Source organism: Phacochoerus africanus, chromosome 9 (assembly GCF_016906955.1).
Source record: "Phacochoerus africanus isolate WHEZ1 chromosome 9, ROS_Pafr_v1, whole genome shotgun sequence".
Taxonomy (NCBI): domain Eukaryota; kingdom Metazoa; phylum Chordata; class Mammalia; order Artiodactyla; family Suidae; genus Phacochoerus; species Phacochoerus africanus.
The window spans coordinates 60,491,201-60,551,352 of NC_062552.1; the positions used below are offsets into that span (position 1 = coordinate 60,491,201).

Here is a 60,152-nt window from a genome sequence, read left to right on the forward strand (position 1 = left end):
ACATCAGCCCCTGCAAGCATTTCTGGGGTTCACCCAAGCTTCACATCCCACATCCCACAAACTGCCTACATCCCAGCTTCATGTCTATCCCAGTGCCAAAGAGAGAAAAGTGGAAAAATCCCAGCCTGTCTGGTACACTGGGTGATCTGAGTCTACTCCAGATTCAGAGCCCAGGTATAGCTGCTAGAGGAAGACATTCCATCCTTCAGGTAGGGCTCAGGCCCTGGGAGGGTTTCTACTTGGGCCAATCCAACAGTGGTAGGCAGATTCCAAAAATGAGCCTCCAAGATTCCAGGCCCTAATCCCTGAAACCTGTGAATATGATGAGCTATCACTCCTGTGACTATGTTACATGGCACAGTTGACCTTAAGATGGGGACATTATCAGAGTGAGCTAACCTCATCACATGAGCCCCTTTAAAAGCAGAGCACCTCCTCTGGCTGCTGACAGAGGAGAAAGTCAGAGAGCTCTGAAGCGTGAGGGGGATTTGACACGCTTGCTGGCTTAAAGATGGAGGAGGCCTTGTGAGAAGGAATGTGGGTGGCCTTCAGGAGCTGAGAGAGGCCCCCAAGCTGACAGCCAGCAAGGAAACTGTCCCACAACTGCAGGGATCTGGCTTCTGATGACAACCTAAGTGAGCACATATTTCCCCAGAGCCTCCAGACAGGAACAGGCCCCTGCCAGCACCTTGATTTCAGCCTTGCTGTGCTGGATTGCCTACCTCCAGAAGTGGGAACTCATACGTGGGTGCTGGTTTAAGCCACAAAGTTTGTGGTAGTTGGCGATGCAGCAATAGAAGCTGATATCCTAGTTCATCCTTGTGAAACCCTGATCCCAGAGAGCCAGGCTTGGTTTGGGTTAAGATAGATGCTGACTCCCAGGTCTGGGAGGCCCTCTGCTCTCAACTGTCTTCTTCCTAATCTCACTTTTCCCTCTGATTTTCTGGAGCCTACAATCACCCTCAGAGATTTCCACCCCAAACAGCAGACCCCTCTTTCCAAAAGCCCCTGACCCCAGCCCCTGAGCAAGGCAGTAATCGTGAGGGAGGTTGGAACCCACTGAGGGGCTACAAGAGCTGGCCCATGGCTTCCAGGCCCTGACCCTCCCCTTACTCAGAGTCTTACCTCCGAGGAAAGTAGCTGGAAGGAGAGATCCACTGTGGGGGCCTCACCATTTATGGTTTTCAGCTTGGTGTTCTGGAGAGGAGAAGGAAGCAGTTGGCCACCCAGGCCAGGGCAGGCAGCTTCTGCCTCTACTCTGCCCACTGTTCCAGATTCCTGAGGAAGGTGTTTGCTGAAGGCTGTGCCCAGAGAGTGGGAGGGAGGCGGGAGCTGGTCTCCCACCTCTGCCACCCCACCACCCTTCCCAACCCCAGGGAAGCCCTGACTAGCATCTCCAGACTTGCTTCCTTCCAGATTGGGAAGATCCCATGTGTTAAGGTCTGTTATGTCAGGGTGACCAGAAGTATTTTAGAGAAAAAGGTGGCAAAGAAATAGACAGTGGTGATAATGATGTCTTCATTCTTACTGAGAGCGTATTCTATTCTAAGTGCTTTACAGGTATTTCCTCCAAAAAAATCTCATAGCAACACTATGAAAAAAGTACTATGGGGAGTTCCCATTGTGGCTCAGTGGTTAACGAATCCGACTAGGAACCATGAGGTTGCGGGTTCAATCCTTGGCCTTGCTCAGTGGGTTAAGGACCCGGTGTTGCTGTGAGCTGGGGTGTAGGTCTCAGATGCGGCTCAGATCCTGCATTGCTGTGGCTCTGGCACAGGCCAGCGGCTACAGCTCTGATTAGCCTGGGAACCTCCATATGCTGCGAGAAGCGGCGCTAGAAAAGGCAAAAAGACAACAACAACAAAAAAAGAAAGAAAGAAAGAAAGAAAGAAAGAAAGAAAGAAAGAAAGAAAGAAAGAAAGAAAGAAAGAAAGAAAGAAAGAAAGAAAGAAAGAAAGAAAGAAAAGTACTATGGCTACAAAACCATTTTATAGCCGGGGAAACTAAGGCATTGAGACCAAGTAATTTTTCCATGGTCATGCAAGCTGGTAAGTGGTAGAACCAGACAGTCTGGCTCTAGCTATACAGAGAGATCACATACAGCATCTTGTACTCATTTGAGAGATGGGTGCTCTAAGGTTCAGAGAGGTTAAGTAACATGCCCCAGGTTCTACAGCGAGGACTAGGGCAAGTCAGGATTTGAACCCAGGTTTGGCTTGTTAAAAGTCTGAATTCTTGCTGCTTTCCCACAGGGCCTCCCCATGCTTCTCCCAAGTTGCATGGGGGCAATTTCATCACAAGTCCAAGACTGAACTTTGGTGTTAGGGGTCCTCCTCACACCTGTGGTCAGTGGTCAGATGCCTTGTGGGGGGCCTGGTGGAAGCCCTGGAGAAGCCAGATTCACCTGTGTTGGCGGAACCAATTGGGGAGGGGTGGACCAGCCATGGACCGTTGGGAGAGTGGGGGGTACTCACGGTGATGGGGAGCTTCTCCACACGCAGCCCATTCAGGCCTTTCCCTGTCAGCATCTTTTGGTATAAGTGGCTCTTTAGTGGCAGCACGGAGATGCCGAGGGGCTTTTTGAGGGTCCAGGGTTCTGTGGGGGAAGGACCAGCTGGGGCTCCTGCCAAAGCCCCCAGCCCAGGCTTCTTGGATCCCAGCGTCTGAGGCCCCACTGGAGCCCATCCTTCGGTACTTGACATCTAATTCTACCATCCCTCACTGTTTCCTGCCTCCTGGCCTTTCCCTGTACAAACCCCCTCCTCCTCCTTTGCCCTTCAGAGCTTGTTGAGTTCAAGGCCAACTCTAAACACAGTCTGTGTCTCTCAGTATTTATATAGATCTCCCTTATCTCTCCCCTCTGGGGGCTTCACTCTTATAGTGTGGCTATGACTGTGGATCATTGGGTCTCTGAATTCTGTCTCCCCACTAGACTGTAAGCTCTGAGGGCTCCATCCCCTCCTTCTTCACGGACAGGCACATGGGGAAGGGGTGGTGGTGTAATAGGAACTCATGGATTTGGTATAAATACAGGGCTCATGTGTCCTAGCCCATTCCCCAGTGTTGCCATTTGGACAAGGAAGCCAGCCAGGCACTCCCCAACATGTCTGCATGCCCTAGAACGGGGGGCTCCTTCACCTGCTCCCGCAGGAAGTAGGGCAGCATGGTCTGAACACCCTGAGTACACATGTTCTGGTGCACGGCTGCCCTAGTGTGGTCACGAGGGTCACTTACTTGAAGATGAGGGGTAATACTCCAGCACCAGGGCTGTGTCCCCTGAGAAGGTGGTGGCTCCGTCTCGGCCATGGAAGAGAAAGGATTCATTCCACAGAGGCAGCTCAGGGGGTCCCCCAGGCTTGGACAGCTGAAAGGAGAGGGTGGGAGCAGATAGTGAGGCTACAGTACCTCCCAAATCAAGGGATGTCCGTATATTTGGTTGTATGCACGTCTATATATGTCGCAGATGTTTGTCCTAATTATAAAAGCAACAAACACTTAATGAATAAATTTTGAAAAAATACCAGAAAGTAGAAAAGTGAGAAAACAACAACAAAAAAAACAAATTCCTATACTAAAGACAACTGTTCATAAGACTGTATATTTCTTTCTAGTATTTTTTTCCTATGCCTATTTTGTCATCCTAACATCCTGCCTTTTTCATTTACCATTAAAACTTAAGCATATCCAGAGTCCTAAGTGACAGAAATTACCCAACTTTAGTAGCTGCAGGATATTCTGTCATGTCTAAGTGTCCTGGTTTCTTCCTTCGCATTTGTTCAATAACACTGCATTGAATGTTCTTTAATATATCACTGTGTATCTTAAATTATTTCCTTAGTATAAGTACCTAAAATGGAAATGCTGAATTAAAAATTATTTTTCAAGGCACTTGAGTCATCATGGGGAAACTGTTTCCCTAAAGAGTTGCACCAGTGTTCCCACCCACGGCTGCTGGTATCATAAACGCCAAGTCAGATGTGACCTCTGCCTTTGTTGCCAGCCCCTCTCTGCCTTGTACAGGTTTCCCAGCCCTTCACAGAAGCCACGACAGGTCTTCAATAGGGCATTTGGGGGACTTAATGGCATGCTAAGCCAGCAGTTGGGGCATACATGTGGGTAATATTTAAAAAATGAAACAAGACAGCATTTATTATACCAAACTATTGGAGCATCTGAGGGGCTATCAGACATCCCTGTGGGTGATCAGAAAAGCCTGAAGGAAGCAGGACCAGAGGAAGCCTCTGAGGCAAGATATGGTAGGCTCAAGGGAGCGTGGATGTTATTCTGGGTGGGAGGACGGCCTAAGTGAACATGCGGAGGGGGCACCAAGCCTGGCATGTGTGGACCCTGGAATGAGGAGGGACTCCATGGGGAGGAGGTCCAGCAGCTGCAAAGGCCAGAAGGTGGTGAGTGAGGAATGAGACTGGGGGGTGTTAGCCTGTAGCACCCAGCAGGCAGCCCTGCATGGCCCTAACACTGAGAAGGGCCGGGGGTGGGGTATTACTGGCACAGACTCTCCAAGTGGCTGCCTTGCTTCTGCCCTCAGCCAGGGGCTGCCAGCAACAGTGACAGCCACTCCCACCTCCTGCTCCCCTGCAGGAATCGTCATCACCGGAAAAGGTCAGCACAAATGTACCACCGGCTCCAGGAGTTATTGATGCAGGATCGTGAAATATCAGTGTGGGTCCACTCCCCCCGTCGTGGCAAGGCCTTGATGCCTGTCACACTAATGTGTCTGCTCCCGTTCTCCCAAGACCAGCCTGAGACTCAGCTGTGTCTGCCTGTGCCCCTGGAGAGATAAGCTACAGTCACTTTGGGGCCAGGGGGCCCTGAACAGTGACAGGGGCAATGAGAGTGTTTCTGAAAGCAGGCTCTGTGGCAGCTCAGAGACAGCCACTTGGCAACCACGAAGCTGCTCTGGTTTCTGGGGTACCTGAGCATGGCCTTTCAGGATTTAGGGTCAAATCATGCCCATCTCCTTCTCCTGAGTCCCTGGGGGGTATCCACATAGCCTGGACCATCTGGCAGACACTAGGGCACTCAAGGAGGACCTGTGACAGCCCTAGATGCCCCATCTCTTGCTCCCACCCAGCAAGAGGGGTGTTTAATGGATGCTGGCTGCCCTCTCTAGGGCCTATTAATGTGTCTAAATGGAGTCTACAAAGCAAGAGACGGTGTCTGCCTGTCCAGGAAGGACAGCTCCTTCCCTAAAGGGTTTCCCACATGAATCCCTCAGGAAAGATCCCTTCAGACCTAGAACTGGGGAAGGAGGGTCAGCCTCTCTTGTGCGTGTATGGGGTGGGGCAAGGAATCAAGCTTAAACCACCTTCAGAGTCTGATTCCAGGGACCCAGTGAAAGTGCTGGTAGCAGGCGTGTGTGTGTTTGGGGACACGGTGAGCAGGGAAGCCATTCCTCACAGATGCTAATGGGAAAGGCCCTGGCAGGCTGTGGAATTAAGGAATGTGATTAACCTTCAGCTATGATCTTCAGCAAAGCCATTAACCCCAGCCACTGAGGCAGACCTGCCTTCCCTGGGGACAGGGCCTTCATTCCTGGGCCTAAGGGCCCTCCTCTTATTTCCCCAGGGCCCCCAGTACCCACACTCACACCCGCTGCTCTCTGCTCTGCTCAGATGCAGCGGTGGCCATCCTGGGAAGCAGAGCTACTGGGGCAGCTGATGCTGGGTGGCTAGGACACCTTGGCTCTGGGCCCAGGTCTGCCTCAACCTTGCTGTGTGACCTTCAGCAAGTCCCTTCCTCTCTCTGGGACCTGATTTTGTCATGTCCACTGAGAAAACATCTTATGCTCCCTGCTTTGAAAGGCTACTGTGAGGGTTGAAGGAGAAAGTGGCTATTTTGCTGTGAAGATGAAAAGTTCAAATCAATTGAACTTAGCAAATGCCGAGTGGGGCATTTTCCAGGCTAGTGGCCTCTGGGGTGTAGCAGGGCATATGGGAGAGCTAGAGCCAGACCCTGCTTCCCTCTGGAGCTGTCTTCCAAATGGATAGAACACACACACACACACACATACACACGTGCGCGCGCATGCACACACACTTCTATGATCCATGCAGAGGCCTAAGCAAGTTGTGGGTTGTGGCAGCTGAAAGTCTGAGGGGAAAGCTTTGACTTCCAACCTGGGAGGGGAGGACCTTAGGGATCAGGCAGTAGGTAAGAAGTAGAAGGCCATTCCAGGTTGAGATTATAGCAAGTGAGAGAGGACAGCATGGGTGTGAACAGTTAGTTACACAGTGGAGCTAGAGAATGCCTGGGTAAACTGGGGCAGTGAACCAGGAGGCTGGAGGGGACAAGGCCTTGTGTACTTGGTTGGCAGTGAGGGCTCTGTCCTGTCCATGGTAGGGACAAGGGGGCCAGAAGGGCCTAACCCTGGGCAAGGGGGTCTCTGTGCCCACTTGTCACAGGATGGATGGGAAGGGCCCAAGTGGAGGCTGCTGCAGTGGTCCAGGCAAAAGAAGATCTCGGCCAAGTTGGTGGGATGGGAAGGGACCCCATGAGAGCCTGGGTACAGACTGGCTGTGGGGGCTGAGCAAGGAGGAGATTATGCTGGGCACTGACAGCTTTTTTCACCACTGCTTGTATTTCATCATCCAGGAACTCTATCAGCTCAAGAGGAGGCCAAGCCAGCAGGAGCCACCTGTTGGGCAGTGTTTCCCCTTAAGGGTGCAGGGTGCAGGGTGCAGGGTGCAGGGTGCAGGGTAGCTCCTAAGTCCCACCCCTATGTTGGATCCCACAGGCTGGGTGAGGTCCAGCTCAACGGCTCACCTATCCCTTAACTCATCAGAGTTCAGGTTTTGCCATCATCACTAGGCTCTAAGAGGAGTAAAAGAGACACTCAACCATTTCCTTCCCTCCTCCTAGCCAAGAACCTGCTTTGGTCCAGGTGTTCCCTCTCTACCCCTGTGGGCACTTGCTATTGGCAGGGTGATAAGCCATGGCCCTCCTCCATGTTTGGCTGAGAGAAGTGCATGAGACCCAGTGGGAGGTTCTGCCGAAGGGCAGCTGGAAGAGAGGTTGCCAGCTCTTCATAAAAACCACACTGGGAAAGGGAGGCTCTCTCTTCCTCTGGTCTTGGTCCTGTCTGGATGGGGTGCCAGGAACATTTTGCCCCCATGTGCTGTTTAGCCAGGAGGGATATTGCAAACATCCTGAGTCCTTGAGGAGGATGCTGAGCCCAAGTATCAACCAATTCTGGTGCCGTCTTACATGGGGCCCCACCAGATGTGGGACAATAAATATCCTTAGGGTTGAAGTTAATGTGAGTTGGGGTTTATGTTACTTGTAGCCAAATGTAACAAGAACAATGGTGAGGCTGGCCTCAGAGGGGGCACTGGCAGCTCTGAAAGGGTCTGAACCCATTTAGCTTGGATGTTTTGCACAGGTTACCCCCATATGTTCTCCTATCAGCCTGATAAGGCAGGAATCAGGAACTGGCGGAATTAGGAAGCTTGTCAAAGGTCAGAAAGCCAGTAAATCACAGAAGAGGGGCCAAACCCAGGTCTGCCAGGCTTTGGCTTGGTGAGCCACTGGTGGGACACCACAGCACCCCAAGATGTCAGAGAAGCAGGTCCTAGAAATTACTTAGTCCAAACCCTTACCCCCTAAATGGAGGCAAGGAGATTGATGCTTAGAAAGGGGACAGGGCAGAGGTGTGTGTGAGCTGCTGACTAGTGTCCCTTCCAGGTAAGGCTCTGCCCACTCCCCTCTCTCCCCACCTGTGCCACAGAAGCCTGCCCCTGTCCTCTCACTGCTGGCACCTGGACCCTCTGTACTGGCTGCCATGGTGCCGGGTGACCTTTAGCAAGTGTCCTGCCGTCACTGGACCTCTGGCCTTAAGTCCCACACATGCAAGAGGCACTGGGGATACCCCCCACCCCACCCCAGACTAGTTAGGCAGCAAAGGCAGCTAGAGAAGTCCTGGAATGGGGAGGGGGCTAACTCATTAAAGCAGCCAGCACCTCCTGCCCCTCGGGACTGCCTGCTGATTTGTTCATAATTTTCTGGGCAAATGCAGGGCCATGTGTGAAATGACTCTGGGGAAATCAGGCCGAGGATTGGTTCAGGTTTGGAGCCTCTGTCCCCGGAGTCCCCCTTTGTCTCACCCCCTCCTTGCCTCCACCACTCTTGTTCGTGTCTAAGCCTTCTTCAAATGTCTTTGCCTTTAAATGAAGGCTGGGGCTCCGTAGGGGTACCTCATTCTATATTTGCCATGCCAGGCGTGAACAGTTTGGCAGACCACAGGAGGGACCTCCCAGGCACTCTTATCTTCCTCAAGGCCTCTCGGCATGTTGTGACCATCACGTGGGGCAAGTTCCCATGAAGTGCAGGCTATGGGAAGAGATCAGTGAGGCCATCCCCCTGGACTGGCCCCAACCTGTACACCCCCCCGCCCCAGCGTACTCAAACCTGCCACCCTCCTCTCCAGCCCTGATGTTCATCGTGTCCTGTGCAGCCCCATCTCCACACCTGTGCTCCTACTGTTCTCAGTCGCCCTGCACCAACCCTCCCCTATTAAAAACTCAGCAGTCCTATGTCCGGACATCTGCCCCCATCACCCAGGCTTCACATCCCTCTCAGCTCCGAGTAATCTTTTTATGGTGGTAAAATATACATGACATAAAGTTTATCGTTTCAGCCATTTTTAAGTGTAAATTCAATGGCATTAAGTACATTCACAGTGTTGTAGAACTGTCACCACCGTCTATTTCCACAACATTTTCTCATCCCAAATAGAAGACTTGTACCCACTGAAGAATAGTAACTCCCCATTCTCTCCTCCTCATAGTCCCTGGCAACCACCATTCCACTTTCTGTCTCGATGAATTTGCCTATTCCAGGTACCACATTTAAGTGGAATCCTACAATATGTGTCCTTTTGTGTCTTCTCTCCTCTGACTTTTACAGCTCTGACAGTCCCTCCTGCTTGGTTATTAATTATAATTATCTTGTGTTGATATTTAACATTTTCACACGTGTCACTCCTGTCTTCCTCATCTTCAGCATCCCCGAGGGCAGCTTCAGCACGGACAGACAAGGCCCTGGGTACAGGGCGGGACTCAGTAAACTTTTTTTTAGGTAATTATTTTATTACAGTTGATTTACAGTGTTCTGTCGATTTCTGCTGTACAGCAAAGTGGCCCAGTCATAAAGACATATACCCTCTTTGCCACATCATCTTCCATCATGTTCTATCACAAGTAAACCCTTAAGAGTCAAGTGAACAGCTGAGTGAACAAAGGAGTGAGTGAGTGCGTTACTAGAAGGAATGGACCACTGAGAGGGCAAATGAGGGAAAGAGCCATACCTGAGGGCACCCGTTCCGGCTGACCTGAGGGACATCGAAGTTCATCACGGAGGGGATAGGGAAGGAGAGCTGGGTGAAAGGCAGCCCCAGGGACGCCGGGTCCTGGTTCTCCTGATTGACCCTGGCGAGGCAGAGAGACAGGGGTCAGCACAGGAGCACTGCGGGTATCCAGCACTGTTGGCTCTGTGCCCAGGCCCGGGAGCCGCGGAATCCCACACAGGCTCTGGATTGAGGTGGGAGAGGAAAGTGCAGTGACCTGCATAGTTCACATCTGGACACCCAGATGGGTGGTGGACCCTGGTCCTTCCAATGGCTGACCCAAGCCTTGAGAAAGCTCATCTTGGCTACAAGATGACCTGCAGCTTCCAGGTTCCTTTCCCCATGACTCACTGTGGCCTTGACTTCACTAGCCTGCATCCCCTCCTGAGGACTGTGAATCCACCAAACCCCCAAGGAGGCCGGGGTATGAGGGAGACGAGCCAGGGCTGGGGCCAGGGAGACCTCCAGGAGGGTGAGGGAGGGGACTTGTAGGCAGGACGAAAGGATATGAAGTTTGGGGACAAGCACTGGATGGATGGTGCCTTGGCCCTAGAGTGGGAGGGATATGGTGGGTGGGAGGTGGGGAGGCCAGTTTGGAGGAGCCGAGGACCCCTCTCCTCTGTATGCTCACTCTCTCCTGCAACCCTGCTCTTGTGAAGGGTCTGAGCTGCCTCTTTCCAGGGCTATGGCAGCTTCTTGGGACTTCGGTTCCACTGAGGAGGTTTGAAGGGCCTCATGGGGAGGGCAGGTATATAGCCTCCACACAACTTCCAACCCTTCCTCCCACCCCCCCGCCCATATCCACCTGGGCCCCACTCACTGAAACTCCTTGTAGTTGGGAACCACCCGGGCAACGACCACCATGGGGCTGGGGTTATTGGCCAGGGGCTCATTGATGCCCCAAAGAAAGACCTGGGGGAGAGAGGAGACAGGTGAGCCTGGGGTGGCCTTGGGCCCTGTCAGGGACATGGCCAGCCTACCATCTTTCACCCCAACAATGAGATCATCCCTCTATCCACACCTCTGCTCCTGTCTCACCAGGGTCTTCAACAGGGGCTCAAGACTGTCCTCCTTCAGGCCCTGGGCCAGACCTTGGGAAGGTGGCATGAGAAGGCCCTGATTCTCCACACACTTACACTGTCTTCCTAGCAGCTCCTGAACTGACTCCTGGTCCTCACCCTTGTCCACCAATGGCCCTCACTGCCCCCTCAGCCCTCATCCCACCCGCCAGCTGTGATTCCCGTGGCTCCTTTTACTTCTCTGACCCCTCACTGGCCTCTGCTTCTACTCCTGGCCCCAACTTATCCCCTTTCCCATGGTGGCAACCGCTGCCTTGTTAAAAATGAATTCGGGAGTCCCCGCTGTAGCTCAGCAGTAACAAACCCAACTAGTATCCATGGAGGTGTGAGTTCGATCCCTGGACCCACTCAGTGGGTTAAGGTTCTGGCATTGCTGTGGCTGTGGCTGGCAGCTGCAGCTCTGATTCGACCCCTAGCCTGGGAACTTCCACATGCCACAGGTGCAGCCCTAGAAAGAAAAAAAGAAAAAAAAAAGAACTGGATCATCTCATTCCTCTGCCCCACCCCCACTGCCCTTAGAATGGATTCCCTAATTCTTACCCTGCTAGCAGAGACCTGCATGTGTGGCCTTTCTGCCCCTTAGCCCACATCTCTTGCCAACCCCCAGCCTCTTCTATCTCACCCCTCCAACACACCCTACTTGCTTCTGTTTCAGGGCCTTTGAGTGTGCTGATCCCACTGCCTAGACTCCTCCCCAACCCCAATTCGGTGGCTGGCTCCTTCTCTTCCCGTAGGGCTTAAACATCACCACCTGTGAGAGGTGGTCTGTGACCACTCTTACTAAAGTAACCCAGCCCCTAGGGTGCCTCTTCCATAGCATCAGCATTGCTGGGTTATTCTAATTTCTTTCTTGTTTATTTTCTGTCCATTTGATTAGATCTCAGGCTCTGCAGGGGCAGGGACCATGTCCATCTCATTCACTGCTGTATTCCCAGCTTTTAGTAAAAGTACCTGACACACAGCAGAAGCTCAATATGTGTTTGTGGGACAAATGAATCCCACTGATGAAAGAGAAAAGGGGAGAACAGGTGAAGGAGAGGTCGGCTGTGTTTATGAGTGAGAGAGAGAGAGATACCAGAGACCTGGGAGGGGAAGGAAGTGGGAAGAACAGGCAGTAGCCTCAGGGAGGCGCTGGGGTTGAGTTGGTCTTGGAGGATGGGTGGGATCCTAATTACGTGGCACTGTTGGGAAGAGGCTCAGGAGGAGGAAGGGGCTCTGGATGCAGCTGAGGGGCCACATCTTGGGAACACGTCAGGATGGGAAGAGGACCCTGCCAGGCTGGACCACGCTCTCCCTAGTCCTAGCTCCGCCTTCAATGAGAGGAATGTGCCTGGAATAGGGGCTTGTTCTGGATCCCTCTCCCAAGCCCCTCTGCCAGAGCCCATCTCAGCTGCTTGCCTGCTTGCTCCACACAGGCGTGAGCTGCTAAGGGCTTAAGATAGCGAGGAGGACCTTTCAACTCTCGGGCCTCTGAAGACTGAATCCCTTCACCGAATTCAAAGGACTGATTCTTTCTTTTTCTTTTCTTTTTTTTTTCTTTCTTTCTTTCTTTCTTTCTTTCTTTCTTTCTTTCTTTCTTTCTTTCTTTCTTTCTTTCTTTCTTTTTCTTTCTTTCTTTCTTTCCTTTCTTTCTTTTCTCTTTCTTTTCTTTTTTCTTTCTTCCTTTCTTTCTTTCTTTCTTTTCTTTCTTCCTCCTTCCTTCCTTTCCTTTCCTTTCCTTCCTTCCTTCCTTCCTTCCTTCCCTCCTTCCTTTCTTTTTTAATGGCCACACCCACAGTGTAGGGACATTCCAGGGCTAAGAACTGAATCCAAGCCACAGCTGGGGCAACATGGAATTCTTTAATCCACTGTGCTAAGCTGGGGATTAAACCCACACCTCTGCAGGGGCCCAAGCTGTATAGTCAGATTCTTAACACACTGCGCCTTTGGAACTCCCAAAGGACTGAATCTTTGATGGTGGCATTTCAAACTTTGGAGGGGGGTAGGGTCTGGGCCTGAGGGATTTCACTGGACCCTGTCAGGCTCTATTGCTCACATGGACTCTAACAGCTGTAAGGGCTGAGAGGAGGGCTTAGAGATGCGTGTATGTCAGTGTGCAGGTGGGTGTGCTAATTTACAACTGCTCTGTGCTGAATGGTCAGGTGTGAATGAGACAGCTGCCCAAGCACACCTGCTCGTGACGGCCTGGTGAGTCACAGAAGCAATTTCTTCTTCCACTGTGCTCTCTTATCTGCCGTCAGGAGCAGACAGGGGGGTCATCTGCGCTGGGGCAGGCAGGGTGCTAGAAGGCAGAGGGGCCCAGACTCTGTGAGACAAGTCAGAGGGCTGGGGTGGGGGTGGAGCAGATCCATGGGGTGGGGGTGGGGGTGCCCTGCAGGCCAAAGTTCTGCCTGGGTCTTGGAGGTGTGGTCCTCTCTCTATGGGGTGTGGCTGGGGGACAGCAAGGCCAAGCTGTTGTCACTCTTCCTTGGTGTGTGTGTGTGTGTGAAGTGCTGGCTGTCCTCAGGGAAAAAAACCATGATCAAAGAGAGGAGGGAGAGAGGAGCAGAGGGTGCCTGCAGGTGAGACACATGTTAGCATCCAAGGGTGACTGTGTGGAAGCAGAGATGTGGGTCAGGAGCTCTGGGCTCCCATATCAAACTCCCTTTGGGTCTGAGCGTCCCCAGCTGTGAAATGAGGCTAAAGAACACTTCTTGCCCTGCCAGGCTTACAGTCTTATGGAGCAGATCAGATCAGCTGTACTGAAGCAGGGAAAGCCCAGAGCTTGAGCTCCCTCTGGCTCCCACCCTGATCATACTCAGCCCATGACTGGATTTGAATCTGCCACCTGGACAGTTTGAAGGCTGGGGGAAAGGGAGAGAGGCTAAGTCCTGGGACCACATCTTCCCAGAGCATCACCAGTCCTCCTTAGGCTACCTGAAAGGCCTATGGATAGAAGGTAATGGGGGGGGGGCATGGTGAGGGGTATGTATGGAAGCGAGCTCATCCCCCAAGCTGAGCCCATCCCTGGACTGACTAATGGAAGAAGCTCCAAAAATAACTGTTGAGGGGAGTTCCCGTCGTGGCGCAGTGGTTAACGAATCCGACTAGGAACCATGAGGTTGCGGGTTCGGTCCCTGCCCTTGCTCAGTGGGTTAACGATCCGGCGTTGCCGTGAGCTGTGGTGTAGGTCGCAGACGCGGCTCGGATCCTGCGTTGCTGTGGCTCTGGCGTAGGCCGGTGGCTACAGCTCTGATTCAACCCCTAGCCTAGGAACGTCCATATGCCGCGGGAGCGGCCCAAGAAATAGCAACAACAACAACAACAACAACAACAAAAGACAAAAAAAAAGACAAAAATAACTGTTGAATGAATGAATGAAAACCTAATTGGAAGACCAGACAAACCTCTTTAGAAACGGGACTCCAGGAGGGGTGGGGAGGTCCCTAAAATTTTCATTTAGGGGATGTAGGCCCTAGGTCAGTGGTCACTACTCCAGGAGGGACAGAATAAGAAAGAAAACACCAGAGAATGTGAGCCAAGGTGGGGACTCTCTTCCTCTCCCCATGAGATTCAGGGAGATACAGGCTTTGGGAGCTTCTCATTGTCTCTACAGCACTCCACAAATGGTGCATGAGGAATAGAGCAAGGGAAGGCAAGGCTAGGGTAGTGCTTGTATCCCTGGAAAGTTCTGGAAAAGTTTAGGCATCATCGTTGTCTTTATCCTCATCATCCCTGCCACCCCAGGGCAGGTTCTATACAAACAACTCTGGCTATTTTTGAAATATCCAGTTGCCTTTTTTTTTTTTTTTCCCAGATGACAACATGGTAATTCAATTTATTTTATAGTTGCTTTTTTCTTTCTCAATTTCTTCCCCAGACATCCCTGCCCCACACCAACAGGCCAGTTAGAGATGGCCAAGGGCAGAGCCTGGGATCTGCTCAACCCCTGGCCCCTTCCCACGCCACCCCACCCAACCCCTGAAGGCCCAGTCCCAGCACCTCCAGAGCTGTGTGGTTGTGGCCGATGTAGCGGGGGATGAAGCTGCCCTTCCGAATGACTGTAGCATACAGTTGGGTCTTGGCAGTAGCTTCATCAGCTTTTCCAGGCTCAGTGGGCTGGGGAAATGGTGGGGGAAGAAGACACACAAGGAGGAGAGTGACTAAGGGGAAGACCCTTGCCATAAATCCAGCCCTCTGCAGACAATCACTTGGCATCGCTCCGCTGGGGCTCCGAGCTGATAATTAAAGCTCATGGTCCCTGTGAGCCCTTCCAAGGAGATCAATATAATAAATCTTCCCTTTTCTACTTGAATATTTCATTGCCCTCACAAGGACCACTGCCTGTCTGCTCTCTTTGTAAAGATGTGATAACAAGGTCTGGGTTGTAAGTGGACAGAGAGCCAGGAGGTCTCTGGGATGCTCCCAGAAGTACAGCTGAAGTGCTGAATCTTTTAGGTGAGTCACTAATCTCTCTGGGCCTTCCCTTCCCTGCCTGCCCCTGGTATCTCATCCTGAGGCCCTGGGCTTGGGGTTCTCTTAGAGCCTAGGGAAGATAAAGACCTGAAGGGCCATGGTTGAGGAGTCGCTTTGAAAGGAAGTCAGTGCCAGGGTCTGGGGGAGGGAGGGAGCGGAATATATCTGAACTGAGCACCTACTATGTGCTAGGTAACTTGCTAGATGTTTTATGCTCATCATTGCACTCGACCTTCCAAATGGCCATGCCAGGAGAGATATTGCCTCAATTTTGCTGATGAGGAATGGAGATCTGGGGGAGGGGGTTTTCTATGGACATATAGTTGGCAAGCAACAGACCTAGGTTAGGAATCCATACCAACACACGTCATATTGTTCTTTATTCTAAACAACCAAAAGGGTCTGGAATGCACACAGAGGGAGGGAAAGTCGTGCTTCTGTTCACCTCTTGCCCAGGGCCTGGCACAGAGTAGGTGCTTAAAAAGTACTTGAACAGTGAGTGATTTCTTCCTTCCATCAGTCAGCACTGGGGAGGGGAAGAGGCAGGGAAGCTGGCCTGAGAGGTTCAGACCATGAACTGAGGGGCCCTGAGGCTCCCTACTCCAGGCTTCCCATTGCCCACTGAAGGGTGCATTCCAGGGAACACTTTATCTCCCACAAACCCCAACACTCCTGGGCCTTTCTCCTGCCAAAGCAACATGTGGAGGCAACACAGTAAGAACTAGCATGGGACATAGTGTGACCTGGGCTCACCCTTGACTCTGCTACTCACTTGCTCTGTGACCCAGGATGAGAGGATTCTTCTCCCTGAGTCCCAGTTCTATGTATTCAAAATAGAATTCACCTTGAGGGTTAGAGATGGTGTGTATGGCATCTAGCCCAGAACCTGGAACATAGTAGGTACTCTGTAAATACTGTATTTCTTTTATTTTTAGATACATTCTCACTCTTTAAACATATATGAAATGAGACTCTATCTTTAATTGGTGTATTCATTTAATGTGGCAGATATGCTGTGTTCACTGGGCTGTTCTCTGGAGGTGAATTCAGAGAATTCTAAACTCTTATTCAGAGAATTCCTACCTGCTGGGAGCTGCGTTTCCTAAACCCAAGAAGTCTGAGAGTTGTCATACTGCTGGGTGGGCATGGGATGCCCAGGGATGCTCTGACGGAGAGATGGGGGCATCAAGTTGGTTCCCACCTGCTCGCCCCCTACCTATCGCAGGCCCACTTGGACCCAGATACCAGGGCTCTGACTCACTTTCACCAGCTCAAAGTGGTAGGGGTGGAGGACACGCAAGTACTTGATGGGGATTTGGAAGGACAACAGCTTCTCTTTCTTTTTATTGTCTGCCACCTTGAGGATCACATCTGGAGAGAGAAAAAGTGAACACAGATGGAGGTCAGGGATTAGCTGACCACTGTCCTTCCCAGCGAGGTGAGACAGTGAGAGGTGAGAGACATTGCTGAGAGCAGGGGAGCAGGCCCACACTGAAGAGTCAACATATATGCACATGTATGGAACACACACATGCACACAACTTAACAAGCAGTGTCTGAGCTCCTGCACAGGGCAAGGCTTCATGCTAGGTGCCATTAGGGGCCTAACAAGCAATTCTCCCCCATATCTTGTGGAAGGAAAACTGAGGCTCAGTAAGGAAAAGTGATCTGCTCAAGAAATCTTTTGATGCAAATATCAATAAAAGTATACTCCAAGTAAATGAAAACTAAACACTAAGAATGATGTACCACTTAAGAAAATCCTTCCAAAGAGAATAGCTTTTGTTGTATAATACACTAATGGGAAGAATACCAGTGACCTGGAAATAATCATGGTGGGCCAGCTTAGGAGCATCCACTGCATGCCAGGCATGGGGATGGGCACTCCTGAGCCATTATTCCAACAAGTCTCTACCACCAGCCTTCAAGTAGGAATCACCGTCTCTGTTTTTTAAATGTGGAAACTGGAGTGCCAAGAGGTTATATAACTTGATCAACATCTCACAGCTAGTAAGTGGCTGATAGGAGAGGATGGATTTTGTGACCCTGTGGGCATCTTCCCACTTTGGAAATGTATGATTTGAGGAAGAAGAGGAGATGGAGAAGGAAGAAATGAAGAGATGGATAGGGGAAGGAGGTAGGAGGAATAAGGGAGATGGGGGAGGGAAGGAGATAAAAGAGAGATCTAGAGAAGAATGGGAAAGGGAGGACTGGGGTGGACGGGTGTATCTAAGGGAGACTCTTGGGTAGCCCCTTGCTTTCTGCCTCTCTTCTTGAGACAAGGACATTTCAGCACCAGGGACAGCTGCCGGCTCTGCAGGATCACTGGGAGCACAGAGCTGCTGGGTCACTTGGAACTGGTGGGTCATTTGAATGAGGGGGGTGGAGGAGGAAGGTGAGGGCTTTTCTAATTATTCTTCCTTTCATTCTCCTCCCCACAGTTACCTAGGATGCATAGAGAGGGTAAAACACTTGCCAAGTCCCTCAAGAACAGGCCATATGGGATTCAAGCTCAAAGGAAAGAGGGGGAGATGGGCACCAAAGGGCCTTGATGCTGCCTTGAAGAAAGTAGAGTAAGGCAATGGATATGAAGTCAGGAGATCTGGTTCTAGTACCAATATACCAACTTGCTTTGTGACTTTTAGCCAGTTGCTTAACCTCTCTGAGCCTCATGTTCCTGCTCTGCAAAATGTTAATACTTTAAAGAAGAAAAACTCTCTCTCCTAATAATTGCTGTTAACCCTAACCCTAACTCTAACACTAAAATTGCTGTGTTTTTCAACCTATAAAATTCTAAGAAAAAAAATCTAAGAAAATGCTCCTCATAACTATCACCATTCTCCTGCTCATTAACCATCTTCAGTGCTCCCTACACTCACCTAGCCCTGACAGACTGAAAAAAACTCAGTTGAAGGATTCCAGGGCTTCCAGCCAAAGCTACAACAGTAGCTGTGGAGGTTACAGCCCCCTACAGCCACTACCCATAGGTCTTGAGTCCCCAAATCCAGTTGGAATTTACTGAGGCCAAACAAGGGGTGAATGCCCTGTGTTTCCCCCTGCTACCTCAATCTCTGAAGCTCTGTGTGGGCAGCCAGCAGATGAGCTCTAATTGGGGGGAATGGACAGCCATCCCTCCCAGTTCCTGTCTCCATGCTACAAACACGCTTCATCAGCTTCTTCTCTGGGCATTGTGCCCCTCCGGCCTCCCACAGCTCCTTTTGTGTGGCCAACAAGCCTGCTTTGGCCCTGACACAGGGTTTGCAACTCCCCTTTGCTTTTCATTAACACATCCTTGAGCTCTCTCCCGCCCTTCCCCCACCTCTTGGCCTGGCCCCCATCTCACCCATCCCCCACCGCAGACATCACCACAGCAACCAGTTCCAACCAGGTTCCAACAAGCATCCAGCTACTTCAATCTGCAGAGAGGTGTCTGCCAATATTCCATGCCTGGCCATGAGGCCTTCCCACCCTCTGGCCCCTCCTGCAGTGAGTCCTGCTCCCCTCTCTGCTGCACAGATGGGCCCCAAGGACACTGACTCATTGTGTTCTTTCCTGTAATAACCCCAGATGTGTAGAGCCCAGGGCAGGATCACAGCCCAGGTCCACTCAGCACAACTCCTAACTTCCTGTCAGCTGTAGAGATGTACACACACACACACACACACACACACAAAACTACACACGTTTATGCACCACCAGGCACACACCAGCTCCCAGGTAAATCTAGGTGCACGCAAGACCCCCTGCTGAAGCCAGACATGTGCATGCAGACACACATACAGGATACACAGACATGCATGCCTATAGGCACAGTCACAAGCTTGTAGTCACACACACGTACAATGTTCACACGTGCATGTGAACTGGCAGGCAGGCATTCACAAAGACATGCACACACAGGGGCACATGTACTTTTGCTTGAAGTTCTAGGTCCATTTCTCCTCCTCTTTCGTATCTTCCTGACAGCTCCACCTATCCCTTCCTTTACAAGCAGAAAAAAAAAAAGAATCTTTGGGCTTGACCTAGAACCAGCTACTTCTCCTTTTACTGATGCTCTTCACCCCTTTCCCCTCTCCCTTTCCACCGTTTTTAGCAGCTGGTTTTCTGCTCCTAAATTGCTTACAGTGTGAGGATTCGCCAAACTGGGGACTTGAGGCTTGAGGGGGGCAGTGGAGGAGCAAGAACTATTAGGCAGTTTCTATGAGCGTGTCCCTCGACCTCAGAAGCACAGAGACCCTACTGTCTGACAGTGGGCAGTGCTTGGGGAGGACAGGCAGGATAAGGGGCCATTCTAGGGATGCAGCTAGGGCTCAGGAGCTACACTGAGAGCACGGAAGGCTGATCGGGGGTCCTCCATTTACTGATGACTTGAGCTTGAGCCTGTGACATAATTTCCTTGAACCTCGGTGTTCTCACCTAAGCAACAGGGCAGCACTGCTCGTCCTGAGAGGAGTGATCCAGTGAGCAATGCATGGGGATGTGCCAGGAAGCTGTAATGTGCCGTTCCAGTGGGAGCCGGTGGTAATAACACCCATGAAAATAATAACAACGGTCGTAAAAAAAGATAAGCTTTCATTGTCTGGAAAATTCATTTATGTGGAACAACTCATTTTTCGAGCAGGCTGGGGAGATGAGGCATGACAGCATTATGATTGTTTTCCTTTAAAGTGCTTTTAACTGAGCCCAAGGAGACGTTCAGGTGGCTTCCAGCTGTGCCGTGAGGGCGCTTGCTTCTGCCTTGCACCCCTCCCGAGTGTGCCAGCCCCCATCTGCCCCCGCCTCACCTTCGTGCCCCGCATCCTCAGCTTGGATCTCCACTTTGACAGTGTCCCCCCAGATGGGGGCTCTGGTGGGCTCCCTGGGCACAGATGTGACTGCCTTGGAGATCTGGTTCTTGCCTTCCTCCGATGCGGTTTTCCTGGGGGCGGGGGGTAGGCTGAGTCAGAGGGAGAGCACCCTGCCTGTTTCTCTCCCCTCTAGGACCCCACCATCTATAAATCTGAGCGAAGGGTGGACAGAGCATGAAGAGCTCCCTCCCAGGCAGAGACACTCATGTCATCCCAGGCCTCTATCTGCTGCCCTGCTGCCTGAGTGACCAAGCCACCAGAGGCTGAGGGTGGGGTGTGAGTGGAAGTAGACGCCTTGCCTGTCTGACTTCCTACCTCCTGCCAGGTCAGGGCTCTCTAGCAGGCACCTGAGTGCATCACTTCCCTGTCTTGACCCTCTCTTGAGGTTCTGTTTGGTGAGAGGAAGCCTCTCTGGACTGCGTGGTGCATGTTTGGCTGGTACTTCCTTTAACCTTCATCTCCCTAAGCTTCTGGCCCAGCTACCCTGGATCTAGCCTTTTCAATGGGGCATCCATGTGCCACCATCTTCTGCAGCACCCACTGTGTGCAAGGCCCTGGGCTAGCCACTTAGAGCTGGGCATGGGGCAGGCAGGGAGTGGTGAGGGATTTCTGGCCAGCAAACCCTCAAGGTCCTGCAGGGTCAGGCTGTCAGAGGTGAGGCCTGGACCTGGGCCCACTGCATCTCAGTGGATCCCACAGGTACCTGAGATAAGTGTCCCTGAGATCCGGAGCCATCAAACAGTTGAGTGAGAGAGTTAATGCTGCTTCTGTTGAGGAGGTTATTATATCAGCACTGTAAAAGGTGCTGCTACATTAACTGCAGCAATCATGGGTGAGGAATCTGCTCAGAGAGCCTGTGGCAGGGGGAGCCACACCACACACTCAGGAGGGGGCGGCATCATGCACAAATGGTACCCCAGGGTGGGAAGCAGAGATGGCAACCTCACCAGCCCTTGGCCCCACTGCCATGTCCCCCCAAAGGGAGTGTGGAGCAGGGAAGTCAACCCAGAAGCTCAGAGCCCCATATGTTAACAGCCCCAGCCTGTGAGCCTTCCTCAAGTAGCTGTGTGACTTTGGGCAAGGTACACTAACCTTGCTGTGCTTTACTTCCTCCATTTCTGAAATAGGGATGAGAACATCAGGTTGTTGCAGGCAGGAAATGGATTAATATGTGTAAAGTACCGGACACATTGTTAAGCACCACGAAAGTGTTAATAATAATACTGGTAATGATAATAACAATCACTTGAATTCCCCTGGCCTAGTGTCTCCCCATCTTGACCCTAACTCTGGTCCTGCAACTGGGCGTCTCTGGCTGTTGTGACCAAGGTACAGACAGAGTACAGGCTTTGGAGCTAGCTTTGAGCCCACAGTTCTCTCCTGGCCAGGTTGCCTCCCACCCCTGAGGCTCGGTTTCCTCTTCTCTAAGTAGCACCTCCCTCCAAGGAAGGTTATAAGGTCCGGAAGAAAGCATGTTGAGCTCTGGCACTCAGAAGGCCCCTGTTCATGCTAGTCCCTCATTTGTGACACAAAACAACCTGGGTGTTTCTCAAAGCTGCCTGACTACTCAGCCATGTGAAAGGGAAAGGGCTGTCCTGGGGGAAGGCTAAGCTGAAAAGGGGTGCGCTGCCCACAGAGCTGGAGCCCTAGAGTCCCCCAGACTTGGTGCCCACCTAGACATAGCCATCGCCTCCCTATACCTGCAAAGGGGTTCCTCTGGCCCAGGGGTGTGGGAAGCTGCCAGGCTGGAGAGAAGGAGCAAGGTTGTGGGGTGGTGGAGCCCAGCTCCTTGGTCCCTTCCTCCAGCGCTGTTACCTCTACCAACTGAGGAGTACAACCTGGGCCCCTCCTCCTGCCACTCTGTGCCCTGGTTCCCCCTCAGCTTTCCCCAAGGTCAGAGGATGCAGAGCTCTCAGCAGCCCCTCACCAGCTTCCAATTCTCCTCTCTGCTCCCCCTCCCTTCCTGGACAGAGGGTAGAGCGGCAGAAAGGCAGAAGCACTAAGTGGGGAGTGTTGCGGGGAGGCTTGTAAGAGGGAGTCTGACCTCCTACACCCAAACAGCAAACCTGCTCCTGCAGGGCACGTGGTACTTGCATCCCTGAGCGCTTCCTGGTGCACAAAGAGGACAGAACCAGGGATGAGTGATGGGCTCAAGTCGCAGCAGTGCGGTAACACCACTAAGGTTGGAGCCTGTGACCCGAACTTGCCAGCTTGTCTTCCACCGTCCCCCCCACCTCCATGGTTTCAGCCGCTTGTCCCCTACCTTTCTCTACACAATCTCCTAAGCATCTGACAGGAGGAATTCCAGGTGGAAGGAGATGGGGAAGGGTGATGGATAAAACCAAGGAAGCCTGCTGGTGCTGACTTGGCTCAGGCATAGAAAGAGTTAAGCAAGCATCTCTCTTCCTCCCTCTCTCTCCCTCCCTCTCTCTCTCTCCCTCTGTCTCTCTCTCCCCTCCCTTCACTCAACACAGAGGTCAGGCAGGGCTAGGTGAGTGGAGGAGAAATAACTCCTGAGGGGTGAAGCCCCAGGGGAAGGAGGGAGGCTTTTAGCAGGTGGAGGGAGGCTGCCAGGGTAATGGCTTTTCTTGGCACAGCTGACTCCTCCAAGCCCTTGATGCTATTCTAGAAATGAGGGCTAGAGGGGCCTCTCATTCCTCCCAGAATAGGAGAAGGGAGCCAGCTCACTCTGCTCTCAGCCCCTGTTCTGTGCCCCCAGTCGGGCACAGAAGCTGAATTCTAGGATCCTTCAGGCCTCTGATGGAGCTTAAGTCACCCAGTTCAGTCTCAGAGTCCAGGGAGTCCCTCCGGGGTCTGCCTCCACACAGCCCAGCCTGAGCCACTGGGGAGCTGCCAGGTACTGGGGCTCAGACTTAATCCAGCCCTGGGGGCAGGGCAGTCACCCCAGGATGGGACTGGGTGGGGTTCAGAAGCACAATGCAGTGCTCCTGAGTCCCAAGCTGCAGGAAATATAAGCCCCCTCAACTTGGCCCACCCCTCAGGGCGCTGGAGGGGTGTGTGTGTTTGACAAACTCCAGCCAGGCCCAAGCACAGCTGTGAGCGGGAGGGGAGGGCTCTGCTTTCCCTTTGTGAGGTCAGAACTAAGGGGAACGCACTGTCTGGTTCCCAAGGGCTGCAGCTGTGAGAGGAGGTGAGCTCTGGAAAAGCACAGCATGTTGACTGGGAGTGAGCAAGCTCCTGCGTCACTCCCCACCCTCCCCTGTCCTCTGAATGCCCTCTAGGACATACACCACAGGGTGGGACTTGTGTGCCACTGTCCTTGTATCCAGGAAGTTTTCCAGGACTCTTCTGTTTCCCCCTTCTATTACAAGCACATATGTGCATACGTGTGTGCATGCACACACACACACACACACACACACACACACAGGCTGCCTGACAGAGGTCTGTGTGCCATGCTGTACCTGATCTCCTTACCCACCTGCCCTGTCTCCCAGCCCTCAAGCTGCCTCCATGGTCCCTAAGCCCCCCTCCTACACCTGCTCTGCCTGCCCTCTTTGTCTTCCACATTCCTCAGAGCATCAGAGCATGAACAAAGTCTGGCTTCCACCTGGGTGGAGCTTTGGAAGGATGCATGCCACCTGACTTGTCCTGAGTGCCAATGCCAGGGCAGCCCCTGGAAGATCTGGAGAAACAGGAGCACTCTAATTTGGATCTGTTCTGGCTGCTGGGTCCCTGGCTGGGCAGGCTCGTAAATCCTAAAGACCAGAGGGATATTCCCAGAATCCCTGGGTGGTTGGGTAGATGGAGAAGGATACAACAGAGGGCAGAACCTTTAGGCGACTAGGTGGCAGAATAAGAGGCCTTGGGACCTTCTGACCCATCCTCCACAGCTCTGCCACTCTCTCACAGGGAAACTTAGAGGGAGGAGGGAAAACAGGTTGAGATTAAGATTCCTGCCGGCCAGATGCTGCTGTGTCATGACTAGGCCTCATTCCCCTATACCTGTACCCTCCATGTGGCCCCTGAGCCACAAAGGCCAGCCTCTATGCTCCAGAAGCCCAAGAGGCAACAGACTCCCAGGCCACAGGCCTAATTCCATCCCTGGAAGGCAAAGAAAGACCTCACGACCTCCTCCTGGCCCAGATGCTCAGCTTTATGCAACAGGAACAGGATGCAAGAGATGGTCATTTGAACGGGTGGGTCAAAGGCTGAATTCTTGTGTTTCTGACCGTGACTGGGCTGGATGAGGGAGGGAATTATTCCTGGAGAAACCAGGGCTTGAACAGATTAAAAGGAGGACCTTCCCCATCTGAGAATACAGCCTGAGAGTCTGAGGAGCCGTGAGCTCATGGGTAGGTCTGGGGAAGGGCCGCCTGGCCTATCCAGGATCAATAGGTTGAGAGCATGGCTTGGAATAGTCAGAGAGGAAGGTGAGGCTTGTGGTCCTCCCTGACCTCATTTCCTCTCCAGCCCTCTTCTCCCCACACCCACAGGCATTGCCCTCTGAGGCCAGACAGGCAGGTGTGTGTGTGCGGGGGAAGCCCTGGCTCTCATAACCCTGGCCCTCATACCTCTGGCCTTGACCAAGCTCCCCTGGAATAGCTGGGCAAGAAGACAGCACCAAAGCCTCCATATAGGAGGAGCTGAGAGAGCTGAGGCAAGGAGTGTCTAGTCTGAAGCTTCCTTCTCTCGCCTCTCCCACCTCACCAGACAACAGCCTATCCATGACGCCCCCCCACTCCATGCTTGCCTCTCCTCCAGCCCCCAGTGCATCTGGTCCTTGTGGGTTTTGAGCTCTTGGGAGGCTGCCACTTAAGGCGTGAGTGGGGCTGTTATTCTCGGCAGAGTGATGGGCTCTCCTCCTGGGTTCCATTTATTAATTGGACTCTAATGAACCATCACTAATTGTTGATGGTGCTACACCACTACAGGTGGGTCTCAATTTCAAGAATGGAGGCTATAAGGGGGATGTCAGCTGGAGGCCAGCCCTCTCTGCATCCACAAGGGCCTGCTCCTTCCCTTGCACTTTCCTGTAAGGAGCGGGGACTGCTCTGGAAATCAGAAATGGCACCTTCCAAGGAAATCTGAGATGAGCGTTCTGGCAAAGGGAAAAATCTTCCTGTGAAACGAGAGTGCTGTTCCCCACATCCCCACCCACACTTCATCCGAAATAGCCCTGCTCTTCTCAGGGGAGCCCCTTATGGTCAACAGGCTCCCCTCCCCCTGGCAGCTCAGGGAGGCAGCAGGGCAGGGGTAGTCTTTCCATATGGCCCGGGGAAAACCACAACCCACAGAGTTTTGCAACAGTTCCAAAGCCAGACGCAAGCCCCAGTCTGTCAGGGACTGTCACATCCTCTATCCTTTCCTGGGGAGAATGGCCTTGTTTTCCATAGAGCCCTTTCTTCTCTGTTGAGACAGGAGATGGTGCAGGGCCAAGGAGGGTCCCCACCTGTGCCATCTGCCAGCCTTTGGAATGTCCAGCTGTGGCCCACCCTGTGGCCTAGCTTGGGAAGAAGCCCTGGGAGCCATCTTCTTAGGCAGAGGAGAGAGGGTCCAGCTGTCAGTCAATACCATGGCCCTAGGGGACAGAATGACAGTCCCCTGGGCAAGGGACAGCCATGGGTGAGACAATGCTGGGGGATCTGCCATGACTTGGAATCCTTCTTGATGGGTCACTTGAACATCCCCTCTTTTGAGGACCCCCTTTCTCATGGACGCAGCCTTAGAGCAGGAGGAATGTGGGCAGACATGCAGGTGAACTTCTCAACCTCGGAAGAATGACCTGCAACACAGCCCTGCTTCCTGCCCCCTTCCCAAGGGACAGCCTCCCTGAGGGGTCCTGGCACCCAAATGCTGGGGCCCTGAGACTGCTCGGCTACCTTCTGCCTGGGGAGACTGTGGGCACAGGACAAGTGAGTGAACAGTTATCTACTTACTCACCCCGGCCCCCGACAGACTGTGAGCCCCTGAAGGACAGGGGCCGGTCTTGTCACTGCTGCAGCTGTTCCCAGCTCCCAGTCTGTGCACAGTGGGACCCAGCAAGTGTTTGTTGAGTGAAGGAAAGGGTGAGAGACCCTTGGAAAATCATGTGGAGACAGAGGATCCTCTCCAGCTCTGTTGGACCAGCCCCCAGCCCAGACTGCTGGGGCCCTACTTTAAACTGTGGCAGCTCATTAGTACTATCCTGGAAGCAGCTCTTGGGCTGGGACAAGGGTTCAGATTCCAAGTTCTAGCCTAAAAGTGTGTCCTCAAAAGGAGAGAAGCAGAGCCCAACTGTGGGGCCTGGGCCCCCTTGAGGTTCTGGGAACTTGGGGTCTTGAGACCCTTGGATCCTGGCCTCTGTCCCAGCCTGAGGCCCTGTGGCTAGATCCTGGGTCTGCTTCTCCTGACTTCCATCCTGACCATCCTGATGGACCCCAGCTGTAGTCATGGTCTCACGGTCTCACCCCCTAGGCCCTGCTTTTCCAACACGCACAAAACACTTCCGCATACACCTAGCACTCCCCACAAGCCCTGGAGCTGCCTGGGAAGTCAGAAAGTGAGAGATGGGGGACGAAGAGGGTCAGGACTACCAGCCCTTCTCCTCACTCAGGGACAGCTGCCCCTCTGTCCCCACCTTTGTGGGAGTAGTCAGGGGAGGCCACAGGGTTAAAACCCCTCAGTATTCCCAGGCCAGAGAGACCACATGAGCGCTCAGGCTCACAGGATGTGGGTTTGAGTCCTGGCCCCACTGCCTACTGACTGTGTGGGCTCATCCTCTAAGTTCAGCTCCTCCCGATAATGGCTCCCTTAACTCACAGGTTTCCAGGTGGATGGACAGCCACAGAAGAGGAGGGGATGAGAAGGCCAGTTTGGGGAAGGCTGACTCTGGGGTAGAGGGGACATCGACCAGTGGGTCCATAGGGCTGGAGCTTAGGCGAAAGGCTTGACCTGCATCCAGACACTCTGGAGGCTTCAGGATAGGGGTGGAAGGGGTTTCCTGGGGTGAGGGAGACCTCCCAGGAGAGCAGAGCTGCAGGGGAGAGTCGAGGACGGAGAGTTGAGGACTGAGCAGGGCGCATGGGCAGTCACAGGGTACAAGGAGAAAAGACCCCACAGAGGAGTGGGCAGAGAAAGAAGGGGGAATCAGAACAGGGTGTCCTGGAAACAGAGAAAGAAGGGCTTCAAGAAGGCAGGACACCTCTGTCAGAGCAAGGGGTCAGTGGCCAGATGGGGACGGTCATCTTCATCTGCTCCACTCCCACTGGTCAGCACTGTGATCTTCGTCAAGTCCCTTCACTGCCCGGGGCCTTGGCCTCCTTGGCTATCACATGGGCGAATGCAACTGCCTCCCAGGGCTCTATTAGAGACCACGTGGGTGGCGAACTGAGCTCCAAGTGAGCTCAGCATGGGACCTCCTCAGCAAACAGGAGCCACTTTACTCCCGGTGCTGTCCCATGACCACTGTTGCTGTGAGTATTATTTTTGTTGAGTCCAAACCTTTGGCTGCTGTCAAAGGTCACCTGTAAGTCATGTGGGGCCTCCACCCACTTCACCCAAATTCCTGCCTTCTGGGGGCCCTTGGCCAAGGCCCACCCACCAACAGGGGAAGGTGTGAGCAGTCAGGTCCCAGGAGGGGTCTTCAGACTGGTCAGCAGATCTTCTCTGCAAATCTGGGTGAGGACCCTGATACCAACTTCCAAGGACAATGGTGACATGAAGATCAAGGTAGAGAGGGAAGTGGAAAGAGCTTTCGGATTTGGCAATCTCGGATCCTGGCCTCGGTACCCATTAGTTCTGCGACTTTAGGCAAGCCACAGAAATGCTCTGAGCCTCAGAAACCTCATGTGTAAAATGAGGCCAATGTGCACAGAGGAAGCTGCCCTTCCCGTTCCAGTGTGGGCTCTGTCTCTGCTTGTTAGCTCTGTGCAGCAGGTGGTCAGAGAAGCGGCTGCCAAATGGCAGCTCAGCCACGGAGCCTTTGGCCAAGGGTCAGAACCCCATAGGCTGTCTCCTGGCTGGCCCTTTCCCCACGCTCTGCCTGCTGGGGTACTCCCCACCTGTCAGGGCCACTGCCTTCCTGGTCCCTGCTGTGCTCTGACTGGCAGGTCTCTCTGTGCCAAGGTGGGAGGCAGTGGCTGGACACTGCTCAGGCTCCAGAGCCTTGATCCCGGCCCATACCAGTCATGGGAGACCGTGGGCCTGGCCACAGGCCCAGGAGACCTGGACACAGAATCTGCTGGCTGGTACAACTGGGGCACTTACTGACTGTTTCCCAGGCCAGAGCATAAACCAGCTTGGCAAGCTTGGAATAGCATGGAGGACAAGGCTTACAACCTGGCCAAGGGAAGGCCAAGACTCAGAGAGGGGCAGGGACTGGCCTGAGGTCACACAGGGAATCGGGGCTGTGGGCCAGACTCTGGGTTTTCTGATTGTATTTCAGCTTCTCTCCACTGCCCGGCAGATTTCTTCTGCTAGGTCTCATGTGCCCACTGTGACTGCTACTAAGGATATGCCCCCCACCCCATGTCATGCTTTAAAGCTGCCAGCACCTCCCACTGTCTGGCTCCACCTTCTCTACAGCTTTTTGGGTAGGTACCCAGGAGAGGCATTTGGGCATTGAGCGGTAAAGTAACTTTCCCAAAGTCACAGAGTATGCTTGAAACAGGACTGGATTCATTCACTCATTCATTCAACAACAATTTATTGAGAGCTTCCTATGTTTCAGAGACTGTGTTGAATGCAGGGATAGAATGGTGAAGGAAACAGACCCTGTGGTTGCTCAGGGAACTAGTGGGACACAGTGTGGGGAGGCACTGATGAAGCATAAGCCAAGAATCACATACAAGCACATAAAACTCGTGAAACTGCAGCTGCAACCCTAGAGAAGTACATAGTCCCTGGGAGGCATGTACTAGGGGAGAATGTGGCCTGATCTGGAGGTCAGGGTGGGCTTCCTTGAGGAGGTGATGACTGAGCTAAGATCAAAATAGAGGAAGGGAAGAGAGAATGTTCTGGGGCAGGGAGAGTGCAAAAGTCTGGAGTAGGAGAAAGAGGGTCCGCTTAGAGAATTGAGAGGTGTTAGTTCGTTAGGTGTGGCTGGAGCAGAGAGAGGGAGGTGGGAGGTCAGGTTGCTGGGGAGCTGGAGGGGCTGACAAAAACCCAAGCATCTTGGGCTGACAAAAACCCAACCATGTTGGCACAGATTTGATCCCTGGCCTGGAAACTTCCACATGCTGTGAGTATGGAAATAAAAAATAGGAGTTCCCAGTGTGGCCCAGTGGGTTAAGAACCCTTTGCTCTTTACCCTGGGAGTAATTTGAAGCCATTGGAGGGTTCAAAGCATGGGTTCCTTTGGTACTATGGCACCAGAGTATCGAATGATAACCTGCCTTTAGAGGGGATCTGAAGAGGGGCAATATTAGATGTACCACAAGAAGAAAAGTACAGTAACCTAAGGTGGTGGAGCTTGCAGAGAAAAGCAGCCAAATTCGAGATAGGAGAAGAATCAACACGATTTGGCAAGGAACTGGATGAGGGCAAAAGAATGTGGTTACTGATGCCGCAATAGGGATGAGCTCATGCAAAGAGAGAGTACAGAGAATAGGAGAGACCTAGTGTTGAAACCTGGGACAGGCCAACATTTAACGCCAGGTAGAAGAGATAAAGTGGTACACGTTGAAGAAAATAAGAGCAGAGCATCTTGGAAGCCAAGAAAAGAAAGGGCTTCCAACAGAATGAGTGGTCCTGAGGGGCTCTTGCCCAGATGAGATACCTACTGGATGGGGAGCTAGGCATGGCGATCACTGGTGAATTTAGAGAAGGGCTTTCAGTGGAGAAGTGGGGTCAGACTGGAAGCAAGTCAATGGCTCAGATGGAAAGAGACAGAACCAACCACAAAATGAGCCAAGTGGACCTATTGGTCTGGCATAGATGCCACTGGAGCACACACCCTATTATTAGATTTGCTTAAGGCTAGAGCCTGCAGGGTGAAGGGAAATGGCTAGACCCCAAACTAGAGAGGCCTCATCTTTGAACCTGAACCCTCTTCTGCTCCCTGCTAATGCAATGAGTGATTGAATGGCTTCAGGGCACTCTCAGGCCTGTGCTTCAACCCCCATCCCCTCTCCCCCCTGCCCAACTGCTGGGGAGGCAACAATCCAGAGAGGAGGGAAGTGGAACTAGGCAGAGAGAGGAATCTCCAGGATCCCATGCCTAGTTGGAAGGGAGACAATACAGGATGGCAGAGAGTAGGAAACAAAACCAGGAGACTGCCTTGAGGGCACCAAAACACAGGCAACAAAAAGATGGGAGACACTATTTTGGAAGAATATGAAATTATGTATATATATATATGTTACTTAAGATTTAATATTATTTAATATATATTAAATATATAATATATATTTTAAGCATTAAAATATCCATTGTGAGAAAAATGAAAACTTTAGTGGACTTGCTTATGCCTATTGCATGTTTTGTTGCTGTGAATTTGGAATCAGACATGGGGTGCAAGTAACATATTCTTTCCAGGTTTAGGGCTTCTGAGGGTCTCCATCCTCCCTCTGGGGTTCCTGCCTGGGGCTGGGGGGTTGCACTGAAAGCCCCTTTCAGATCCTGACAGCTGGGCCTTCTTTCTCAGAAGCCCTCCCTTCTGCTTTCATTTGCATCTCATTAGCACCTCCCAGGGCTGGTGGCAGCTCAGCTGCCTGGAGCCCTGGAACGCTGGCTTCAGGATCGCCCAGGCCCTGCTCCCTGCCCCCTCCCTGGGTGGAGATGGGTGCAGTGATGTGCTCCCCACCCCCTCTCCACCCCTCACCCAGGCTCAACGGCTTGGCTCCCACTGCGCGTTCCCATGGCAACAGGGTGATGGCACAGGTCGAGGTGCCTGTCGAGGAGCCAGGGGCCACCCAACTCCCCGCCCTGCCGTCAGGACTGGATTGGAGATAGGCAGGGCCTCAATCTCTTGAGATGATCAGCGATAATTGGTTTATGGAAATAGCTGAGGGGAGAAGGCAGTGAGGGGAGAAGGCCGCTCCCTGCCAAGCCTGCTCTCTGCCACCTGTCCTTCCTCACCACGGAAATGGAGTTGAGGGAGGGGAAGGCTGAGGAGCTGGGCAGTGGAAGTGGGGCTTTTGAGACAGGCAAGTGTTTCACCTGTTGGGCTCTGACACACCATCTATCCTCCTTTCTCTGTGTGGGTGTGTGTGTGGGGGATGGATTTGTTGTCATAGTAACCTGGGTATTTGCCTGGCTCTTTGATCCCTAAGTCTGTGCTCAGGCCTATACTGGGCACATTGTTGGGGAAACGAAAAGGGAGACAAGGGATCTGTCCTAGGCAGCCCCAGTTCAGGGGACAGAGGGGCAATACATAACTTTATTTATATAAATATGTCAGACAAATGTTGCCACTGTTGCAAAGGAGAGAGCGCTCAACCCAGGTGGCTGCCTGGAGGAGGAGGCTCGAGAGCAAGGCTTTGCAAGTGGGGTTTCAGCAGATGTTGGGGCAGGCACTCCCCAAGAGGAAGTGTGGGCAGAGCCTGCAGGCAGGCACTGAGTGTTGCTGGTAGAGGTGGAGAAGGGGAGGTGTAGGTAGCTTGTGGGGAGGCTCCCAATGGCTACAGAAGAGGCTAAGGGATGGCAAGCTCATGGGAGGGGGCTTGATAATCAAGACTGAGCCCAGGTACAATATCCATATAGAAGGCTTGCTGGCTGGAGACTGTTGCCCCTTGATGCCCTTCCAAGAGCAGTGAGGCCCATGAAGTGGGCAGTGGACACGGCGTGGTGGACCTCACTTGGCCACCAGGCTGTGAGAGGTGTGTGCCCTGACTACAGCTGGTTGGAGGGGGCCGTGCATAATAGGATCGGAATTAGGGAAGCCCCTGTGATAGAAATGACTGGAGAAGTGGGGAGGGCCTAAGAGGATGGTTGTGAGGACCCTACCCCAGGACTGGGTGCGGTAGGATGGGGCACTCGGAGGCTGGGAGAGGCCAGACTTAGGTCTTCTCCTTCCCTTGACCATCACCTCCCACTGAGCCCAGCCCAGGCCTCTGCCTCCAGGGGCCCTGACCCTCGAGTTAGATTTGTGGCCAAACCCTGGTCAGCTGGTTGTGGGGTCAAGGAGTGGCTCTTGCCTCCCTTCCCGGCCCTGGTGTGCAGCTTCCAACACAGCAGGGAGGGGGGCCAGGCCTCACATCTGCAGAGCCCAGAGCCCCTGTGTGATTCACACTTGGCTTCCCCTCCAGGTACTACAGTCCCAGCCCAAACCTTTGGGTGCTCATATTCCAAATACCCATCTGTGTCCCAGCCTGGACATTGTCTCCTGCCCCCACTCTTAGCCAGCTACTTACACTACCACAAAGGGCCACGGCTCAGAGCCATCCTTGCAGGTGGGTAGGTTGGTGGCCCCATGGAGAGTGACTGTGATGATCTCCTTATTAGGGGGAGCCAAGTGGCTGATGACAGAGTCCACATTCTGGGAGGTATTCAGGGGGTCCTCTGGGCCCTCAGTGACCTGTGGAGAAAGCCAGGGCTGAGTGGCCTCTTCCAGTGTGGTCACCCCCCTTTACCACCTCCCTCTAACTCCAGCCCCATCACAGCTCCCCTCCAAGTGGCTGTTTCCCTCTGTCATCCCCACACCACATCTGGAACCATAGGAGCAGTCACCTTTGACCCCCACTTTCTCCTTTCTCCCACACTCCACATCTCTGTCTCCCTCTTGCCTCCCCCAGTCCTGGACCCATCACTTCCAGAACCAGACAGGGGACTGCACCTTTCAAGGCCAGTCCCACCACTGAGCCTCTGCTTTTGCTGGTACCTTTCCTTGTGATTTCTAAATCTGCCTGCTTTGGAAGTACTGGCCATCAGCCCTCTTTGCTGCCTTCTATAACTTCACCCCAGTCCATTTGTCACCTCAGGTCCTTCCTGTGCGCAGTACTTTATAGTTTACAAGGCTTATCCACATCCATGAAGTCACCCAAAGCAATTAATGGAGATGAATGAATGTGTCTTTCCCAGATGCCTCATCTATATCCATCTTCTATCCAAGAAACCCTGCAGACCAGGAAGGAGGAGAGGTGCCCGCACAGGGGCCTCTTAGGCAGGCTGTCCCAAGCAGACGCATGTGCAGGGGCTCAATGGCGCAGCAGCTTGTGGAGTCACAAGCCGGAAAGCAGAACCTTGAGCAGAGGCAGCAAAGTGAGAAGGGGAGGGAGCCTCCTGAGGCCCAGGGCAGGCTCAGTTTGACTCAGGAGGCAGTGGGGAATCTGGAAGGGTGGCAGAGCTGGGTTAGGGACATGGGGCTGCTGTGGTTGGGTGTCCTGTCCTCCCTCTGCACTTCCTGGCTGGCTCCCACTCACACCCAGTGCCTGGAATTGACACAGTTGACTTTAAGCCTCATCTGGCAGGAAGCCACTCCCACCTTTTGTCCCTTCCATTGATTAATCAGCACCAGCTGATGTGAGAGGCCACGGAGGTGTCCTCCTGGCCCTAGGAGGGGAGCAGTGGGCCTCCTCAGGTTGGGGGTGCAGCCCTGGAGGGAGCACTGGGGGCTGACCCAAGAGAAGCTTGGTCTGAGAGATTCTGCATTCCAGGGCAGGCGCTGGCAGGGGTGGGAAGAGTCCACAGAGACCATGGAGAACAAGGTGAGCCAGAGGCCCAGAGAAGAGTGAGGGTCTGGTCCTGGGCAGGCTTTGTTCTCATGGCAGCCTCAACAGGTTGGGTCCCCTGGCTCTGTCCTGATAAGGACCGAATGTTGGGAGGGCTGAGTTTAAACCAGCTCTGCCTCTCACTATGGTGGGACCCAAAGCCAGTTGTGCTCTGAATCATTTTCCTCAACAGGATGATGAATGCTTGGGCCAGCCTGTCTGAAACCCACCGTGCTTCCTGTGCGAGGGCCCAGGTTCCCCATACACTGTTCCCCTTTGAGCCTGGGGGTCCTGGCACAGTAGCTCCTGATGCCGGGAAGCCTCCAGGCAGAGGGAAAGGGAAGGGCTTTTCATGGCTGTTGCATGCAGTTCCTGTGCTACTTCAATCCGTCAGCATGTCCTGCCAGCCCCACCTTCAAACCAGGTCTAGAATCCAACCCCTTCTCAACATCTCCAGTTGGGACTAAGACACAGGATTCTTGCACTTGCCTCCTCATTGCTCTCTTATTTCTGTTCTGGCCCTCCCTCATCTCACAGAACAGCCAGAGGGTTGCTCTACAGATTTTAATCAGATCACATCACCTCTCTGCTCAACATCCTGCAGTAGCTCCCTGTTTCACTCAGAGCTTCGCTGCGGCCTGCGAGGACCCTCCAGCCTAGGAAACTGACTTGTCTTATCCCTTGCCCACTCGCTCCAACCACGCTGACCTTCTAGTGGTTTCTCCCACCCACCAGGCTGGCTTTTGCCTCCCAGCCCTTGCCCTGGCTGTCCCTTCTGCCTGGATGGTTCTTCCCTACATGTTCGTCACTGTGGCTGCTTCCCTCACTGCCTCACATCTGACTCTTTATCAGAAATGCCTTCCTGGTACAGGCTGTGGTCCTTGCCTAACAAGATGACTAGATGGGAGGTGAGAACATCACCCTCCTCCCAACCCCAGAAGGACTAGCCCTACAGAGACTCTCCTTCCCTTCCCCTGGACTAAGGAGCCCCTCCCCCAACCCAGGACCCCACAGGAGCCACCACCTTCTGCAGAAGTGTTGAGGTCCCCCCCTCCTCCATTCCAGGCCATGCGGGAGGAGCGGGAGGGAGGAGCCCCTGCCAGGGGGAAGGGGAAAGGGGAAGAAGAGCCACTTCCACCCACACAAATCAGAGCAGCTGCCTTCCCAGCGCTCCATCCTCACTGCACACCCCATAACCCACTCATTCCCCAGAAGGTTCCATCTTCTGGTTTGGTGAAACAGGAGCAAGACCAGCAGCCTAGGGGTCAAGAGCCTTAGGTTTCTCTCCAGTTGTGCCCCCAACGATCTGGGAGATCTGAGCCTTAATGTTCCCACATGGTCAGTGGGACTGTCTGGAATGGTCTGTAACTCAGTCTTCCCAAGAGCTGACCTAAGATTCCTGCAGCAAGGTCAGGAGAGGTGACTATGTCTCTCCCACTCCTGGATTCCCAGGAACTCCCGAAGATAGTAGTCCCAAGCCCTCGTGAGCTCCCTGGGGCCCTAGAAGTGAAGGGATGGCAGTACAGCGGTTGTCCGAAGGCTCACTGACTCCCCGGCAGCCTCAAGTCCAACAAGGCATTTTACAGACCAAGTCGGGAGTGGTACCTCCTCTACATACTCTCTGTCCTCCACATGCTCTATGCCTCCCCTCTGGGACAGCCTTACAGGAAATAAAGTTTGCAGGGGGCTTGGCAAGAACTGCTCGTGCTTCACTCTGGGGCATGAGGCCAGCTGCCCAGCTGGTACCTCCTGGTGCGGCCGGTAGGCACGTGCCCACTGGGCAGGCTGGGCTCAGGGCCAGGAAGGTCTGGGACCAAGGAGGAGGCCTGGAGGGGGGTGGGGGACAATGGGCCAACCTTTCTGCCTTCCCCTCTTTCCTGCCTATGTCTGGAAGGGAATCTGCAAGCTTTCCTCAGACATGTGCCTACATCAGAAACAATACTGCACCCCACCCCCAACCCCTGCCCTTCCCAGGCCTGTGGTGGAGACTTTACCAGGGAATGGAAAATGTACTTGCTAGCCTACATATGGGGGAGTAAACCATGGCTGATGATGAAACCAAGTCTAAGTTCCTATAAACTCATCTGTGGGAACGAGATGAACCCTAAGGAGGCAATTCACTTGCTCTGAACACACTTCTGACCAGAAGTGGAGCTGGATACGCCATTGGCTTATGCCCTGTTAACTCACCCAGCACTGCTAGGGTGCATAAAGCAGTGGACAGTATTTTCAGGCAGAGGTTTGGCTGGCTTACTGCTGCCCAAGGCCACTCAGCCAGTCCTGGCAGGACAGGGTTGTGAGAACCCAAGCCCGCCTGACCCCAAAGCCCAACCCTCTCAGCTGCTCCACTGGGGCCCAGCACGTGGGCAGGCTCAGGAGCAGCTGATTCCAATGTCTCTCTAGTCTGCCTTGCCCTCAATAAGCCAGGATTAGCCAGCAGATATCCTGAGAGACCTGTGACTGCCCATCACCCAGGCAGGGGGGAGGGGACATGGTGGGGGTAGGAAGACTGCACCAGCAAGGAAGGAGTTAATGGTCTATTGGACAGGAACTCAAATTGGCTCTGGTGGGGAGAGAGGTGCAGGAGACAGACTCTTCCATCCTTCCCTGGCCACTCCTCCGCCCTAGCAATCTGGGAGGCCATGAGAAGCAAGGAAGCCCAGTCCTACCCTCCAGAATGTCCCTGGATCTAAGAGCCATGCCAGCTGGAGAGCCTCTGCCAGAGGCCAGAGAAGGGGGCACTGGGCTGGGAAGAAGGGGGTCTGGCTGCCCCGATCGTTCATTTGGGCTGATTCACTCCAGAGGCCTCTGTGTCACCAGCTGTATCACAAGGGCTTTGAATTAAAAATGGTCCCTCATGTTCCTTCTCTTGCCTGGGAGTTACGATAGTCATGGTGAGGTCCTTTTATAGGTGAGGAAACAGGCTTAGAGACTAGGAAGTCCTTGCACCAAAGCACACAGCTTAGTTCGCAGGGACAGAGCTGGAAAACCAGGGTCCATCTGCCCCCACTTTCTGCTGTCTCTGCTCTGCTCTCACCAGCTGTTCTTTGGATGTGACGTGCTTTCTTTGGGTCCCAGTGGATACACGCTTAGGCTCATAACCTGCGTCAACAGTACTAGCAAATGGTACTAACAATAGTTGTGATGTCTGTGGCAGGAAAGGATTTTCAAAAGCACACAAAAGCAAAAATTGTCAAGAAAAGGAATGATAGATTTGATTACATTAAAATCCACACCAACTTCTATAATGGCTGAAATCACCAGGTTGAGCTGATTCACCTGCAAACACACTGCATTTCAGATCCATGTATTCCAGGAGTGTAGGACACCTCACCTCACCTGGAAGAGCCACAGAACCCACCTCCTTCCCCATTTCACAGCTGTGAAAATTGAGGCCCAGAGAAAGGCTCTCCAGTCATGACTGAGGAGCAACAAAACAACGGACTTTGAAGGACAGATGAGTTAATGCAGGTGTTTGGTCCATGCCCCCAGGCCTCACCTTTTTCTTTTTCCGTCTCATCTTCTTGGGGGCAGGGGTGTTTGGCCTTGTTTAACAATCTTGGGGACCAGTACCTGGTATTGGTGGGTGATCAATCCTGCCCAGACAGCTGGCCTGGATGCCTTGGAGTCTTTGGGGGTGGCAAACAGTATGGAGCGTCAGTGTGGTCTCTGGGGTGCCAGACAGGGCTCTGGGGCCTGGGCAGGGGAAAGAGGAGGGTGGGGCAGGGGTCTGGAGCTTCTCAGCAGGGAGACATTATGAAAATGGAGGTGTCCCAGGGGCTCTGGGCCATGGCCAGCAGGGCAGGGGTCAACAACTGGGCAACTGGCTCTTGGTACCCAATGGGAGTGGTCCTCTTTCTGCCCAGACCTGGAAAAGCAGTGAGCTTTCCCACCCAGCTGGGTCACCTGGGCAACGTTGTGTGACATCATAGGGCAGGGTATAAGTCACAGAGACTTCTGTCAGGTGCAGATGGGGGGAATCAGAAGCCATTTCCCTTATTTCTGGAGCTGTGTCCTCCTGCTTTCTGCCATTCAGTCATCGCCCTTCCTGCTGGTGGCACGCCTAACAGCCCATCAACCAAGATTCCCCTGTGCTCAGCCACATGCTGACCACACGCAGGAAAGGAGGAGACTCAGATGTTGCCTGCAAGGAAATCGCAACTTGTTCCTCAAACAACTATTTCTGTTAATGAATCTGCAGCCATCCTGCCTCTATAGAATACCACAGTCTTTTGTTTGTTTAATAATAATAAACATAAAGTTCAGGAGAATGGTTTCCTCTTGGAGGGTGGGTGGGAAGACGGGAGACAGAATGGGGAATAGATGTGTTATTGTAACGTTGTCTCTTAGATGGGGTGGTCAGTTAGTGGGTGTTCATTATATTCTTGAGAATAAATGATAAATAACTAACAAGGGCCATGTTTGGGTCAACAATGGTTTTTAGGGTATGGCCCAAAGATGATGATCAACCTAATTCTGAGATCCACAGAAATCATTACCAAGACAAAAATTTTTTCTTTTTATTTTTATTGAGCACTTACCACATGCCAGGCACAGTTCTAAGTGCTTTTATGCATGGTGAGATGGCAGAATGAGGTATGACTGGCCCTTGGCTGGGGTTGGGATCTGCTCCATGGGGAGGTGAGGTCTGAACTGACCTCCAAGGATGATCAGGAATCCTGGGCTAGAGAAGGTGGGATGGGGAGCACTGGTAAAGACCCCTGTGGCCTGTCTCATTCTTCTGCCAGCTGATTTAAGCTCTATACTGAAGGTTCATCCCATTTTCCTTGGTGTGGGGGCCAAGAGCAGGTGTACCCTGGCAGCAGGAGCAGGAGCATACTGCTTTGTGGAGACCTCCTAGCCTACCTCCCACCCCACTCCAGAGAGAGAGAGAGGCAGAGAGAGTGCTTCTCCCCAGTTTAAAGACAGAAAAGCTGAGGATTCACCTTTGATTAGAACAGAAAGGTCACCAGCCGAGGTCACCCAGATGGTTGGGGATGGAAGCTGTGAGTCCCACTCCCAGTTTTCTCCCCTCTCAGGCCTGGGCCAACACGGTCACAATCTAGCAGGTGTGGAAAGGGTCTCAGTGGATGGTTCCCCAGTCTCCTTAGAATGCTTCCCTCTTCCTCTCAGTCTCTTTGGGAGCAAGTTGTGGTGGGAGGAGGGGACCAGCACTACTCCACCGCATACAGGGGACATTTGCGGCTCAGTCCAAGGCCCTGCAGCAGGGCTGGAAGAGGCCAGCAGGGCAATTAGGGAGCACACATTAAGGAAGCACAGGCTCTTAGGGCTATGTGAATGTTTCTGCCACCACACCTCCTTAAATTCTGAACCCTCACTGCCTTGCCTGCCTCAGTGTGGCCCCTGCCCTGTCCTGCAGCTCCTTCCAGTGCCCCCCTGGGCTCTGGGCATCTGAGCTTTCTGCTGCTGCAGCCCCTACTGCCTTCCTGCCTGGGAGGAAGATGATGCAACTGGGCCCTGGCTCCAAGCCGTCTGGCTCCAGAGCACTAGTGAGCCCTGCACCCTGCACACTCAGCAGCCTCTGGAAGGAGAGCATTCCCACCACCTCCCTGGACCAAGAACCTGACTGCCCAGCTCCCTGGACCAAGAACCCCTGGGACATTCACTCCTTCGCTACACTAACCTTCCCATCCCAGAACAGCAGTGAGACAGCCAGCAGCCTGGGGACTGGATACGGCTTTCCTATTTAACACTATGAACCTCCCACTCCTCTCCCACCAGTGGTTCTACCTGCCTCATTCCCCTTTCTCGGTAAGAGGAGCTCTGCCTCCCCAGCCCAGAGAAATGAACCTGCTTCCTGAATGGCCAGAAGACCTTCTGCTCCCCTGCCTGAGAGTCAGCCCCAAGCTTTGATGACTCAGGGAGATGCCACTGTGAGGAAAAGCAGGTAATGATTGATCTCACTGCTAATAGGTAACCCTACCCACCTCCTGCCTCCCAAGAGAGAACACTTGGAGCTGCATCATTTAGTGGGGGCAGGGGTTAAGCACAGCCGTTAGGAAGCCCAGAGTGGCTGCTTTGGATCTGGGGTGGGCTCTTGAGGAAAGAGGGGTCCTGCTTCCTCCCATGGCTTTGGGATGGGCCGGCTGGGTGGCAGGAAGAGTCTATCCTCCACCTCCCCCATTCTTTCACCACCACTACCCCCCTCCCATCACCTTCTCTCCATTTCTTTTTTTTTTTTATAAGATTTTTTTTTCTTTGCCTTTTTGCCATTTCTTGAGCTGCTCCCATGGCATATGGAGGTTCCCAGGCTAGGGGGCTAATCGGAGCTGTAGCTGCCAGCCTATGCCAGAGCCACAGCAACGCGGGATCCGAGCCGCGTCTGTGACCTACACCACAGCTCACGGCAATGACGGATTGTTAACCCACTGAGCAAGGTCAGGGATCAAACCTGCAACCTCATGGTTCCTAGTCGGATTCGTCTCTCCATTTCTTTTGGGCAACTGGATTGGGCTTCTGGGGAAGGAAAGGGATAGATGCGGTGGGAAACTTGGTATGGTTTTTGTAGCAAATGACAGTTGATAGCTGTGTGATCTTGGTTCAAATGCTAACCCTCTCTGAGCTTTGGTTCCCATCTTTATACAGTGGGGAAATCCAGGCAGCTCTGAGGGCTGAATGAAGCAATGCAGGTAAAGCACGTAGTGCTGATATTCAGTTCAGTGCTCCCCCAAATGCTTGCTCTCTTCCTCGCTAAACAACCTTGGACTTGGCAGGTTCTCCCCAGAAGCAATGGGCCAGAGAAGTGAAAAATGCCTGCAGGTCACAGCATGCACAACTCCACCCAGTGCCTGAGCCTTCACCCTCACCCCAGAAAATCCAGCCCCTCTCTCCTCTTTCCCAGACACACTCTGTTCCCAGCTTCCAGCTCCATTCCCACAGCCACCTCTCTCCAGGCAGCCCCCTCGCTAGAAATCTCTCCTCCCCTCCTATCTAAATCCAATTTATCCTCAGGTCCAGCTCAAGACCCTTCATCTGGGAAGCCTCCCTCTTTGTCTGCTCCGAACAGTCCTCTTTCCACGGTAACACTTGCCTGTGTCTGTGCTGCTAAGTTCACTCCCGATAGGAAATAAACCTGAGGTCAATGCCCTGCCAAGGCAGTTCCCTGAGGTCAATTGTCAGCCAAGGCAGTTCCCTTAGAGGGTCTCTACCCTCCAAATGCCACTTCCCCTCAGCCCCAGCAGTGTATACAGCAGGTGCTCACATTTTGGCTGAAGGATGGCAGACTCGAGGAGGACCAATGAATTCAATAGTGAATCCACAGCCTGTGAGGTCAGGACCATTGGGGGCTTCTCTGACCTCGCATGAGCTAAGGCTCAACCTGGAAGTTTCTGCAGAGAGATTTGAGGGTGGCTGAGTGGGGACTGGCTCTGCCTTGTGCTTCAATGAGGGCTGCCATTGGGACCCCTGGGGGCCAGTTCACACCCCACCCCTTAAGGCACTAGGCTGAGTTTGAGCTTAAGTCACTGCAACCAGAGCTCTCTCTGCTGGGGGCACCCAGGAGCCCTCTCTCTGTGGTCCTGCCTCTCCAGCCTTCCCTCCTTCTCACCCTCAGCCTCTCCGACACCAAGGAAGCAGCCCAAGGACAAGGCTGCCTGCTTCCTTTGAGAGAGTTCAAATAGGAGAGCAGGTGAGTGTGGCTGGAGAGTACAGCTGAGTCTCCTCTCCTGTCACCTGTGCTGCTGGGGGTCTCCCATTTGTACTGCAGATCCATTCTCTTTCTCCTCTTTCCTGAGCTGTGCCTGGAGGCTGTCCCTGGGTTCCGGTTAGGCTGGGAGGGCCAGCAGGGAGAGAGGAAGCTCCCTCCCAGCTGGTTCTCTGGATTGGCTGGTCCCTCTCCCCACGGGTACCCTGCCTGGCAGGCAGCACTCTTCACACAGCCGCCCCTCCAGGTCATCATTCCCCCTCTTGCCTGTTAGGGTCTAAGGGGCAGTGAAGGCTCCTCTCACTTACTAGTCCCCAGGGGACTACACATCCCTCTTGTTCTTCCTAAACTTCGCCCTCAATTTTGCAAACAGTCCCTCTATTAACCTCCCCTCAAAGGATTGAATTTGCATGTGTTCTTTTCCCTACAAGGTCCTGACTGATGCACCTGCTGTGTGAGCCCCTCTCGGTGGGCCTGAACACTGGTCTGATATCCTGGTATTGCTGGCACCCTCACCACTACCACGTCTTCACATCCTGAGAAGACCGAGTGGGCAGTTACTACGCCAGGTGCTGTGCCCAGAGTTTACCTCACTGCCTCTTTTTATCCTCATTTTCACAGCCCCAAGAGTTATTGCTGTTACTCCATTTTTTTTTGTCTTTGTCCTTTTTTTAGGGCTGCTCCTGCAGCATATGGAGGTTCCCAGGCTAGGGGTCTAATTGGAACCGTAGCCGCCGGCCTACTCCAGAGCCACAGCAACATGGGATCTGAGCCATGTCTGCAACCTACACCACAGCTCACAGCAACGCTGGATCCTTAACCCGCTGAGCAAGGCCAGGGATCAAACCCACAACCTCATGGTTCCTAGTCAGATTCGTTTCCTCTGTGACACCACAGGAACTCCTGTTACTCCATTTTTAAGAAGAGGAAACAGACGCTCTGAGAAATGAAGGGACTTGTCCAACTTCAAAGCAGCAGAGTTGGGATGTGAATGTGGGTCTGCTGGCTCCAAAGCCTACCATCACAATCACGAAAGCGTATTGCTTTCTCCTCCTCTCCCAGGGAAATGGGTCACATCTCTCCATCCTTCATCCTCAAACTGGGATGACATGAAAAAGGTACAGTTCAGAGATGACAACATCTGGCCTTTCGAATGGGGCCAGAGATATACTCTGTGACAATGCCACCCACAGACACGAGAGTCAAAGGAGAGAGAGGAAGGGCAAGCTGGGGGTCTCAGCTGGGCACAAGCCAGGGCAGAAGCCAGGGTGTCCAGAGGATACCTATCAGCACAAATGGGTGGCAAGGTTGTCTGGCAGGGTCCCTGCACCCTGGGGCTATGCCTGGGCTTGCTCCCAGTTCCAGCTGAGTCCCTTCAATGGAGCCTGCCTGCAGGCTAAGCGGACCATGGCAGATCCCAGAGGTGTTGGGGGGCTGCCCTTCTGACTTTCTGGTGCCTTACTGTGCAGAGGTGACCTGGGTCAGCTTAGTCAATGGCTGCTGGACTTAAGGCATGCGCCTCCATATTTTGTCATGGCGGACTTGATAGTTCCAACCCTGTCACTGTGCCTTGTTTTTGTCCTTCAAGACTGACCAGCCTGACCCAGCACTACTACACTGGGCAGCAAAAAATACCACCAACCGGCTTGGAATCTGCCAGGTGCGGCTTTAACTCTAGCTCCTCCATGCTCCACAGCAAGCATTTTACGCAAGTCCTTTGACCCCCTTGGGCCTCAATTCCTCAACCACAAAGCAGAGAAGATAATCCACCTTGTAGGGGTGCGGTGAGGACCAGGTGAGAAGATGGGTGTCCCACATATGGCAGGTGCCCGGGTACAAGCTTTCCCTGGGTTTATGCCAGTTTGTGTCAATCCAGGGCCCCTGTGGCCCCAGTTCTCCAACAGGAGACTTGGGGTGACTGTTATGGGTGTGCTGCTCTCCCTGCTGGCTGCCACCCTGTCCCTTAGTTCAGCAGGTGCATTTATTGATCCTGCATTGAAGGAGATCTCTCAGCATTTGGTAACCAGAGGTCTCATTCAGGGCAGCCCAAGTCCCATCACCATGCCACAAATCACTTCACTGAAGATGCAACGTGGCTTTTGGGCATTTTTCTTTTGAGAAATCAGTAACTCGTTAACAAGGGACTGAATAAAGGGGTAAGCAGAGAAGGCCACCTGCCGTTCTTTTCCATCAAGAGGGGCAGAAGAGGGGGACCCTGCCAAGGTGGAGCAGGGGTCCGCTCGTGGCAGAGAGGCCGGGGGTGGGGGGGGGATGCAGTAGGCTCAACCAGTTCCCTCACCCCAACTCTTTCAACCTACAAATGTGCACAAGTTCCTTCTCTGCTTCCATGAACACCTCAGTAGCACTGCTCTCAGAAGAGATGCTGACTCTTATGAGACCCCTGCAGGCCTCATAGTCTGCTCCCTCCAGCCCCTCCAGCCTCATCACAGCCGACCCCTGCCTCACACCCATGCTCCCCTGAATGGACTCTGGTCTCCCCAGACTTTTGGCCTTGCCATGTGCTCTCTGGACTGTCCTTCTCATAGCAGCCTAAATAACCATGGTGCTTCTTTAAGACGCAAAGCAACAACCTCCAGAAATCTTCCCTGAGACCTTCCCCCACTGCCCCCACCCCAACCCAAAGGCATCAGAGCCACAGCCCCTGGGATTCCCCCTGTCTCAGAGGAGACAGACCCTCTCCTACTGAATTCCCTAGGAGAGGGTCTGTCTCCTCTGAGGGCAGAGATTGGGTCTGGTGAGACCTCATCCCCAAGGCCCAAGTTGTTGCCTGGCACAGGGCCGGTGCCAGGGGGGTGCTCCCTGAGCGAGGGAGGGACAACCTTAGCATCAGACACATTCCTCTGCCGTATTAATTCCCCAGATGCCACCACTTCAGCTTGGGATAGTGATGCCTGGTCCCCAAATAGCCCCCCTCTTCCAGAGTCCAAGCTGGAATGAGCCAGCAGGTCCAAGGAGCTCCAGTTACAAGAAACTGCTTATTCAGGCTTCATCTGCTAGGACCCTTGATTGCCACCTCTCAGATTTCCAGCTCAGCGCCAGGCCCCTTGCCCACACTGCGTACTGTCTCTACCCAAGAGCAGAGCCTCTGGCCCTAATCTCATTTGCGGCCATGAAATCGCATTTGCAGCATATTAATGCAGTGCGGAGCTGGCCTGGCCCGCCTGACTCCTGGAGGAGAGGAGCCTGGAAAGCAATCTTGTGGGGAGACGTCTCCCGGAACTCCCACCGACAAAAAGCAATTACGCTTTAAGAGGAAGATTAAAATAATATCCCTGCCCCCCCAGAGCCCACCGGAGGCCCCCCATCACCTCCCAATAGCAATTCAAGGGCAGGCTTCCTGCTGCGGGGTAGGGTGGGGCAGACTGGGTTCTCTCCCTCCCGCATGTGCCCCCAAGGCCCCTCCCTTCACTTCCCTGCAACCTTACCACCCTTTACCCCCTTGAGTTCCCCAAAGAAACCACGCCCTCTCAAGCCTCTGGGCCTTTGCCTGGGCTGTTCCCTTTGCTGAGAATGCAGCCCTCCAACCCTCGTCTATCTGGCAAGCTTCCATTCACACAACATAGTAGTCATAACTTATATTTTATGAGCATTTAGTATATTCCTTTTTTTTGTCTTTTTTTGGGTGGGCTGCACCTGTGGCATATGGAGGTTCCCAGGCCAGGGGTCGAATCAGAGCTGTAGCTGCCAGTCTACACCACAGCCCCATCAACACCAGATCTGAGCTGCATCTGCGACCTACACCTCAGCCTACAGCAATGCCGGATCTTTAACCCAATGAGCAAGGCCAGGTATCAAACCTGTGTCCTCACAGATGCTAGTCAGATTGGTTTCCGCTGAGCCACGAGGGAAACTCCATATTCTTTAAATTTACTAAATGTTCAATCTGACAATTCTGTCAAAGAACTACTGTCATTACTCCCATTTTATGGATGAAGAGAGAGGGGCATGGAGAAGTTAAGTCCCATATCTAGAAGGTGGCAGAGCAGGGATTTAAAGGAGAGCTTTCATCCTTTGATCCAGGGGAGGCCCAGCTGCTTTCCCCTCCCACATCTAGGTCAGCAGGGGTCTCACTGTAGTGTCTTGTCTCCCTGGGAGCTCTGAGAGGCCAGGCCTGGAGGAGAATTGGGGCCTAACAAACACTTCTTATGTGGAAGAATGGACGCTCCTCCTGCAGGGATAGCAGGGGTGCAGATGTGTGTCCCACTCCTGCCTCCAAGGCTGAATCCTTCCAGTCTGTCTGTATCGGAACTGGAATCTATTTGGAATTCCCTCTCCTCCAGGAAGGGTGCCAGGACTGCAGTCAGGCTAGCATATTATTTAACTTGCTAGGCATCATTATCCCCATAGTACAGAGAAGAAAACGGAGGGTCAGAGAAGTAAAGTGACTTTATCAGGAACACTTAGTACAAGGCAGAGCAGGGATCTGAATTCATGCCTGAGTCCAAAGTCTGTTTATCCACAGCATCCTCACTCTTGCTCCTCACATAGGGTGGGTAAGGGCTTAATTGTGTGCTGGGGCTATTTACACAACACTTTTTTCTAAGTGTCATCAGCTAACTCCAGTGGGCCAGGGGTTTTGCATGGGAACCCTGAGTCACTGAGAGCACCAACCCCCTCCCCAGTCTGTTCCCAAACCACCCAGGACAATGAGCCCTCGCTGTTGGGGTCAGATAACACTGAATACTCTGTCTTGGCTGGACTTGGTGTGATATGCAGCTACAAGAAAGAAATCTGTTCACCCAAGTGCTTGTCCATGATCCTGTCATGCTGCCTGGAAAGCCCATGGAAGTATGAGTCTCCCTGGGAAAGAACACTGCAAGTCATTCCCACCTCTTTGCTGATTATGGTAACAGAAAAAAGCAAAAATATATGGTGGAGACCTGGGTTCTAGCCTGGCTCTGCTAGTGAGTCACTGGGAAGCCTTGAGTGAGCCACTTAATTCCCGAGGGCTCAGTTTCTTACTCCAGCAGAGGGACATGATCACCTGCCCACCTCCCAATATTCATGCAAGGCTCTAATGGGTTTTGCAGCTTCCCCTTTGCTAGCCTGGCTGCAAGCAGCCTGGGCAAACAGGATAGCAGAGGGGTCAGAGCCCTGGAGCTGGCCCCAACCTTCCATGCCCTCAGCATACCATGCAACTCCCCACCCCACAAACATGCGCTCTCCACTTCATCCCTTCTCCCTGCTTGCTGTCCCTTCCCCCAACTCCACATTCTGGCCCCCAGAATTTGTTCTCCCTGTCTTTTCCCCTTGAAAACCACTCTTCTTAATCCCTACTGGAACCCCCCCATTTTTTGAGGCAGATATCCCCCTGACATCTGTGAGGTGGGTTTTTGTTTTGTTTTGTCTTTCTAGGGTTGCACCTGCGGCATATGGAGATTCCCAGGCTAGGGTTGAATCAGAGCTGTAGCCGCCAAATCAGAGCTACGCCACAGCCATGGCAATGTCAGATCAAAGCGGTGCCTGTGACCTACACCACAGGTCATGGCAATGCTGGATCCTTAACCCAATGAGAGAGGCCAGAGATGGAATCTGCATCCTCATGGATGCTACTCAGGTTCATTTCCGCTGAGCCTCAATGGGAACTCCTGTGAGGTGGGTTTTAATGAAACAAGCAATTTCCCACCCTTGTCCTCATCTGAGTCTCACAACCTCCCTGCCAGTGGGCACTGCTTTGTCCATTGTACAGATGAGGAACTTGAGACCCAGGGAGGTAACTGATATGCCCAAAGACATACAGCTCTTATGCAACTGCAAAACAGAGTCCTTTCCTACAGCAGACTGAGTCCTTGATGACCACCCAGCCTGTACCCATAACTTCTTCCCCAAGTGCCAGCTGCTGTCACAGTGAGCTTATGTCTCTGTCTTTCAACTCCTCCTATTTCCTCTCCCCACCTAGCCTGGCAGCTCCCCAAGGGCTGGGAGATACAGGTACCTTCTTTATTGCTGGGGGAGTGGATGAATGGATGGATGGACATGGTCACTGTGGGCCAAGAGAGGCTGGAGCACTGGACCCAAGGGTAGGCTTCAGATCCAGGTGGAGAAAGAATATCTCTGACTCATCCTCCATCCATCCTGTTGGTTGCAGCTGCTCCTGAGGCCAGGACCTCTGCAGAACTAGCCCAGGATCCAGAGTGGGATGTCTCAGCTGACTCTTGACAGGCCAACCCCTTACCAGGGCCAGGTTAGGCCAACTGGGTCCTGTTAGCTTTCTTTCCCTGCTGTCCTCCCTCATCTGCTGTTTTATTAAAGACAAGTTATTAAAGACTGGTTTCACACGGCGTTTTGATTGCACCTCATATATCACACATGCCATGTCCGCAAAGCCTCCTTCTCCTCTGGTAGAAGCTGCACATTGGGGGTCTGTACAGGGACAAAGCCAGAAGGTCCCAAGGAGCTGTGGGTACGTGTAGGGGAAGGTGTGTACCCCATGTCTGTTCAACAATGTGCTGGTGTAAATCCACTGTTGTGATGTGGGGAGGTGGTGGCTTTACATATATCCAACATGGGTGTGTCCTTCCGCGTCTGCACATCTGTGAATGCGTCTGTGTACCCGAGTATCTGTTGAGGGCACATCCACTTTCCAAGGATGTGAGTGAGGGAGAAGAGAGGATGAGCTTAAAAGGCCATGATAACTTGGCCCTCCTGCCCCTCCTCCCTCCTTGCTCCTGAAGGTAATTTCTGGAGATGAGGTGCTACCACAATTCTCCCCGCTAGAGCACACAGCTGCTGCGCCTGGGCTGGGAGGACATCAGATCCTGCTGCCTCTCTCCTCTCCATCTCCTCTTCACCACATATATCACACACACACACACACACACACACACACACACACACTCTCTCTCTCTCTCTCTCTCTCTCTCTCTCTCTCTCTCTCTCTCTCTCTCTCTCTCTCTCTCTCTCGCACAGGCAGTAGTGCCTGACTGGGGTGGGGAAGCCAGCGATGGGGGAGGGGTGGCAGGGCCATCTGGTAAGCTCAGATACAACAATCTGCTAATGGGGCTTCTTCCCAGACCAGCACCCAGGCTGATCCAGCCTTCTCCACCCTGAAACCTGGTACCCAGGTCCCAGAGACAGTGGGGTTCACAAGTTTCCAACACCCTTCCCCTGGGAAGCCAGCTAGGCAAGCAGCAGCAACCCTTTCTTCCAGATGCAGGAACTGAGGCCCAGACCCATCTACTTTCCCCAGTAGAGACATTCCAACTCATTACTAGAACAGCATCTATTAAACCCTGTAACCGTATATCAACTCATTCAGTTTTCCCAGCAATAGATAATACAGGAATCGCCCCCTCCCCATTTTACAGATGTGAAAATGGAGGCTGAGGGATGTTATGTGACCTGCACAGGGTCAGTTACTAAATAAATGCCAGAGACTGATCTGAACCCAGATCCTCCTGACCCCAGTGCACCTGCCTCTCACTGCCAGTTGGCTGAACCCCAAACCTCTCCTGTAATATCCCACCCTTCTGAGCTCTGGGCACTGTTTCCAAGGCATATATAGAGACTTGGAAAACAGGCAGGTTGGGTGAAGAGACAAGCCTGGGCAAGGACATAAATAAAGGACACCCCCACCCCACCCCCATGCCAACACTACATATTTTTCAGGTCTTAGCCACTATCTACTATGTCCAGGGACCTCTGCTTCCTTCTGAGTGCCCCCCCCAACCCCCCGTGGGCAGAAAGTCTCTCAGTACCACCCAGAAGCAAGAGGGGACAGTATGTGGCCTGCAGAGTCATTGTGGTGCATAGAGCCAAGGGCCTTTCTCTTCCTGTGGGGTTAATGGCCATGTCCCTCACCCCTGCCCTCCCTGGGGTCAGGCCCGGCTAGCCCCACCTCTCCTGTCAGCCTCAGCCTTTGCCTGGTGACAGGTGACGGGTCTACATTCCTCCCTGCATGGGTGACAGCACTCTCTGGGAACACATTGACAGTGCCTTTGTTCCCCAGAAATAAAAGAAAATCGAGCTACAAAGGGAAACCTCAGGTAGCTTTTAACGGAGCTTGGCTGCCTGGGGCAGAGTGTGTTTAAGCTGGAGGCAGTTGTCAGAGGAGCAGAAGGGGGAGCTGCCTGCAGTCCCCTCTTGCCCCCCTCACTCCCTTGATCGAGTTTACACAAGGAAAAGGCTCTTCCAAATAGCATGCAAAGGAGAAAATCAATGAGAATTGACAGAGAAATGTAAAGCAGCAAAGCAGCCGTGTATGTGTGTGTGTGTGTGTGTGTGTGTGTGTGTGAGACAGCAGAAGTATGCTGTCTGGACCCAGGCTGACCTACTCTGGGGCCCAGGCCTGGGGATGGGGGTGGTGGGAGTCAGTCCCAGGCACGTGCCTGCGGAGGGGCGCTGGTGGCTGGGGGAGGGGCGGCAGCTGAGTCTCTCACTCGAGTTAAGAGAGAGATTAATATATTCAATCCGCTCGGGGTAATTGAGGGAACAATTGGAGTGTTTTTCTAAAGCCCATAAAACTGCCTCATTTGCAAGGAGGAGCTGACCTGCTCACATCCTCTGTAGGAGATGGAGCTCAGGAAAGGAGGAGGGAAGGTGACACTGGTGGCTTGGGGCACTAGTTTGGGAGAGGGGGAGAAGTGCTGATCTAACCCATTCTAACCTGTCCTACCTTGTTAGTAGCAATCCAAGCACTGCATTCCAGAGCCTCTATTTCCCCACCTGTGAAATGGGTACTGGGCATAGCCCTCCACCAGGAAATTGGATATAGGAGGGAAGGCCACGCTGACCTTGAAGGTCTGGCACTGAGGTGTAGGGGCGAAGAAGTGTCCAGCTCCCCATCTCCACCCCAGATGAACCAGGCAGTAATGTTAATGAAATCCACCGTGTGTGTCTTGCCCCCCCCCACCAAATCCTTCCTTTCTCCAGGGCAACAGAAATGGTATATGCAATAGTGAGCAATAAAAGGCAGAATGAATTGAAAAGCAGGGCCAAAAGGGTAAGAGAATGAGGGCCTGGCGTGCGCTGGCCCAAAGGCAGAAGGATGCCTGGGGCTTCAAGAGTGTGGGTCTGGAGCTCTAGCCAGAACCAGCACTCGAAGGGCGGAGAGACTCAGAGGTGGGTGGAGGAGGGAGGAAGAAAGGGAAAGGGGTGGGGGAGGGGTGGAGGGAGGGAACAAAGAGAGACTGCTGTGGAGACCTAGTTTGGGAATGGACGGGCTGGCAGCGGGGACGCTGAGCAAGCCTCTGACTGCTCGTTCCCCTCCACTTCTCCTTAATGAAAGCCCCCCAGCCTGTTGGTGCCAAAGCCACAATCAGAATCCACAGGCATAGAGCCAGGTGCTCAGCATTTGGTGATTGCTTTATTAGCTTTTTCTTCTCTTTTTCTCCCCTCCAGGGCAAAAAAAAAAAAAAAATGTTTTAAATGGAAAGAAAAAAAAAAAAGACCCTTGAAAGCATCATTTAAAAGGCTCCTTGGGAACAGAATCATTTCCTTGAAACAAAACTGCAATTGTTTGCAAAGGTAAATGCCAAGTGGGAGCCCATCTCCCCCTCCCTCTCCCCTTTTCCCACTCCCACCCCTGCTCCCTTGTGGGAGGAAGCTCCGGGTCTAGTGTGAAGGAGCCCCCAGGATGGCTTGCTGAGCTACAGGAAAGGAATTTTTAAGTTCATATTTCCAGAAATTTCATCACTGGGAATTTCCAGTCTACAGTTTCCCTCTTAAACAGCTCTGTGTGGGGGGAGGTTGTCCTTATACCTTCAAGATCTCTTAGAGAGGTGGGTGAGGTACAGGAGGGATTGTAGCCCCTGAGGGCCTTTGCAGCTCCAGGCCCAAGACCGATGTGGCCTCCCCTTGCCCCTCAATTCCCCAGAAGGCCTTGTGTGCCCTTAAAAAAGTTAAGGGGTGTACCCCCAAGGCCTCAGCAGGCAGATTTGGCCTGCCCCTTGCTGCTTCCCTCATCCTGGGGGACCTACCCTGCATGGCCATCCTCGATCTGGTTGGATGAACTCCCACTTGCCCTGGGGAAAGGGGCCTTGAGGGTGCTGGGGTGGTGCAGCCATGTGGTCTCAAACCTGCCAAGAGGCGAAGGAGGCAGCATCAAGGGACAGGATGAATCTGGTAGAGCTCTGCCGGGAAAGGAAGCTGCCTGTGCAGCTGGCAGGAAACCTGGAGCTGGCTCCCTCCCTTGCACGGTAAATTTCCCTCTGCAGCCACTGCTTGTGCATCCTGGTCCCCCAACTCGTGGGTCAGGGCCTGAGGGAGTGAGCTCTATGCTAGAGGCTGTGACCTACATGCTGGAAATACTCATGGGGGATAAGCCCTCACTACCACCAACCCCCACGCCCCCCCTTACCTCCCCACACACACAGGGGAAGAAACTTGGGGACTGGAGAAGTGAAGATGTTAGCTCAGGGAATTGACTGTCCCAGAAGAGTCTCCAGGATTTCTGGAATGCTGTGACCTACGCTGGCATGGCTATTTAGGGCTATGTAACCTGTGGGTCATGGCTGAGAAGCAAAGTGATTCAGAGTCAGTAACTGACGCTTACACTGAGCCTTGCCTCCTGTTCCCTACTCATCCTTGATCATTGTATAGCTAATGCCCCTGCCCTCTGCCCCCTGCTGTATCCTCACCCCATCCCTCAATCCATGACCATCAGCAGTTCTGGCTTTAAAAACTGACACACAAATTGGAGAACAACTTGAGTTAACACTGAAGTTCTAAATTGGGTAGATTCAATGGTTGAAATCCCTGATGCAGACAGCCCTGAGGCTAGTTTGGAAGGGACAAAAATCAATTCAGGGAAGGCTTCCTGGAGGAGGTGGTCTTGCGTCTATCCATTAGCATCTGGAGCCCAGAAGTCCATCCCTGGCCTTGGAACTGAATATTGCTGAATCTGGGCTGCACTCAAGGATGCAATTCCCCCCTCTCTTCTCCATGCCTCCTGCTCACTGCCTTTTCTTCTCACTCCCGCCACCCCCCAAATTGCTTTTTTCTCCTCTTCAGTTGAAAATCAGAGAACTGGGTTAAGGTCTTCATTTTCCCTATCTGCAAGAGTCCCTGTGGTTCTAGGCCATATCCACTTTCCCAGGGAGCTGGCCACAAGTCCAGAGGAGGCCCCATTGCTCTCTGAGAGCCTGGTCATGCCGCTGTCCTTCCAGCTGTGCCTTGGTACCTCCAAAGACACCAGAAAAGTGCCCTCTTTCCTCAGACTGAACTGCTGGATGAGTCTGCCTGAGCTGAAAGAAACAGCCCCTCTATTTTCTGAAGGACCCCTCTCCATTGTCTGTTCCCCTACTGGCTTCCTGGCCCTGTTGTCAGGGTTGTGATGGCTAACCCCCCCACCCCCACCCCTGCCACCGCCACCCCTCAGTGAGGAAAGCGATTTTCCTCTCCCTGGAAAGCCATTTTCTTGTCTTGGTAGAGGCAGACATCTGACACTTTAAGAGGGAGAATGGCAGGGAGATGATGGCATTAAATAACAGAAATTAGAGCTGCAGTGAATGGCTCAGCCATCTCACGGTCCCCCTTCCCTGCAGCCATCCCACCCTCCCTCACAGGCATTCAGAGCTGCAGCCTGCAAAGAACTGTCCACGTGGCCCAGGGCTCAGGTGGCAGGGACATGCTGGGACCTAGACAGCAGGGGATCACTTCTTCCTGAGCACTGAGCTTCTTGCATATCTAGTCCTGTAATGAACTGTAGAACAGAGGAGCCAGACCATGAAATCAGGAGGCTTGCAGCCTAAGGGAACAGAATGTCCTGTAAGAACCAGGTATCATCCATCTCACTGACAAAGCTCACCATTGTATCCTCAGCAGCCACACAGAGCTGGGCATACAGTAGGTGGTCAAAAGTATTTGTTGACTGACTGACTGATGAATGAATAAACAGAGGCCAAAGTGGTCTATGTAACAGACTGAGACCTGGGCAAGAGAAGGTGGTCCCTGGTCCCTGGTCCATTTTTCCAGTTCTCATGGCACATTCTTCCAGATCACTCTGCCTAAACCACAGGTCAGATTGTCTTTCTCCGGCACACATCCCTCTGCTGGTCCCCCACAGCCTCCTGAACTGAATATCCACCCAGCTCTTTTGTTACTGTTCCCTGATTCCTTCCACTTTCTCCCATCCATTATTGGTGCTCATCACTCTGGGCTCCACTTCAGCCCAGACCAATGCACTGTGGGATGCAGGCACTGCAGGAGACTCAGGCACCTTTGGTTGTTACCTTTCGGTTTCGACCTCAGTTCATTCTGTTGCCAGCCAAACCCATTCCTTCTCCTCAGCCAGCTTATTCTGGTCCCTCCTCCTTGGAATATGCTCCTCAAAGCCCAGAATTGCCATTCCTAAATCTTACCCACCTAGCATGGGGTCTGATAGAGTTCCTTAACAAATGTTTGGCAGATTAATGAATAGATAAATGAGTGAATGAACGAATGATTCATCTCAAACGACCTCTCTTCTGAACACCCTATCCTAGGCTTCAAAATTAGACCTGCACACTCCTTCACCAGAGCCTTCCTTCTAGCTTATGGGACCATATGAATCCTACGTTGTATCAGACTGTTTTCAAGCCAGGTGGCACCTTGAACCCAGGATTTTTCTTTTTTTCTTTTTCTTTTTTCTTTAGGGCCATACTCACGGCAAATGGAGGTTCCCAGGCTAGGGGTCCAAACGGAGCTTATAGCTGCCAGCTTACACCACAGCCACAGCAACATCAGATCCAAGCCGCATCTGTGACCTACACCACATCCCATGGCAACGCCAGATCCTTAACCCACTGAGCGAGGCCAGGGATCGAACCCACAACCTCATGGTTCCTAGTCAGCTTCGTTTTTGCTGTGCCATGACAGGAACTCCCCAGGGTTTTTCTTGGCTTTGGATTCAAAGCTCTATTGTGCACTAAGGTTCCCAGGCAATGTTGTGGGCCTTAAATGGAATCAAGCATCCTTGGGAACAGGCCTCAGTTTCTCCACCTATGAAATGGGCTGCTCACACTACTAGCTTCTACCTATACTGGCTGTGAGGCCCACAAGTAAGCTACCTGGTTGCAGAACAAGACCACAACCAGGAACCCTCCTCAGCTTGGACTAGACCCTCTCACCTGGGCCTGAGGCTGCCAGGGTCCTGGCTCAGGGCTGAAGCCCTCCCGGCTGTAGTGGGAGCTGGATGGGCTTGAGGGTGCAGAGAGACTTCCGTCCCCCGATCGCTCCAGGCCTCCCTTGAAACCTGGTGAGAAAGTGTGACAGTGAATTTGAGGACTGAAAGGTCTCAGGGGACACTCAACCACTGGGCAAAGAAACTCCACCTAGTAAGGATTTCTTGCTCTGTGGAGCCTTTATTCCATTTTTCTGTTCCCCCTCACACTGGGACTCCCTGCTCCACCCTCAGAATGCTTATTCTCACAACCGAAGGAGGCGACCTTAGGGAATTCAGGGGCTCTGCTCACTGAAGGGCTGGGAGACAGCCAGGCTGATCTGAGGCACTGGGGGCGCCTAACTGGGGGAGCAGTGATGCTGGAACCCGACGGGCCCAGGAAACACCCACCTGCAGGCCGGGCAGCTGGGGCTCTGGGCGCAGTGACTTTGGTTCTGGCTGGCTGGCACCCAGAGGCCAGGTGAAGGCAGGAAGCTGTGGGGCCCCGTGCACGTGGAAGGCCACCCTGAAGCCCGGGCCCCCGCCGTGGCGGGCCGTTGGGTCTAGCCCGGAGCAGAACCAGGCTGCTGCAATAGGTCCATGGGGGTTGGTCAGGGCGCGGGTAGATGGGAAGATGGCCTCCCCCAGCACGCGCCCGGCGGCCCCTCCTGAGGCCCCGCCCAGCCTCAGCGTCTCCACGCGCAGCCACGCGACGTGCTGTCCGTCATTCTTGCAGAACCCTGGGTGTGCAGCCTTGGGCTCCGAGGCAGTCCCTGCGGTCTCTCTATGCCTCCGCCGGGGGATGAGGCGGACAGGCAGGCACCTTGAGAAACCCGGGCTGCCTGGCAGTTGAGTGGAAGCCAGGGTTGACTCAGATTTCCCTGTGGATGACTCTCTCTCAGATCCCACCCATGGCTCCCTCATGTGGGGAGCGGAGGGCTCTTAGCCTGTGAGATGGTCCTAGTCACCCGCTGCCCTCCTGGGAAGAGTTCACCTTGACCCTGATCTCTGACCACATGAAGGGCTGGAACTCAGCTTCCCCATTCCCTCACATGCCTTCCTCCAGGAAGATTGTTTGGATGGCCTCGCAGTCCAGGCATGGACATTCTGCTCCAGTTAACTGTTCTCTGGAATTCCTGCCTTTGTACCTGTTGGCTGGAATCTTCTCGAAGGTAGGACCCAGGTCTCCTTCTCTCTGTCTACCCCAGATCCCCACAGTCCAGTGGCTCTAGGCTACTCTAGGATGCCCAGGGGGGACTAGCCCCAAACCTGCCGTGTGCTCAGGGCTCACAAAGTCACAAAGCCATTCTTCACCTGTCCTTTTATTTCCTTCTTACCCAACCCTGTGTGACAGGCGTCAGCATCCCTACGTCACACTGAAGGAGGCAGGGGCTCACAGAGGGTCAACATAGCCCAAGTTACACAGGCAGAGCTTTGGGATTCCGTCTAGAACTCTGCCCCTGCCCCTTCTCATCCCCCCAAGGCTCTCTGGGATCCCTGATAGGGGTCACCAGGATTTGCAGGGGCCCTGTCTCTCCCCCAGCACCACCCTTAACGTTATACCTTTAGGCAGAGTAAAGACAAACTTGCTCCTGGTGAGGGTGAGGCTCTGGCGAGGGTCTTGCTGCTCATGACATCAGTGACAGCAGAGCAGGCAGGGAGGGGGTCCCCATCATTCACCTGCAACCGCACCCCAGCCCCAGAGCCGGCCTAGAGGGGGTTCTCAGCTGACAGCCGCAGGGCGTTTCTGCCCTCCTCATTAAACCCACACTCAAGACCTCAAACTCCAGGTCCAGTGTTTTCTCCTCGGTCTTCAGCCTCTGGCTCAGCAGGGATGTAGGGACCCATAGTTCAGGCCCCCCGAAGGCCATGGCCATGTCAGGGACTAACCCCCAGAGCTGCACACTGCCCCCTCCTACCCACAGTCTCTGCCCGGGCCCAGTCCGAAAGTCTACACACTAGGCACTGAGGGCCATACCCCACCTTTCTCTGAGGAGAACCCAGGTAACAGGGCAGGAAGCCAGGCCTATCCCAGGGAATGAAGGCAGCAATAGATTCCTCCCTATTAGCATTTGTTCATTCAACAAATATTTATTGAGTGTCTACTGTGTGACAGGCACTATTTTAGGCATCCAGAATATAACAATGAACCAAAGACTCCTGCCCTCCTGAAGTTTATCTTCTAGTGTGGGAGAGAGGTAGGAACAAGTAAAAATAAGCACTAAATACAGAAAATAAGTAAATGATGGTATCTGCAAGATGATGATAATTTCTTTCTTTCTTTCTTTCTTTCTTTTTTTTTGTCCTTTTGCCATTTCTTGGGCTGCTCCCGCAGCATATGGAGGTTCCCAGGCTAGGGGTCTAATTGGAGCTGTAGCTGCCAGCCTATGCCAGAGCCACAGCAACGCGGGATCCGAGCCGCGTCTGCAACCTACACCACAGCTCACGGCAACGCCAGATCGTTAACCCACTGAGCAAGGGCAGGGATCGAACCCGCAACCTCATGGTTCCTAGTTGGATTCGTTAACCACTGCGCCACGACGGGAACTCCAATGATAATTTCTATGGAAAAACTAGAGCAGGGTCAGGGATGAGGGGTACCAGCGTGGGGAGCACATGGGTATGGGATCATCAGGACTTCCCATTTCCAGGAGAGCCTGTCTCCACATGCCTGTTCATTTGCTAGAGTTCATGGTTACATGTGAGTGTGGGGGTACTGTTCCCTGGGAGCATGTCCTTAGCATCTGCTTCTAGAACCAGTTTGTTACCTGATGACTCAAAACCCAGAATATGGGACACTTTATAGAAAGTCTCACTCTCTAAAGCTTCACTTTATAGAGAGCCTAGAGGAGTTCCCGTTGTGGCTCAGCAGTAATGAACCCAACTAGAATCCATGAGGATGTGGGTTTGATCCCTGTCCTTGCTCTGTGGATTAAGGATCCAGCATTGCCGCAAGCGGTGGTGTAGGTTGCAGATACAGCTTGGATCCCGTGTTGCTGTGGCTGTGGTGTAGGCCAGCAGGTGCAGCTCCAATTTGACCCCTAGCCTGGGAACTTCCATATGCCGAAGGTTCAGCCCTAAAAAACAAAACAAAACAGAACAAAACAAAAAAAGAGAGAGAGCCTAGAGTTGTCACACCAAAGAATTGTCAAGCATGAACCCATCCTTCCGGCTCCTGGGTGTTGCTGATAACCAGTGAGAGAGGGGGATTCTGAACACTCCTCAGTAAGAATCATCTCTACCACCACCACCACCACCACCACCATCATCTTTCTCATCATTAGCTGGTATCATCGTTATCATTTATGATGCTCTTCGTTGAGAAGCTACTGGATAGCAGGCACTTTTCATGGCTATGTGAGATAGATATAATTACCTTCATCTTACAGATGAAGAATCTGAGGCTGAAAGAATCTCAGATAACATAGCTAGTAAGCAGCAGAGCTGAGATCTGAACCTAGAAATCATAACTCTATCTACAGTTTTCCCCTACTAAATGTGTCTTGGGATTGGCTCAAAGATTTAAATTCATACTATTAAGGACTTCTGTACTTTAAAACTATAGAGGTATAGTTCTGATTTATGGACAGCATAGATTTCATTCAAAAGAGTGCATTTGATGTCACCTTGACTGGAAGGCATCATTTTCAAAAAGGAAAAGATTGGAGTTCCCATCATGGCACAGTGGAAATGAATCCGACTAGGAACCATGAGGTTACAGGTTCAATCCCTGGCCTCGCTCAGTGGGTTAAGGATCCGGCATTGTTGTGGCTGTGGTGTAGGCTGGCAGCTCTAGCTCCAATTAGACCCCTAGCCTGGGAACCCCCATATGCCTCAGGTGTGGCCCTAAAAAGACAAAAAGACAAAAAATAAATAAATAAATAAATAAAAGTGGTCTGAAGATGGCATTGGCGAGCCCAGCTAAGGGCTTCCGATATACATGGTAGGCTTCCCTGCAATGATTAAAATTCAGCTTCTTCAGGTCCCTTAAGGAGAAATTGAGCGAGAGGGAGAGGGGGTTTAGAAGACCAAAGTTCTAGTTACCTGATATGCAGGTGAGCTTGGGCAGATCCCTTTCCATCTCTGGGCATCAGTGGCCCCATCTGATGATGGATGGAAGTCAGGTGATTCAGTCTTCTGGATAAACTCTGGCTGTCTAAGACTCTGTGAGTCATTTTGGGAAAGGCTACAGTCTGGCCATTTGGGAAAGAAGGTGGCTGGCAGAGGCTTCCTGGAAAACTTTTCCTCCACAGCTGGGCATGGCCAACCAGCCTGGGCGCGGAAGCCATGGTTTGCTTCCACTGGTCTAAGGTCTTGGAGAGCCAGTGATTCAGTAGAAGTGGCTCTCTTCTCTTGCATGTTTGAAGTGACCCTCAGCGATGTTACAAGAAGGGCATCAGTCTCTTCGGCGCTAGGGCAAACCTCTGTGCAATGCACCCAGCCCCATGCCCCTGCAAAGTGGCCTCATGCTTACTACCATTCTTTATTATTTTGAGCCCCTTCCTCAGTGCTTCCCTTCCCCACTCTGACCTTTTTTCCCTCCCTCCAACTTTCTGCAAAGGACCTGAGGTGACTATGTCAGTGACGGCAAGCTTAGAGGCCCTCTGCATCTGATACCCAACCCTCCCATTTTTAGTGCCCCCCTCTCCCCTACTCAGTCTCTGGGCAAAGCTCATTTTGTGTGTGTGTGTCTGGGGGCGGGGGTGACTGTTTTTTAAATTGTGGTAAAATATGCAACTGATGGTCGTAACCATTTTTGAGTGTGCAAGTTCAGTAGCGTTAAGTATATTTACACTGTTGTGCAACCAAGCTCCAGAACTCTTTTCATCTTGTAAAAACTGAAACTCTACACCATTACACAACATCTCCCAATTTCCCCTCCCTTTGCCCCTGGCAACCACAATTCTACTTTCTGTCTCTATGAATGTGACTACTCTAGGCACCTCATATAATTGGAATCACATGGTATTTTTCCTTTGGTGACTGGCTTATTTCACTCAGCATGATGTCCTGGGGAAGGCTTTCGTTTGCCCCAGGCTGGCCCTGCCCTGTCTCCTGTCATCCCCTCCCTATCTTTGCTGGTGCTGTTCATTCTACCCAAACTGCCCAGCCCCACCTGCTGTCACCCAACTCACCTGCTCAGAGTCTGGCTAAAAGCCGCCTCCTCTGGAACCAGGTTGATGACTTTGTCCTCTGCCACTCTGCACATTCCTCTCCCATCTCACATGATGGCTTGTCCATGCTCCACTGAACATTCCTTCAGAAATCACATCTGTGTGCCCAGGACAGGGATGGGCAAGGGACATGTGCCTGGGGGGCCATTACAGCCTTCTAGAATGAAAGGAAGGGAAGGAAGAAAGAAGGAAGGAAGGGAGGGAGTGAGGAAGGAAGGGGTCAACTAATGGACAAACCCAACCCAGCTATTGCTTGTACATCAATGAATAAGGTTTTTTTGTTTGTTTGTTTGGCCAGTTCATCTGGAGTCCATCTGTGAGAAGTGAGGACCATTTTGGGCTTTAAACCTGCACTTGGACTCAGAGACATGTCCTGGTGTCTCAGTGGGTAGGCTGGTGCCCAGGAGGGAGACTGGCAACATGGGTAAGTGGCATTGTAGAAGGTAGTGTTCCTCATACTCAGGCTTCTCTGCACCTGGCCTCAGTTCTGTAGAAAAAGTCTGGACACTTCAGTGAATTTTAGCAGGTCAGGACTGGACAGTACTCCCATTTTACAGATGGAGAAACTGAGCCCAGGAGAGCAGAGCAGGACCAGATCCCGACTGTCTTCCCAGGATTCGCTCCACACCCAGCTGCCTCCTCCATTCAGCTTCATGTGGTTTTCAAAAGTTTTAAATTCCAGGCAGAGGCCTGGCTCTCATAGAAGAAGCCAAGAAGGGGCAGGGTGTGGGGTGAGGAGAGGAGGTGACAGTGCTGGTGTCCAGGCTGCCTTCCGCAGTCCCAGCGTGAAAAGCCTTAATGGGACCCTCAAGCCATCTTTCTTCCCCAGAAGAATGACCATTCAGAGGCCACTGGCTTTGTCTGGAAGAGCCTGGGACTGTAATT

At 52.8% G+C, this 60,152-nt stretch overlaps 1 protein-coding gene and 1 long non-coding RNA gene across 2 annotated transcripts; one reads left to right on the forward strand and one right to left on the reverse strand.

Moving 5' to 3' along the window:
• Nucleotides 1-417: 417 nt before the first annotated feature.
• LOC125136633 (coiled-coil domain-containing protein 33-like) lies at nt 418-55,964 on the reverse strand. The gene is given in 17 exon segments (XM_047797472.1): nt 418-441; nt 1,126-1,197; nt 2,475-2,614; nt 3,235-3,364; nt 9,323-9,443; nt 10,182-10,273; nt 16,157-16,266; nt 19,680-19,813; nt 32,036-32,199; nt 54,062-54,186; nt 54,407-54,413; nt 54,505-54,658; nt 54,660-54,720; nt 54,723-54,833; nt 55,657-55,725; nt 55,728-55,862; nt 55,865-55,964. Coding segments are annotated over 17 exon segments (1,749 nt in total).
• On the forward strand, nt 39,743-41,641 carry LOC125135340 (uncharacterized). The gene is made up of 3 exons (XR_007136946.1): nt 39,743-40,371; nt 40,905-40,979; nt 41,426-41,641. It is a non-coding gene; the product is annotated as an uncharacterized LOC125135340 (long non-coding RNA).
• Nucleotides 55,965-60,152: the final 4,188 nt, after the last annotated feature.